Here is a 72,089-nt window from a genome sequence, read left to right on the forward strand (position 1 = left end):
GGGATGATGATGACTGATGCTACGTCAAACATGTGCGCGCTTCTTGCAAGGTCAAGAATTATGCATGCACCTCCCCTACTGCTGCTTAGATCTCGGGTTTGTAAGAGAGACTCTGGACTTGGGAAGTAAAGTAATGGGTTACAGGAGGACCCAAATATAGCATTCAAGTTCAGGGTACCTTCAGCTATCCTAGATCAAAATAATGATCATTACATATGCACTGCAGACTTTATTAGCAACACAGATTGTCATGAAAAGAGAAATGGATGTAAAGGAATTGGGACTGATGAGCAGACAGCAGTGCATCAAGAAATGGAGACTGTCCTTTTGTATTTTCATGTTCTTCTATGTCTTCTCTTTCTACAACTCTCTCTTCCCACAACAGACCTGTCGTTACATTTATCCTGCTATGTGCTCCTTTTCATGTTCCTTTCTCACTGTCTGTGACTTGGTTTGACACTTATTTGTTCCTCTCAATTTCAAGCAAGAATGATAACCTATACAGATTGCCGCAAACCTTTTGGGTCAAATTGAAACAGGTGATAGTGGGTCCACAACCAATTATATTGAGATAGGGAACCAACGGTTGGAAATATGTATTTATTGTGTTATGGACATACACAGCGTACACTGCATAACAACAATGTAGCTCATAGTAATTGTTCGAAGTGATGACCGTCAGTCTCAATGCATGCATGACAGTGGCACATGAAGTTCTGTCACACTCTCTCTCAAAGATCCCTGGTGTCTGTTGTACCAGGAGACAGGCGGCTTGGACACTATCAAGCAGGTCTTCATCCATTTCTACGGGGGTTTCATGCACCAACGGCTTGACGTAACTCCAGGGGAAAGAGTCCAGAGGTATGAGACCCGGTGATCACGCTGGCCATGGGACAGGATCTCTCCTTCCAATCCAACGATGAGAGTACGTGTTGTTCAGGTGCTTGCAGCTATTAACATCGAAGTGGGCTGGTGCACCATCATGTTGAAACTACATCCTTTCACAGAGAACAAGGAGTACAGACTTCAGGACATCTCGCAGGAACATCAGATAACGTGGACCAGTCAAACGAGGAGGCAGCATATAAGGTCCTATCAGGTGATCTTGGGCAATGCCCGCCCAAACGTTGACAGAGAATCGTTGCTGACAGCCACCAATTGGGTGGCATGGGGATTGTCCTTACTCTGGAGACGGCTGTTGCAGCTGTTGAAAACACCATCATGGGTGAATGAGGCCTCATTCATGAACAATACAAAGTGTACAAAGTTTGGGACTACAGCACTGTGGTGGATAATCCATTGACAGAAGTGAGCATGGGGCTCAAAATCCTTTGGTCCCAGTGCTTGCACATGTTCTTTATGATAGGCGTGTAATATCTGTTCCGCCAGTACTCTTCTACACTGTATCCTTCAAAGTATGCGTTTCACAGGCAAGTTGACGGGTGCTTATTGCTGGGTGGTCGGCTATATGATCCAACACCATCTCCTCAAAGTCTGGTGACTGAGCTCGATAGCTGCAGTCGCTTAAGTGCGGCCAGTATCCAGTATTCGGGAGATAGTAGGTTTGAACCCCACTGTCGGCAGCCCTGAAAATGGTTTTCCGTTTTCACACCAGGCAAATGCTGGGACTGTACCTTAATTAAGGCCACAGCCGCTTCCTTCCCACTCCCAGCCCTTTCCCTTTCCTGTCCCATTGTTGCCATAAGACCTATCTGTGTTACGTAAAGCAACTATCAAAAAAAAAAAAAAAAAAAGAAAGTCTGGTGATGGGATATGGAACCTTGGGTGGGTCTCTGTAGCATGAACAACCCCGTCTCTTGTAAATTGGTATCCATGGAAATAAACTTCTTCCAGTTAGGATGATGCCTGTTGGGAAAGCGAGTAACATTCCATCTTTGACTATGCGTCATACACTGTACACAGTAACACACCTCACGATGGAAACATCACAAAGTGTCTGATGCAATGGACATCAGGGATAGTGATGTGCATGCGGCACAGGTTAATGCGCTGGTACAATGCATGTGGTTGTCACATGACACACGTGCTATGGGTTAAGTTATGTACAGTAAGCCTGTTTGGTGGACAGGGGTGTATCCTGTTTATGCTGCCTGTTCCAGTGTACAACGGACACCCAGGATCTTAGTGCGAGAGCGGTGAAACTGCTTGCGCCATTGCAATACATGAATTGAGACTGGCGGTCATCACTTTGAACAATTACTATGAACTACCTTGTTGTTATGCAGAGTACGCTGTGTATGTCCATAACACAATAAATACACATTTACGACCGTTGGTTCCCTATCTTAATATAATCGGTTGTGGACCTACTATCACCTGTTTCAATTTGATCCGAAAGGTTTGAGACACTCTGTATACTGTTAGATGTTTTGTACACAGAGGAGATAATAGTACTCACCTCAGGTTGAATCGCCGTCTTGCTTCTGTGAAAAAAAAGAAAAATTTCCTCTCATTTCCTATCACTTTACACTTGATGAGACATAACTATGGTCAGAATGCTTTTATATGTATGCTCTGACTAAATTACTTTTTAAATTTTATAGTGCATCTGGACAAATTTTATTGACATTATACTGTACATAGGAAACAGATAAAATAAATAAAATAAATTATTTATAATATAAATGATTTATAGAGACAATTCATTTGAAAAAGCAGTCCTACTCACAGATTCACTAACTGCCATACAAGCAGTATCTTCAAATATCAAACCCCATTCATCAAGAATTCATGACATTAAACATCTACTAACAAAATTAAAAACTTTAAAGAGAAACATCACTTTACAATGGATTCCCATGCATGCAGGAGTAGAAGGCAATGTGACTGGCAGATAAACTAGCAAAAGAAGGCACTAGTACCTACACGAGAACCAAACCTCTGGCAGCTAACTCAATAAAGAAGATTATCACAAGTAAAACCCTTGAAAAATAGAAGAAAGAAGTGATGATGATGATGCTTGTTGTTTTAAGGGGCCTAACATTGTAACTCAACTTACTACAATGAAGAAATGAAAAAAAAAGAAAAAACAAATGACCTATGGGACAAAAACAAAAGCATGCCAAGGAAAGAAGCAATGGCGATATTCAGATTGGAAACAGGACATGACTGCTTAGCTGCACATCTAGCGAGAATCAAAATATACCAAACGGAAGTGTACTATCTGCAAAATTACTGGATCACTGATGGAATCAAAACACCTACTTCAGTGCACAGGACTCAATCCAACCCAACAAAAGCAAAGAAATTTACCAGCCCTATACTGGACAGCCAGAAACAAGATTAAACAAGACTCTGTTCTCTAAGACAACCGTACTTTATTAATGTTATTTGTATATTTCTGTTGTCTAGAGATATCAGTTTTGTATTGGAGTTTCTTCCCAATAAAGCCATAGGTTACAACAACATAAATAAACAAATAAAAATAAATAATAAAATAAAAGATAAAAGATGGAGAGCAGTGATATACTATGTAAGCAGGTGTGGATACAGTGCAAATAAAGAAATGGGTCCAGAAGTTTTGGCAGCATTCTTTGGCAGTAGAGAAAAATATAAAAATTGCAGTGATTATTGTTAAAAAATAGATGCTGTTATGAAGTAAATGAGGAGGCAGGGGGGGGGGGGGGGGGGGTGAGGGAGGATAAGCAAAACAGAAAAGAAAAGGTGGTAATCTAATGTTAAGACCAAATCTGGGAGCACCAGTTGATGTCCAACTTCAGAAACTCTACGGGCAAGAGGGTGGAAAGATGGGAGAAAATATTTAAGAACTTCAACTGTTAAAAAAAAAGCAAAGTCACCTCTATACAGGCCATGAAAGCCCTAGGAGGGGTGAAAGATAAAGGCTTCCACTATCCGTAACCTCAGCACTTGATGGGTTAAAGTGGTTAGCTTTATGCCCGGCCGCCTTTGCCCCCAGGAATAAACCTGGTACTCATTTTTGGTGTAGGCTGAGTGAACCTCAGGGCCATGTGCACCTCCAGAAGTAGAAATCTTGTTTTTATAATTTTACGACTTCCTGACGGGGATTAGAACCCACGTCCTTCCGGGCGAATCGAACACGCCTTTACTGCCTCAGCCAGGCAGCCCCTTTCAACTGTGAAAGAATTATCAAATGTGATCTGATGAAGCAGTATAGCCAAAACAATGTGTGGCCACCATAGTACCCATAGAACACACAATATAGATCTTTCTACCGCCACTTGCACTCGGTTCCATGTGGTGACCACAGGGCTATTAGCTGAGTCTGACATTGCTTTCCCCTACTTGTATCAGCCTCCTCATTTTCATATTTTCCTTTTGACCTCCATTGGTAACTCTTGTTCTCTCCCGAGCCTGATGGAGTTTGGTTTGTATGGCCTATGGAGTCTTTCATTTTCACACCATTCGTGGCCATTCTACTTCCATTGCTATTAAGTTCATTCTTCAACTTCCGATTAGTGCTAGTTGTAGAGGGTGTTTCTAAAAGAATATACGTATTACAAAGTATTATTTTGTCCAAACTATCAATCGCTGCGCCTCGGCTCGGCTGTTGGAGAAATGAATACATAGTCTAATTTATATTAATAGCTGCTAGATGTCAGTTGCCTTCTGTTTTGCTTGGTAACCGTCATATGTTTAAAATGGCTACTTCGCAGCAGAAATCATTTTGTGTTTTCGAGTTTGTGAAGTGCAGTTCCGTGATTACAGTGCAAAGATGTTTCAGGTCGAAGAACCAAATTGATCCTCCGAATGGGAGGAACATTCACAGATGGTATTCAACAGTTTGTAGATACAGGATGTGTATGTAAAGGAAAGAGTTCTGGCCGCCCTCGTGTTCCTGAAGAAAATGTTGCACGAATTGAAACTGCTTTCCAATGTAGTCCTTCAAAATCAACTCGTCGTGCCAGTCGGGTAAAGTGATAAATTATTTAAATTCAGTGGAATAACTTCATGACAAGAAAGAAGAAATTCAATCCTTTCAATTTCAGCCATAATTTTTTTTTCAAAATGAACAAAATATCAATTTTTATCTCCATCCTGTCCCCTTAAAGAAATCATTCTTTGGAGCAGTTAGACCAGACATCACCTCGACTCAAAGCTAACAATGACATCTTACTTCCCACCCTGTTCACCCTGTTCACTTTGTCAGAAGCACTGGCAGATATCCAGTGGATATATACACCTGTAATACTGTGTCTAGGATGTTATGCCTTGGAGTTTCTGTTTTAAACTTTTTAAAAATGTAAGCTTTAGGAAGTAACAGTTTCATTTTTCATATTTATGGGGGAAATGTGAAGAGTTCATTTTCTTCCATGGTGTTAAATAGAATTTATAATTTATAGGAACAACATACAAGAATGTTAACACTAATCTTTGCATGGCCCGTACATGATATAGGCTTTTGAGCTTATGCCATGTCAAGAAAATAAGGTGAAATTCTTTATGTTTCGCAGAGAACTTTGCTCCATGCCTTCAGTATAAAATCTTGACTGCCTTCTCCAATAATGATGGTTTGTATTTAAGAATGCTTTACTGTTGGTCGTAAAAAGTGGTACGCTCATTCACCACCAGATGTCTCACTGTATGGTGGCACAGTGCCAGCATTCCAAGTGGGAGCTGATGACACCACCTAAACTCCAATTAAGATGTTCCTGGTTCCACCATATGTGCGTGCAAATAGAGGTGGTGTTTTAAGAGGAAGTACAACTGGGCAACCATCCTCTATATAACACTAATCAGAGTGAAAAAAAATGGAAGGTATCCAACGCTTCAAAAAATGATGGAACTGGCCAAAGAAAGACAAGGGCAACAAAGGGCGTGAAAATGAAAAACTCCATAGACTTTGCAACCTACTACTGTTGGGGTTAGAAAAGAACAAGAGTTGACCAAGGGAGGTCGGATAGGATAGATGAAAGTGAGGAGCCTGGCACAAGTAAGTCGAAGCAATGCCAGGACACTGCTCAGGGCCCCGTGGTCACCATCTCATGCTCCAAACTTATGCCTCTTAAGACAGGCAGGGGTACCGTGGGTGTTATTTTACCACCTCCACCCACAGGGGGGCATGCGAATAGAAAGGTCATCAGATGAATCAGGGATGAATGTGGTAGAAGAAATAAATAGAAATAAAATTAAATAAAGTGCAATGAAAGACACCCAGGATAGAAGAATGGAAGGAAAGTGTGTAGTAAAACAGAGGATAATAAGTGTGGGACTGTTTAGGAGGGAGGGCATAACCAGTGTACACACATTATGTAAGTATGATACTTAACACATAACCTAGAATGAACTATGTTCCTCATGAACAGTCAAGATTTATTTCTTCTGAATGTGTGGAGCAAAGTTCTCCATGAAACGTAAAGAGTTTCACTTTTTTTTTTTGACAAGGCATAAGCCCAAAAGCCTATATCATGCCTACAGATACAAGAATATTACTATTCTTGTCATAAGTTGCAGATAAGTTGAATCTTCTTCTTCTTCTTCTTCTTCTACTTTCTGGTACGTTTCTCCTTATGCAGGTCGTTCACAGATATTCTTCCAATCTTCTCATTTTCTCCCACAGTCTATCATTCATCACTGTCTGCCACTGTAGTCCTCCCCGATTTACGTCATCCTCCACCTGATCCCTCCATCCTGTTTGTGGTCTTCCAATTGGTCTTCTTCCAGATTCTATCCATACCAGAGCTCTTCTTGGTAATCATTCTTGTCCCATTCTTTTGATGTGGCTGAACTATTTTAGCGTATTTCTCTCCATAGTTTCTTTTAGTGGGGTTGATCTGTAGCGTTTCATATTGTTTCATTTCTTATCTCGTCCTTACTTGTTTTACCCAAAATCCCTTGCAGAAAGCACATCTCTGTCACTTGTAATCACCAGATCTTTTTTTGCCCAAGTCCAACATTCAAATCCATAGGTCAATAATGGCAAATAATATGATTTTTGCTTTGTAAGGTAATTTCCAATTTTTAATTATGGTATGTCTGATACACAGTAACAAAATTTTGAGCAATTTCCTATCCTCTCTGAAATTTCTTCCTTAATATTTCCTTTCCCAGTTAGTTTACTTCCTAGGTATCTAAAAGCATCTACTTCTTTAAGAATTTTCCCATTACACCTAACATCCTTCATTCTTCTGTTTTCTCTTCTGATTTTCATTACCTCACTTTTCATTAAATTTATTTCCATACCTGCTTCTTTGATTACCCTCTGCCAGGTATTTAGTTGTTCTTCCAATTTTTGTTCATTTTCTTCCCATATCATCACATCATCTGCATATGCTATGACTTTCACATCATTTGCTGTTGACCCTTGAATATTTGTATTAACAAACAATTGGAAATATCAGCTCCACTGTTGTGTTATAAAGTGCAGGTAACCTTAAATGTTATACAGTAGATAAATGAAACACTAAGATTGCTACAAAAAAAAAAAAAAAAGATGGAAGTGGTATTACTAAATAACTGAAAATCTGAAAAATTGAGAAAGAAAAAGAAGCAAATCATGTACAAATCTTATTAGCTGTTTTATCACCTGGAGAGCTATAAAGTCTATGAAAGTTGGTACAGATGTAAAATTCACTGTTTTGTGAGGAATATTGTTGAAGCACAGCTGGTCGTGTCAGATGTGGACAGGTATAATTTAAAAAATGTCCAGGTTGCATTGCTATTATGTCACCACTTCATGGTTTAGGTAATCCCTAAGTAGACAATTTCCTAATAAAGTGAAATGAGTTATAGAAATAGGAATCAGTAGTGAGACACTAAAGTGACAGAATCTACTACAGTACCTCTAGTGATAACCAGATTGTCTTTTGATGCTAATGTAGCCCTCATCTAAATAATGTAAGGCATTTAGCAGTGAAATATTCTTTTGTTTTTTGCTTTATATACTTTATAAAATGCTGGATCATCACTGATTTTACCTATTTATTTCATTTCTGCTCTCATATTAAATTGTAATAAGAGTCGCACCATATAACACTATTGCATCAGATTAGAAATATACTTTAGGTAAACTGGTAAAAACATCCTATCACAACTGTCAGATTAAGCACTTTCTGTTTCTTTTCCAGTTTCAATTTTGATTGTTTTTGATATTCAGAACAATACTTAATGGCAGAAGACAGTGTTAAAATATACCAGTGACAAATGCCAATGAAACTGCCAGGATTAATAATACTTGTTTTTCATGACATGTGAAATAGCTGACCATAGATGTTATTTTGTTTCGAGAGAAGTGCATCCTGTGCGTGACTTAAAAATTAAACAACAAAAAAACTTAAATTATATGACAATAGGGTCTCTTGCTGTCTTAGGAAAAATCCAATACGGGATATTTCAGAAGACTAAATTAATACTCGTATGATAATGACTGATATGGCAATTTCGAGAATTGAACTAAAAATGATACATCTTATACACTGCATGGCCAAAAGCCGCGGGAAGGGGTGTCCCATTAGAAAATGCACCACATATGAATCCTGAGTACTGCGGCTAGCTGCGACGTAGCTGAGCAGTCTGTCACAGACACCAGTGTTCTAAAGATGGCAACAAGTCGCCAAGTTAACTGACTTTGAGTGTGGGATGATCTACGGCGCACGAGCCATAGCTCTGCGGAGATTACATGCCCATTCAGGTTTCTGAGGTAAAGTGTGTCGAGGGTGCAGCTTCAATATTGCAGAGAGAAGGTTACCACCCACATAAACTGCTGCATGGGCAGACCACAAGTGTTTAATGAATGGACATCACGTCTCCTATAAAGAATCATATTGGGTGCCCAATGGGCTACTGTGAGTCAGATCACCACTCAGTTGAATGTGGGGAGTCAGGAACCCATTCCTACCAGGATTATAAGGAGGCAATTGCACTGCATAGGCTTCACCAGAAAATGACAAACTTGTGTTCCTTTGTTGACACCTTGACACAGAGCTCAACAACGTGCATGGGCCCGCGAACATCGTCAATGGACCATGGAACAGTGCCAATGTGAGGTACGGTCCAATGAATCCCGATTCCAGTTGTATCGAACTGATGGGCGCGTGAGAGTGTGGAGTATGCCCCATTAAGCTACGGATCCTGCATGTCAACAGGGTAGTGTCCAGGTGGGAGGTGGCTCAGTTTCGGTCTGAGCGGCATTCCCATGGCCGCAGTTAGGTCCCATTGTCTGGCTTCAGGGAGCGCTGACAGGTGCATGTTATGTGGACATTCTTTCAGACCATCTACATCCCTTTATGGCCCTAGATTACCTTGATGAAGATGCCATATTCCAACAGGACAATGCGCCATGTCACTGCTCTGTGGTGGCACACAGGTTGTTGGAGGAGCATGCCAGTAAAGTTACGACCATGGATTGGCTCTCCAGTTCCCTCGATTTATGGAGTGCTGTCATTGCTGGTGTACGCTCCATGAACCCTGCACCAACTACACAAGACCAATTGTGGGTAGCAGTCCAAGATGCGTGGGTCCAGATCCCTCCAGAATGATTCCAACACTTTGTAGAGATGAAGCCTTGCCGTATTGCTGCCGGTTTGAGGGCTCACAGAGGAGCAACTCTCTATTAAAATCACATTCAGTGTCTTCCCATGACTTTTGGCCACTCAGTGTACATCTGGATCTCTGCAGTAATCTGAAATGCTCATCTGATGTTCTAGTAGAAATTTATACAAAATTAAGCATGACTGCCTGATTTTATGATATCTCTCCTTGTTTTTTGTCTCTTATAAGTCCAACTAACTTCTGGACCCTTTGAAGATTAGCTACCCCATGCCATGACTTCCTGGAGTAATTTATGTGCTTGAGTGTATTCTTAATAATGATTTTCTGCTCCTTTGTCTTTGCATTCTTTAGAGTAAATTTGAATTTTAAAGATAACATACATACCTCTTTCTTCTTGTTCCTCTTCTCCTTCCACTTCTTCTGGTATTGGCTCCGGCTAAAAGAGAAGGGAAACAAACATTAGTGTTTGTTTTTCCACAAATGGGAGACTAGAGCTATGATAAATGCTGTCAGAGTCCTTAGATCTAATTATACCCACTCCAAAGGAACAAACCCATAACAAATTTAATAAAGTCACTTCAAAGTGTTGAAAAGTGGCAACGCAATAGCTCAGTGGTATAGACATCGCTTCTCGCTGGCTTCATCCCAGCTGTTCCACATAAGACTTCGAAAATGAAAATTTATGTTCCCCTGGTACAGTACCCGTGTAAAACTGGAGGTCCTATGTGTTTGTTTACCACACTCAGACAACTGGAGTCAATTCGTGAGGATGATGGATATGAATGTGATGTAATTTCAAAGTCAAAATATTTGTTGGTATTTGGACTTAAGCAATATCTGTAATGGTGTTTTACAGTCTTGATTAACCGCAGGCATACTACTACTACTACTACTACTACTACTACTACTACTACTACTACTACTACTACTACTACTACTACTACTACTACTTTTCCTGCTGCTTTCTCCATACTCCGGTGGAGTTTTGGGTGTGATCTAGCCACATGTTTCCATCTGGCCCACTTTTATAGTCAGATGTCCTTCCCGGTGCTAAATCTATGTGGAGAAACATATTCATTATCAAATGTGAGACTAGCAAGACAGAAGAATTAACCAGGAATGACTAAAATTCCCAAACAAACAAAGAATCAAACCCAGAACCCTCTGAACCAAAAGCCTAAATGCAACCATTCAATAAAGTAGCCAGAAACTGCAGGTATTGTCCTAAACTGTCATCATCATTTTAATTTCCCCGTGTCCAGCTCCTGCCAGGTCGAGGTGTTGATAGCACTCCTCCACTGTTGCCTCACGTTGCACCATTCCTCTTCAGTAATTGTATTCCAATCCAGTCTTCTTATACGTTCTTGACAGAGTCCATCCATCTTGCTCATGGCCTCCATCTTGCCCTCTTTCCTTTTATCTTAGCCTCCAACACTTGTTTTGGTATCTTTCCCTCCTCTATCCTCATAACATGTCCAAACTATTTCAATTTGTTCTTCTCCATCCCATCACCTAGTTTTCTACCCCTATCTCTTTTCTGATCTCAACATTTCTTACTCTGTTTCTTCTTGTCTTCCCTACCATACTTCTCAGGAACTTCATCTCACTGGCTTAAATTTTACTCTAATCTCTTGCTGTCAAAGTCCAAGTCTCTGATGCACACGTTAATATGTGGATATCCCTTTCAGACCTGAAAGAAAACTGGAGGTGTGAATTTTTGTTTGTATGTAAAAAACTGACTAAAATGCTCCTCAATACACATACTGATAGTTTATTTTACAAAATAAAAACTAACATCCAAAAAAAGGACCCACACAATTGTGCGTACCAAAATTCAAAACCTCATTGTATCACATACGATGATGTATCTTCAAAATTTACGTTCACTAACCAATGTACACACTTCATTGAATATATTCTGGTATTCAGTAAAGCTTCTAGATTAATATAAACGCAATAAATAAATACTTACTTTTGACACTACTGTTTCCTGCCATCTCGCCTATCAACTGTACTTTTTAAACTCATCTTCCTTCGCCCTGGCGGTCAAGCGCATACTAAAACATTTGAAATACATGCCACGTGTCCTGCACAATCACTGCAGTCCGGTCTAGCGCTGAAAAAAACATCAAATACGGTCAGGGATAAATAAAATACGAACCCGCACAATTGTGCGCACACGGTCTGAAAGGGGTATAGTACTGTACAACATCTTGTAGATTATCTCTTTACATTTCATTGGAACTTCTCTGTTCCATACTGGATTTCTTACATTCTGATGGAATGTACTTCCTGCTTGTACCCTTCTGCTGATCTCCTTATCCAACTTTGCATCTTACATTATTTTACTTCCCAAATATTTGAAGTATTCAACAACCTCAAGGTTTTGTCCCCTGATACTAATGATTTATTTTCTTTTCTTTCTCCTCTTGTCATCACCACTGCTTTGTTCTTCTTCACACTGATTTTCATACCATATTTCTCAATATTGTCATTTAAAGCTTCTAGTATGATTTGCACTTCCATATTGTTGACTCCCCAGTTCACTACATCATCTGCAAACAACAATATTTTCATATCCCCTCTATATCTTGCCTTTGTTTCCTTTAGAATTTCATCCATGACCATTATAAACGTAAGGGAGACAATACACTTTCCTGTCTTAGTCCAGTTTGCTTTCTAAACCAATCTGTTCTCCCCACTGGAGTCTGGACACATCTGAAACAATTCTTATACCTGCTTTCACTAGTTCACTTGATTGCCTTCCACATCCTTTTCTTTCCAGGGCTTCCCACACCTTTTCTCTATTAACACTATTGTATACCTTCTCTAAACTGTATTACTTCCCAAATTTTCAAAAATTTCCTAAAAATAATAGCAATATATTATTTTCCCTGTCACTGTCTATTATTCTTTAACTCTCAACTTGTGAGGAGGTATTTCTGACACGTACATCGTGAGGTAAGGTAAGAGACCATTGATGTATCTAAAGCTGGAGTTACACCTTCCGAGTACTCACTTTGTTACTCATCCAAGTAAGTTATTGAGGAATAGATGTGATCACATGAGGAAGAGACAGTGGATGAGTCAATGCATTGAAATGTTTAAAGGGTACGGTAACCTGGTTCCGCAAAGAAGGAAAATAAGAAAAATTAAGAAAGTTTTAAAACAGTATTGCAACTTGATCATACCTGCCACAATAGAGGAAATCAAAGATGAAATTAATATAAAATGTATTTTTTACATCTAATTCACCAAAGTTAGGTAAATCCATAGCTTCTACCAACTTGTGATCAGCAGCATTGTGCATGTTTCTGTCTTTGTACACAGTAGATTTGAAGTCCCATAAACATTCTCGTTTTCTGTACTCTTGAATGAATTTTAACATTGTTTCACTATTCCATTTAACAATTGATATTGAAGAAATCAAATCAAAGAGTGCCAGAGAACACAAACACTACTACACAACTCACTTAACTGATTTTAATGATCAAGTAAAGAGCGGGTGAAGAGCTGAGTTGTGTGGACACGTGGGGGGTACTTATTCAGCTGAGCAGTTGGGGCATATTTCTATCCACTGCCTAGCCCTGATCATTCACTCACTATTAGGCAGAGTACTGATTGTAATTATCACATTAGTCAAATGCATTATCTCGGCCCAGTATTCGTAGGTGTAATTCCAGCTTTAGTTATACACAGCCTCGCGTAACCAAACGATTAACTTAAAATGCTTGTTTTGGTAATTCCATTCATTTAACATCGGTTAAAAATGCAAATAGCAAAGAAAACATCTATTATCCTAATGTCAGAATCTTTTCACTGATCATCAGTTTTAATTAATTTTAAAAGAAGGAACCTTTACAAAATATCATTATATGACTAATATTTATGAACAAATACATGTGGCTGATAGAGTAAAGCAGTTAAACAAGGTAAATTACATCATTTTGTCAACAATAACAGCATGTAAAGCACATGTAACTTTTTAGGCTGTTTCTTTTCATGTGACCATTTATATCTGCTTCTTCTATAGTATGCTCTACTGGAAATGCTATCCTCACCATTCGTAGCCTCATTTTCTTGTTCTTCCCCTTCTGTACCATTACTGATGTCACTTACACAAAATTTATGTTCTGAAATATTGACATTAGAGTCAATTTCAGTAACACTTGTATCCTCTTTGAGCCATGCTTGTACAGTGCTTTCAATTCCACAGTCTCCTACTTAAGTTGATCAAGTAGGTCCCCCAGCTGCAATCATGGTCAACACAGAACATAAATAGTGAGGTGCGGTCTGTGGTACCGCTTAAAGATTTTGCTATGCAATCATCGACACATGTGAACAACTACAGCAACACTCAAGGTCATACGCTAGGAAAGTAGATGAAAGTAAAGACAGAAGCTAACAACAGAAGGGAATAAAATAAAACTTGAAATGTTTTCTGCAGTCTGTGTGACTGCACTTCAGTTAACCAAGCGAGTTGGCTGCACAGTTTGGGGCATGTAGCCGAGAGCACCCCACTGTTGGTAGCCCTGAAGATGGTTTTCAGCGCTTTTCCATTTTTATATCAGGCAAATGCTGGGGCTGTACATTAATTATGGCCACTGTCACTTCCTTCCTAATCCTAGCTCTGTCCTATCCCATCAACTCCATAAGACCTCTCTGTCTCAGTGCGACATAAAACAAAATACAAGAAGAATTTTGTTGGTGCAGTTCATTCCCTTACTACAAATAACATTCTTTATCTTTTTCAATTCTTATTTCTTTTATTTAGGCCTACATAAACAACTTTAGTGAGAAATAACAAAGGAAATCTGTGACAGTCTTAATTGATACAGTACAATCTACAATAATATGACTATTAAAACCCTGCAAAAACTACTTGTTCTGTGCATGATAAGGATGATCTGGTTTGAGTTATATCTAATGGTTTGTACAATCATACTATTAGCAGTTACTTACATTGAATGAAATAGGACGCAGGAATACAACTCTGAAAAAAATAAAATGAATGTTAATTATACACAATATGATTCTCCACACCCTCAATGGTTGGAGTAGTGGTGGTGATTATTGTTTTAAGAGGAAGTACAACTAGGCAACTATCCTCTATATAACACTAATCAGAGGGAAAAATGGAAGGGATCCGACACTTCGAAAAATGAAGTTATCGGCCAAAGGAAGACAAGGGCTGCAAAGGGCGTGAAAATGAAGGACTCCCTAGCCCTCGCAAACCTAATAGCGCTGGGGTTGGAAAAGAACAAGAGTTGTCCAAGGGAGGTCGGATAGGATAGATGAAAGTGAGGAGCCTGGTACAAGTAAGTGGGAGCAATGCCAGGACTCAGCTGAGGGCCCCGTGGTCGCCAACCCACGCTCCAAAGTTCAGAGCCCCTGGGGGTACAGAGGTTGGAGTAGATATACAGGGTCTCTCTTATAAACCCAGACTGAACGCACAGTGTTTGTACTCTGGGCTACGGCAGCTGCTGTATGGGAGGCACACAGATAGTTCTTGATCTTGCAAGCAGCCTGCACATGTTGGACCTGGCAAACACGAGTCAACAGTTTGAATCTCAGCTGTTAACAGGGTGAGACAGTTATCATTGCAACACCGTATTTTCATATGTAAGAGTTCTGGTTTCATCTTAATGGTCATATAAACACACATAACTCTTGCTAGCAGAAAATGCTAACGGTGTTTATGAAGTCCCTCATTATGATAGGAAGATTAGTGTTCGGTGTGTTGTTAGTGTAAGACGAATAAATGAGCCTATTTTTTTTGAGATGAAAATAAATGCAGAGAGGTACCAAGAAGACATTTTGACACTGTTCTTCCATCAGTTAATGGAAGAAGAAAAATCGCATGCGTGGTTTCAACAACAAGATTCAGTCCCTGCTCCTACAGCAAAAGATTCCCTTCTTACAATCTCACAAATGTTTGCAGACACAGTGATCAGTGCTGGTCTGTTTCCCCCTCGGTTCCCAGATCTAACACTGTGTGATTTTTACTTGTGGGGTAAACTGAAAGAAAAAGTGTATCGAACAAATTCTCACACATTGGAGAAACTGCAAGAAAATATTACCAATGGAATAAGAAACATTACAGTAGCAGAACTCACTCGCATCAGGCAGAATGTGGTTATCAGATACAATGCCTGTATAACCCAGGAAGGACCACACTTCCAGCATCTTTTATAAGGTAAGATTTCATATAAAACTGTATATACGCTTAAAGCAGAGCGGCCGCGCACAACATAAGTTCTGCTGAGGCAGCTGCTGTAGTGCAGAGTATAAACACTGTGTATTCAGTCTGAGTTTATAAGAGAGACCCTGTATATAAGTCTTTCAGCATTATTCATAGGTTCAAATCTTGACAACTGCTTGTAAATTTTTCCTGAAAATATGGAGACAAGAGAGGATTACTCTGTTATTTTGACTTTTGGTCACTTAATTCCTGGGAGAAGCATCACTTATAAGCAGAGTTGGGAAGTAAAAGTGATGCAATAACTTGCAACAAATACTTTTATAGAAATATTTATTTGTAATCATTACTTTTTACAAAATTCAATTTTTGCTCATCATTTATTCCTTGAAATAACATTGTAATCATTAAATTCTAGTAACTGATATATAGTGCATGGAAGCAAAAATGGGAAAAGATTAAGTGATGATGAAGATAATTTTTTCAGCACTCTTACAGGAGAATCTGTGGTTTCATCAATGCTTGATGAAGTATTTTCTTACCTCCCAAGACATCAAATTTATCCTACAACATCCATCACTGTTCTTAAAATTAAACAGGTATTCCTTCAAGTGCCCCACAGAGTGTATTGAAGTTACTAACTAAAATAAAAATGATGGGAAAAATTATTTTGAAAGTTCCAAGGTATCATCTTTAGTCATACTTAGTGATGATAGACACTCAGTGTGTCAATGCTTTAAAAAAAAATTTAAATAATGAAGTCATATCTTTTTCTCTACAAAATTTGATATCATTCCATCCTCCTCCCACCCCTAAAAAATCAAGGTCAGTAATTTCCTTAAGACTGGCATTCTATGAAGTAACTAATTGTAACTGTATAAGATGTGATCAAAAAGTCATTTGAGAGGGTTGCTCCAGCTGACATGCAATGTAGTGGCGACCCCAATGCGGGTATATAAGCATGGACATGTAGGCAAAGGGATTAGTGTGGCAGTCATGTCATGTCAATGTGCATGCATTAAATGTGGCCATGTGGATCATGACGACATTATTACCAAATGCGCCCAATCAGGACCAATGTGCTGTATTCTGTTCTTGGCTGATGGAATACAGAAAACTGAAAAATGTAAGACAAGATTGATTTGATGACAACAGCAAAGAGATTTTGTGTATCATCAATGCTAAATGAGAAGCCCATCTATTCCTTCTTCAAGATCCATCTTCGGACACAAAGAACACTTTCTTGAACTCAAGTGTAAATGTTAGAGGCAAATAAGGGAGATAAAGAACAACTGGTGGCAGTAGAAAGCTCAGAAACTGCAAAGTATGTCTGATGCCCAAGACCTGTGTAACTCCCATGCAGGAATAAAGGAGTTATATGGCTGCTGATAATGCTACCACTATTACTGATAGTGAAGAAATCTTAGAATGTTGGAAAGAACATTTCTCCGCTCTTCTCAATTGGAGTTCAAATGCTGCTGAAGACTTTGTTGATGATGTGCCCCTACATCCCCAACAACCATGGATGGCTCTTCCACCAGCATTCAAGGAATTCAATACTTCTCTCCGTAAATTGAAACCGGCAGATTATTTCTGAGAGGATCCTACCTGAGTTACAGTGTGGTTTTCAGACATCCAGAGCCACAACAGATATGATCTTCTGTGCAAGGCAAATCCAGGAAAAATGCAGAGAGCAACAGGCTCCTTTGTACCCGGTGTTCTATGATCTGGGAAAGGCTTTCGACTCAGTCCCGAGACCAACTATGTGGACAGCACTGAAACACTTTGGCTGTCCACAGCCTTTTGTAGACCTAGTCAGGGCTCTTCATGATAACACATGTGGGCAAATCGTTCATCAAAATATTATCTTTGATCCATTTCCAATCACTCACGGATTGAAACAAGGATGTGTGCTTGCTCCAACACTCTTCGCTCTTTTCCTAGCTGCCATGCTATATGGAACATCTACAGACAACCAAGGTGTAAAGGTCAGATATCATTTCAATGAGGGACTGTTCAATCTGGCTAGACTTTCTTCCCAAAAACTTACTAAGATTTCCTCCATTACGTAATTGTAGTGTGCAGATGATGCTGCCGCACCTGCTCTCACACCTGAGGAGCTGCAACAGTCAGTCAGTCATTGCAAGAGCGCTTGCGATCATTTTGGTCTCTCCATTAATGTTCAGAAAACCAAAGTACAGGGGGTTTCAAAAAGAATATACGTATTTTACATGCATATATTTATTAAACTCTAAGACATACAACTCTTCCAGATTCTGTGGGAGTGGTGGTACATAAATATTGTCTTTAATGAAACCCCACAGGAAGAAGTCACAGGGTGTCAAATCTGGTGACTGTGGAGCCCAGCTGAGACATGCTAAGTCGCCAGCTCCTTGACAATCAATCCAACGGTTTGGTAGAGTTTCATTCAGATATTCACGCACTTGGCGACTCCAGTGAGGGGGTGCCCCATCTTGTTGAAAAATGAAGTTGTCTTCGTGCAGCCTCGGAAACAACCAGTTTTGTAACATAGCGAGATACTGCTGACCGTTAACCGTGTTTCCGTCAAAGAAGAATGGGCTGTAAACAGATGATCGAGATATCGCACAAATCACATTGACTTTGGGCGAACCTCATACATGTTCAATGACTGCATGAGGGTTCTGTAGGCACCAAATTTGAACATTGTGTTTGTTCACCTGACCACCAACATGGAGAGTTACTTCATCACTGAACACGATGCATTGTGCGAAAGTGTTATCATTGTCAATAACATCAAGAATCTTGTTACAAAATTCCACACATTTGCATTTGTCATCAGGACGCAGAGTTTGTAACAGCTGTAACTTGTATGACTTCATAAACAACCGACACACCAAATTGTTGTTGTAGTCGGTTGTAACTTCCAACTGGCACGATGAGTTGATTTTGAAGGACTACGTTGGAAAGCAGTTTCAATTCATGTAACATTTTCTTCAGGAACACGGGGGCGGCCAGGACTCTTTCCTTTACATACACATTCTGTATCTACAAACTGTCAATACCATCTGCGAACGTTCCACCCATTCGGAGGATCAATTTGGTACCTCAACCTGAAGCGTCTTTGCACTGTAATCACGGAACTGCACTTGGCACTGAGTAGGTTACTTGGAGCCATCGGCAGTGGACTCCACAGTATGCACTAGCCATGTGTCTTGGTAGGCGTGCTATTTACCAAAGGATGAACCCAATTTAGCACACTGGAGTGAAACGCTGGCAACCAGGAATGCTATTTTGTTTTGGCTAGTGGCTTTACGTCGCACCGATACAGATAGGTCTTACGGCGACGATGGGAGAGGAAAGGCCTAGGAGTTGGAAGGACATGGCCGTGGCCTTAATTAAGGTACAGCCCCAGCATTTGCCTGGTGTGAAAATGGGAAACCATAGAAAACCATCTTCAGGGCTGCTGACAGTGGGAAAATCAGGAATGAGTTCGCTGGAAAATGTATAAAGTCTAATAATGGACCAACTATATTGGTATTATAAATTTACTCATTTGGAACAATTATTTCAGGTTCCCTACGGGAATCAAGATCTATATCATCTGATGACCAGGCAGGCACCAATTTTTGAAAATGAGACAAAGTCTCTCATAGTGCATTGGCACTGCCAGTGGCTCCAAGTAGTCTACACAGTGGCCTCCATGATATGCACTAGCCATGCATCTTGGTAAGTGTGCTATTTACCAACTGATGAGCCCAATTTATCACACTGGGATGAAACGGCAAAATGCTGTCAACCAGGAATGAGTTAGCTGGAAAATTTATAATGTCCAACAACGGACCATTTATATTGGTATTATAAATTTACTCATTTGGCACAAATATTTCACGTTCCCTATGGGAATCAAGATCTATATCAGAGGCATATCTCTCAGCAGCTCTACTTCAGGTGTTCTTCACAGCAACACAGAATCAGTTTCCTATCTTCTTCTCATAGTCCCTTCTCCATCACTGGAGGTTGGTCACAATCACAGCGAAGTCTGTCCTCATCAGTTTACTAAAATCTAGTCCTCTGCCCAGTGCTGTAAGTTCCTCAGCCAATAGTGTTTCCTTTGACCGCAACCTCTACATCCAAAATTTTACCTTGCATGATCAATTTTATTAGGTTGTACTTATCATTCCTCATAAAATGCCTGAGGTAGGCTGTCTTTTTTTTCTTTTCTTGATTGTACACCAACATTCGTTCCCTCCTCATGTGCCTAAGTATGATACAATATAACAATGATGCTGCCTGTAGAGCACAACCTACTGTACTGTCTCAGAATTAACTTCAGATATTTTTCAAATGGTGATTATACCATAATCTCCAGGATTTGTTTACTTACAGTACAGCTGATGCAGAGAGGTTGGAACATTTCTTTATGGAATGTAAACCTTCAGATGAACACATCCAGTATTTGTAGAACATAATGTATATGGAGAGGTCTCCGTGTTTGTGAAAATATTTTTAGAGTATTTACTTTTAGCCTCCTGTAGGCGGGGGCAGTAGAGTGCATCCACGGTATCCCCTGCCTGTCATAAGTGAGAAAAGGATTTTTAGGCACTAACAGGTTAGAATGCAAACGTATTGAACAAGGTGCAAGTGTCATCTAGCCCAGAGGTTTCTAAATGGCAGCCCGCGAGGGCTATTAAAAAAATATTTTAAGAAATGTGAAGATTACACTAGCCTGCAAAAAAAAAAAAAAAAAAAAAAAAAAAAAAAAAAAAAAAAAAAAAAATTAAAAAAAAAATTATCTCCAGCGAAAGGTTGAAGAGGTGATTTACCCTAATTTAGGTATGCTAATTTCAAATATGTAAACCATTTTTGCCTATCACATACAGTTCTTTTAATATTTGAAATTGAAATTTGATATAATGTTATAATTTCAATAGAAAACATAATAGAGAATATATGTAATTTTAATGGGACATGATCAAATTGCAAATAATATACAAAAAAGTAAATGTTTATTGCTAGAATGTAGGAATCTCACTACAAGAACACTATCTTTTTGCTGCACTTTGATGTGAATGAACACTGTGTTGATTTGCATTTGTGTTCCACGGTAGTGTTATCTCGCACTAGACACTAACAGTAATCTGACATCATGGGGACGTCCCATCACCCCTGATACCTTTGTTCCATTTCTTTTAGATCCTGATGGAACCGCTTGCCATGTTTCTCACTGAATGCTCCTAGGTAAGGTAAGGGTATATTCTGCCTGAAGGCAGGTCCGAACTTCCGCAGAGGTGTGCCTGAGCCGGAGTTTATGTACAGTAGGGTGGCCATTTCCTTTCCGCTCCTCCATTCAATTTGCAGGAAAATAATCCAGATGACTGTGCAGGAAATGTCATTTTAAGCTCATGATATAGATGTTGATTCCCATAGGGAACCTGAAATATTTGTCCCGAATGAGTAAATTTATAATACCAGTATAAACGACCAATAACGCACCATTTATGTTGGTATTTTAAGCTCATGCGGCAACCCAATTTCTGGAAGTTGTTGGTAGATGAAATCTTTAACATTACCCAGGAATTTGCTACAAACATCCTTGAATGATTCCCATGCCTGAAGCTGTGTTTCGTTCATCAAATGTCGGATCCTTCATAAGCTTCCATATTTGGGGGCCATCAAAAACACCTTCCTTAATTTTGGCAACCGACAATCCTGGAAATTTCTAACAGGGGTACCGAAAGCAGGGACTACCTATATCCAAACTCTTCACGTACTGCTTCATAATTCCCAATTTAATATGTAAAGCAGGCAATAACACACTCTGAGGATCAATTAATGGACGATTTACAATGTTTTTTTCTCCAGACACAAACTGTTTCCTTTTCGGCCACTCAGATACTAACCAGTGACGATCCCTGTCCCGAGAGTCCTGCTCACGCAAAAAACACGGGAACTTTCTATATCCTCCTTGCTGCCCTAATATGATACTGCACACTTTTAAATCACAGCACAGTAACCATCTGTGTTCATTGTAGTTCAGTTTCTGAAACACCATAGATAAATTGTGATAGTTTTCACAAAGAAATGTTTAATGGGCGACTGGCACTGAAGCAAGTTTATTTCCATTGTGCAGAAGAACACTTTTAAGACTTCTTTTACTGATATCAATAAATAGACACCAGTCCTTTACTTGGTAAATAGTTCCAAGATGACGAATCAAGCCAAGGAAATTACAGCAAAACACAAGTTCGTCTTTGTGAACAAAAAACTGCTGGAATTCTTCCTCCCGATTCCTGTAACAATATGAATTTGTCCCAGGAAGTAAAACATTTCTCTCTTTTAATCTTGATCCTAAGAGTTCACTCTTTTCTTTAGTGAGGCCTAGGTCATGCTCCAAATTATTTATGCCACATTGATTATAAAGACATGGTGTTTTATCCTCAACATCCGGCACAAAGTTATCATCATTACCATCCTCTGCACTTGAAGATGATGAAGACACACTTTCTGGTAACTGTATTGCTGGTTTTGGGACAGGAATATTGGGTCCATGTGGTACGGGGGTTATGGCAGATGGAAGGCTGGGATACACAATGCTTTTTGTTTTTCGTATTGAACCCGGACACTTTACATGCACAAAAATAACATTTGTCAAAATTATTTCTTTGTTCCCGCCAAGGCATTGGGATTCCGAATGGCATTGATGGCAACAAACCATTGAACCTTGTAAATGGCATAATATTTCACTTCTGGCCTTTAATTGTATGCTGGCCAGATATATAACGGAAAGAGTTAGGATTGTTCACACATTTTTGCCTCCAAACATCACTGCCACTTGCCATTTTAACACAAACTAACTCACTAAAAAAATAAAATGGTGTATGGCTTTTAGTGCCTTTAGTGCCGGGAGGTGTATGAAGACTTCGGTTCGCAGGGTGCAGGTCTTTTGAGTTGATGCCCGTAGGAGACCTGTGTGTCGTGATGAGGATTAAATGATGATGAAGATGACACTTACACCCAGTCCCCATGCCAGGGGAATTAACCAATTATGGTTAAAATTCCCAACTCTGCCAGGAATCAAACCCGGGACCCCTGTGACCAAGGGCCAGCATGCTAACCATTTAGCCATGGAGCCGGACAACTAACTCACTTATTCACTCAATCAACTTCAAGTGCACGTTGTAACTTGTAGACAAAGGCGTAACACACGCTCTCCGATTCTCCTCTCAGACTACGGAGAAACACGGTCTTGGCGTCTTGACCTTTTCTGACATTGCGCATGCGCAAACTGCAACTGTTCTAATTATTCTTCTGGTGTTCCTGTATGATTACCTACTCCCCTCTAAAACAGAGTACATACAATATTTTCTCTCAGACATGTCCATACCTGCATTCCATACAACCAATCCAAACCTCATTTACAACAACGAAGCTCCATTAGCATAAACATGAGATGGACTTGTGACAAATCTGTACATGATACGAAACAACTAGTATTATTTTTTACATCATCATCATCATCTTCGTTTCCCATTTCCAGCTTCCCGGGTCGGATTGTGAATCAAGGACCTTCATCGCTGCCTGTCTCTCCACCACTCTTCTCCTTTTTTAAGTACATCTTCTGGTTTTCCTCCCCTCTTCTCTATGCACTCCCACACTGAATCTGTCCACCTCTTTCAGGGTCTTCCTCAGGTCTCTTTCCTTTTAACTTCTGTGAAAAAACCTTTTTTGGCACTCTCCCTTCTCCCAATCTCATCATATGCCTATACCACTTTAGCTTTGTTGTTTCTACCCTGTTTTGAAGTTTCAAGATTCCTGCCCTTTTCCTTATCTCTCCATTTCTATCTTTTCTGGTCTTGCCCTCGATACCTCTTAGGAATTTCATATACGCTGCCTGTATTCTACTCTCCTCTCGTTTTGTTGTAGTCCACGATCCAGCTGCATAGGTTGAATGAAATTGCGTATGGCTTTTGGAGCCGGGAGTGTCCGAGGACAAGTTCGGCTCGCCAAGTGCAGGTCTTTTGATTTGACTCCCGTAGGCGACCTGCGTGTCGTGATGAGGATGAAATGATGATGAAGACGGCACATACACCCAGCCCCCGTGTCAGTGAAATTAACCAATGATGGTTAAAATTCCTGACCCTACCGGGAATCGAACCCGGGACCCCTGTGACCAAAGGCCAGCATGCTAACCATTTAGCCCTGGAGCTGGACGCTGCATAGGTTAGTATGGGTTCATAATAGGTTGAATATAATACTTTCTTACATTTCTTCAGGACATCTTGGTTCCACAAAATACCCCTTACATTCTGGTAGAAGCTGTTTGCTTGTTGTATTCTTTTTCCAATTTCCTCGGTAATCTTTCCATCTTTCTTCTGTGACCACACTTCCCAAGTACTTGAAACTTTTAACCACTTCCAGAATATTACCATTCAGTTTTATCTTTCCTCTTCCTTCCTTCCCTCCCCTTGTCATCACTATTGTTTTACTTTTCTCTGTGCTTACTTTCATCCCAAATTTTTCTATCTCTTGATTCCATACATCAACTTGTTTTAGCACTTTCATTTCACACTCACCCCATATCACTATATCATCTGCAAACAACATGGCTTTTGTTGCCTGTCTTTCCAATCTCTGTTTAATGTTCTTATGAATTTCATCCATGACTGTGATGAATAGTATGGGGGATAGTACACTTCCCTGTACCAGTTTCAACTTTAAACAATTTTGTTTTTCCTATACTAATCTTCACACTATTAACACAATTTTTGTACATAGTTTTTATCATTTTCACTTCCACTCTGTTAACTTGTCAAACGTTGACCTGTCTTCCCTCAAATCATACTGTTCTTCTTCCATTTCTCCTTCTAGCTTCCTCCTCAGTCTTCCTTCCAATACTCTCTCAAATATCTTAGTTACATGGGCAATAAGGGTGATCCCTCTGTAGTTATTGCATTCCTTTTTATCACCTTTTTTAAATATTGGGATAATTAAACCCTTTCCCCACTCTTCTGGGATCTCTTTCTTCCTCCAGATTATTTTAAATAATCTATACAACCACTGTAGCCCTATTGGTCCTGCTGCTTTTATCATTTTCGTAGTTATTCATCCACTCCTGCTGCTTTACCACTCTTCATATTTTGTATGGCTTCCTCTATTTCTAACATTGATATCTCCTTTTCTTGTTCTTCTTCTTTCCCCATTGTTTCTTCTTGCTCCTTCTCATCTACCAGTTCACTGTATTTAATATTTAGCAATTCTGAGAAGTATTCTTCCCATCTTTTTAGTATGTCATCTCTTTGCATCAATATCTGCCCTGTTTCAGTTTTTTCAAATTTTGTATCTTCACTATTTCGCAGACTATTCTTCACCAAATCATACAAAACCTTTTTACTTCCCTTTATATCCTCCTGTAAAGTTTCTGTGAAATTTTCCCAGCTCTTCCATTTCTCTTCTTGTAGGCCTACTATTTCTGCCAATTCTCTGTACTATTACTATCTATCCACTTCCTCCAAGCCATTTGTTTCTCTTTAACTGCTTCATTTACCCTGCTGTTCCACCAAGAAGTCTCCTTTTCCTTTCTCCTCCCTGATAATCTTCCACAGGTGTTTATTCACACTTTACAAATACATTTCTGAAACATGTCCATTCCTCTTCCACACTGTTTAAGTCATCTTTGGAAATTTCTTTCTTCAGATCCTCTTGAAACTTTTCCCTTATTTCTTTCTTTTTTAACTTCCATCCCTTTATTTTTCTTTCCCTTTTTTCTATTAACTTCGTTATTTTACCAAGTCTTAACTCGGCTACCACCACTTTATGGTCTCCTTCGAAATCTGCTCTTGGCATTGCTGTCACATCTTCCAGTTGTCTACATTTCTCCTTCTCTACCAGAATAAGATCAATCATTTTGCATTCCTTTTTATCACCTTTTTTAAATATTGGGATAATTAAACCCTTTCCCCACTCTTCTGGGATCTCTTTCTTCCTCCAGATTATTTGTTTTATGAGATCTTTTTTCTAAACCACGTATTGCCAACAATAAATCCATTCCTTCTACAAACATCTATTACCTACCAAAACTCCTTCTTCATCTTGGTTTCCATAATTTTAGGTGCCAATTATCTCTTCTTTTCCCGGTCTGTCTGTTCCAACATGTGAATTCATATCTCCCATTATTATAACCTCTTTATCTTCAGTACAACTTTCCAGTTCTTCTAGAAACTCTTCTAAACATTCATCTGCATTCCCCGATTGGGATGCTATAAACCTGTATAAAATCCTTGTTTCCACTCTCAAGTCCAACTTTAATTAAAATGTCACTGATCTGGTCAATTTTGTCCACATATTGGGCTAAGTCTTCTCTCAATATAACACCATCACCATTTTTTACCATCTTTCCTCCACTCCAATATAATCAATACCCTTTCTTCAATTCTTTTTGACCTTTCCCCTTCCATTTTGTCTCACTTATTCCCATCATTGCTATGTCTTTCTTCTCCATATACTCTACCAGTTCTTCTACCTTGCCATTCAAAGTCATTACATTGATGATATTGATTCTTGTGATGTCTGGTAGCCCACTTCTCACAGTTCCCCCAGAGCACCAGGAACTGCGCACCACTTCAGGGTGACGCCCTAGCATTTTCGGAGGCTTCGATTCACTTGCACTCATTTTATAGGCTGTTTGTACGATGGGTTCACCATTCCCAAAGGCATTTTATTACCTTCTGCCACGTTCAAATTAGACTGCCCCTAACATGGATTCAGAAGCCTTTTGTAGCCACTCCTCTGGAGTACAGACGCTACGGGTTTGCCCTTTCCACCATCTCCATCATACCAAAGTCCATCTTCTCCACTATAGATGCCATTGAAGTCTTCACCCATAACCCAGGACAAGGGCCCTCCATATTTATGAACCCTGTCCTGTACATAAGGACACTAAATGTAACATATATCACACAATTACTTTTGCTGGAAAATCTTTACAGGCCTGTGTTATTTACAAAAAGTATTTCATAGCTCGTTCAAGAATGCATTAATTTTCATAGCCTTTATAGACCCAAGTCAGAACTAATTCATTCTTTAATATTATTTCCTGTTTTTGAATATTCATTTGGTATGAATATATTATTTTTTATTAAAAAAATAAAATCCAAACTTCAATGGAAAATGAGGCCTCACAAATATCAGTGCTAGTTTTTAACCATTATAAAAATGGCTATGTAATCCATACCAAACCTTGAACTTATGTCACTTCACTGTGGATATTTTATGGAATGCAGCATGCAATGAATGCCAAGAAATACTTTAATTGCCATTGCTGTAAGAAGCGGTTTCAGTTTTTCGTTCTTCGCTCGCTGGTAGTACTGGCTGCTACACAGTGCTACACATTCGAAGAAATTTTCAGGCAAGTACTCCTCGATGTACATTGCTGGGATTCTAGGTTCTTACAACTGTATATCATTGTTCCCTTCACACTAGTCCCACTAAATTGTCCTCCTTTTTGTTTTGACTGCATTATCATTTCAGTTTGTCTTTAGGTATTTCTTTTTCCTTTTTGTCACTTGTCAAAAATTAATAAACCGACATTGTTGGGTATTCACAATTAAGTATTTATTTATTTTCCACCTAGTCGATACAATGATTGCTTAAGGCAATTTTTAATGGTCAAAAGTGGTACATGTTTCGTATATTATCTGGCTGAAGATGTTGATAATATACGAAACATGTACCACTTTTGACCATTAAAAATTGCCTTAAGCAATCATTGTATCGACTAGGTGGAAAATAAATAAATACTTAATTGTGAATCTATTGAAGTGCGATATGGACCATGAAGCTGATTTTATGTAATTGTTGGGTATAATAGTTTTTATTTATTTTTAATTTCACTCTTATGTAATATTGTAAAATAGTGTTTTAAGCATTTAAAATGATTAAACCGTCATTTTAGTTGGATGATGCATATTATTTCATACTGGTGCCTCTGCCCGATTTGCGGAATTTTACTAAAATTGGCCTGTTATTAAAGTGTGGCCAGCGATCATACTTAAGGTTTCCAATGTGTCCCTCAAGCCCCTACATATTGGAAACACCTGATCTAGCTGTTCTACAGATGTGTAGGTGAGCTGCATAAATTTTAGAGGTTCTGATAGATCAGATCGCTAATAGTTATACCAATCCCACTGATGAACCATTGTGCAAGTGGAAGACACCTGCGTCTTAGTTAAATACATTTGCATTCTAACCTATTATTGCCTAAAAGTCCCTTTCCTAGTCATAAGGTGACAAAATGGAAGACATCATAGGATTTCAGTAGGTGGCGACCACAGTACCTTCAGCTGAGCCTGGCATGTATCCACTTCCTCCTGCCAGCCTCCTCACTTTAATCATTCTTATCTGACCTCCCTTGGTTGATTCTTCTTCCATTCTTATTCCCCAACAACTATTAGATCGATCGATCGATCAATCAATCAATCAATCAATCAATCAATCAATCAGTCAATCAATCAATCAATCAATCAATCAATCAATCAATCAATCAATCAACACTGATGTGCATTTAGGGCAGTCGCCCAGGCGGCAGATTCCCAATCTGTCGTTTCTTAAATGATTGCAAAGAATTTGGAAATTTATTGAACATCTCCATTGGTAAGTTATTCCAATCCCTAATTCCCCTACATATAAATGAATATTTGCCCCAATTCATTCTCTTGAATCCCAAATTTATCTTCATATTTTGACCTTTCTTACATTTAAAAACACCACTCAAAATTATTCATTTACTAATGTCATTAGTTCACGCCAACTCTCTACTAACAGCTAGGAATATACCACTTAGTCAAGCAGTTCATCTACTTTCTCCCAAGTCTTCCTATCCCAAACTTTGCAACATTTTCATAATGCTACTCTTTTGTCAGAAATCACCCAGAACAAATTGAGCTGCTTTTCTTTGGATTTTTTCTAGTTCTTGAATCAAATAATCCTGGTGAGAGTCCCATACACTGGAACCATACTCCACTTGGGGTCTTACCAAAGACTTATATACCCTCTCCTTTACATCCTTACTACAACCCCTAAACATCCTCATAACCACGTGGCTCTATTTAATAGTCTTTCTAAGCACTGTGTAAATAGTATGAATGTCCTGTTTGTGCCTTTCATGTACTTATTGTATATAAGTATACAAGGATTTCTCTTTATATTTACTACCCATTTTGTGTTAGCCGTTAATTATTAGAAATATCTAATTCACTGTCACTCGGTAACTATTATAACTGGTCTGTACATTATTAATCACAATATTAGCAGTAGTCATCGGCAATTGAATACGCCGCGTCATGTTGACATCAGCACCAGAGCTCCAAGGGATACCTCCACACATCAGACATTATTTTGTTAAATACATGAAGGTTTAAAGAAAGATGCAGTGATCATTTATATTCCATGACTACACCGTATGGAACTCCTAATTTCGCCCAAAATTTCATCAATAGTAATCAAGGAAATACGAGGTGCATAAAAGCGAGTATTCTCGTAGCCCAGCACCTACTGTTGGCTGTCATCTATTGTCAGCTGAGAAACTATGAGAATTTTCAGGGCTCATCATTTATGTGGAACATCAGGCAATGAATCCATCTTGTACAATGATTCTCGGCACGTAAGAACACCCGTGTATATACGAAGTTTCCATGGCTATACAATTAATAAATTACATTGACACTAAAGTCTATGTTCCCTCTAATCCATGACATTACTGAAAGTAGTTAAAATTAAAGCTAACAAATAGCATAAGAAGCTCGTACAAATGATGCCTGTGCATAAAAACAGAAATCTCTGGTGCACATCAACAACCACTGGCCACAGTATTACGGAGATCTCCGGGGCCGGGTATCAAAGTGTTAAAAGCTATCAACTCTCTGTGTACCACATTCAGCATTCAGGCCTTGTACTACTTCATGGACAACAAACACTCTCTCTCTCTCTCAAGTACTCTGCCCTAAGCAAATGGATGGTGTGATGACAAACATTGTAATGAGTTTCCCTATGGGGACAGAAGCCAAGGACATGAGAAAGAGTTTCAGACACCTACAAAGATTTTCCTGAATTCTGCTCAGCACCGATTGAACTGCTACAACATTACATTAAGGCCCTATTTCCACTCTGAGCCTGATGGATCATCATGATGCCTAATCAGTTTTCTATTCTAGTCAAAGTACAGTAGTTACAGTTTTATACACTATTTCAGACATCACAAGTTCATGATGTTATGATGAAAGAAAATCTAGGTTTTGAAAGCCACTCCAACAACTTTCTTATCTTTTAACTGTTAGTACTCTAAATAAATAAAAGAATATGTTACTTACTCTAAATTCTTTCCACAGTGCCATGCTGCTGTAACAAACACATAAACAGTGTTAGTAATAAAAACTTTCATTTGCACCAATTATTTACCATTTCATTTTGTAAGTATGGCCAAAGAAATGGCAGTTTATATTTACAATTTTCCCACAATTGTGCAATAAGTTTAATCCAGAAATATGTGAAACAATAAAGAAATATATTATAATTGTAACAACTTCTGTACGTCAATATAACAGTTAGTTGTATGTCATTAAGAGATGACAAAGGAAAAGAAGAGCTGCAAAATGTGGGGAACATAAGAACCATGTAGTATCAAAAATGTGTTAGTGTGGAGGTAGAATTAGGGAAGATATCAGTTGTGAGATTATGACTATTGACTCAAGCGACTTTGAAATCTCTGCTGTATCTTTCACTGACATGGAAAACACACTTACTTTTCTTCTCCTGTGGAGCATTCCCATCTTCCTCCACCCATTTCTAAAAAAGAAAAGAAAATACCGCAATAATAGGTAGAACAAGATAAGACAAAAGTCCTTCCCTGCCTGAATGGAAAAAATAAAATACATGTTGTTCTTTATTTTAAGTACACTCAGTTATAAACAGATCTAATAATATTATAATGGTGAGTACTTCCACTTTCTAAAAATATTTTCATACTTATAGAATATTCAGTTATTTCCAAGTTAATATTTGCTAGTCTATGTATTCAATAATAGATTTAGAGACGAAAAAGTTACAGGCAAATAAAAGGCTAGGAAGCGGGATCTATTCTCAGGACCATACTTTCTGAAGTCAACTGGGGAGTTTACTTTGTAATCAAGAAACTTCTCTTCACATTTACTCCCTTACAGAGTCTCCTATAAACCGCAATATATTACTTAATATTTTAATATCTGATCACACCCCACAACAGATGGTACATAATATAAGTAACCTTTCCAAACATAACCTGATTTCTGTAAAAGTCAATGATAAATTATGAGAGTGAAAAACAATAAACACAGCAGTAAGACAGGGTTGTGGTCTTTCCCCTCCCCTGTTCATAATCTATATGAATGCTCTCATATGAGAATTTAGAGAAACAAGAAATGGTTCCATCCGCATTAACAGAAATCTACAGCTGGACACAATATTATCTGCTGGTCACCACCTCAGAAGATGATTTACAGTGTTCAATGTATAACCTAAACCTAGTCTCAGAAAAGTACTCAATGGAAATATCACCTGAGAAAACAAAGATAATGGGTGGTGTGAATAAAAATGAGTCTAAGCAAGTGAGCGTGTGCTCGCTGAATGCCTGAGTGTCTTCCTGCCGATGAGCTTCTACTACGCATTTGTGGTGAATAAAAATATAGAGCGGAAGCACAGCGTACACGCGTGTGTCTGGAGCAGCCACTCAGTGTCACTGATCAAGGTCGTGCATGTGCCATGTTATATAACACCTTAGACTGTGATAACACTTCGATGACTTCCGGGTAGTTCAATGCTTAACATGGCACTGACAGTGTGGAATTCTAGTTCGCTTTTATCTCCAATTTTAAAGGAACATACAATTATGTTTTCTACTGCTATTTGCTTTATATCGCACTGACACAGATTGGTCTTATGGCGACGATGGGACAGGAAAGGCCTGGGAATGGGAAGGCTGCGGCCATGGCCTTAATTAAGGTGTCTGGTGTGAAAATGGGAAACCACGGAAAACCATCTTCAGGGCTGCCGACAGTGGGATTCGAACCCACTATCTCCCGGATGTGAGCTCATAACTGCGCACTCCTAACCACACGGCCAACTCACCCGGTAATTATATTTTCAAAGTCACAGTTACTGGATAAGAAGCACAAGAAAACAAGTACAATAAATGCAGTTCAGTGTGAACTACTCGCTAAATTCAACTTAAACATTTCCATCCAACAACTGTCTGATTGGCTGAATGGTCAGCATTGAGGCCTTCGGTTCAGAGGGTCCCGGCTGGGTTGGGGATTTTAATCGTCTCTGATTAATTCTTCTGACCCAGAGACTGTGTGTTTGTATTTGTCTCAACACTTTCCTTTTCATATTCGCACAACACACTACGCTACCAACCATCACAGAAACACGCAACAGTGATTAAATCCCTCCATCTAGGGTTGGCGTCAGGAAGAGCATCCGGCCGTAAAACAGGGCCAAATCCACATGCGCGACACAATTCGCACCCAGGACCCCACAGAGGTGGGAAGGCGGTAGAAGGAGATGAAGAATTTCTGTCCAACAACTGTTGGGAAAAAATTACAAAACATGAAAAGAAGACTGATATATAAAGTAGAATTAAAGCGTACGGGAAACAAATGCATATTGTTAAATAATGGGAGAAGCGGCTGGTGAATCTGATGCAAAAGGAGAATAACCCTACCATCGGTAGGTACCAAAGGTAGGAAATCATAGCCTGAATATTACGACATTAATAAATTGAGGAAAATGGTAGGGCCATAACGTAAATAACAAACATTAATTATGATGAAAATAATATATAGACAATTGAATGACATTTTTTAGGAGCCAGATCTGCAGGACCAGATGATTTGGCCGTGCGATTAAGGGCGCGCAGCTGTGAGCTTGCATCCGGGAGATAATGGGTTCGATCCCCACTGTCAGCAGCCTTGAACATGGTTTTCCATGGTTTCCCATTTTCACACTAGACAAATGCTGGGGTTGTACCTTATTTCAGGCTATGGCCGCTCCCTTTCTACTCCTATGCCATTCCTATCCCATCGACGCCATAAGACCTATCTGTGTCAGCGTGACGAAAGCAAGTTGTAAGATCTGCAGAAGTTGTCATCCCTTCAACTTCCTACAGAGGCGTCATAACCCTGCAAACTTCGGAATTTCTCCAAATTCGGAAGTCATAGACAGAGTCAGGCCATGATACATCTACACTGGTTGAATTCTTCCTTTCCATTGCAAGTGGCCTGTACGTTAATGCTAGGAACGCCTTTTCTGTAAATGTAGTCATTCCCATGAATATGTGGCTTCTGAATTTGTACATGAGTACAGTCTACAGTTCCGACAGCATAAGTGAAGCTCAAACGTACTCGTCACTTAGCCCGTGCTTCCTGTATCTAAGCAACATTTGCTGGAATTTTATCTAGTAATCTGCTTTCATTTCTCTTCATGTCAAAACCTGCGAAAATGTTTTTGACACAGTTCTTCGAGATGTCTTCACCAACTCCACTCTGAAACCCAGGTTCACCAACATAACACAAGAAGATTTACAGTTTTTCTTCATTTGTTAGTGCACCACCTCGTGTTTCTTTGGAATGCCCAAGGAAATGCTCCGCTAACCATTCGGCATGCTCCTTGAAAATCCACAGCCTGTTTCCAGTCATCTGACTGGGTCACGAATGGAATGAATGAAGCAGTAAGGATAGGAATCGTGTCGGCTGCCAAAGCCTGTCTCACTCCTCTGGGGCAATGATTAATGACTGACAGATGAAATATAATGATATTGGAGAGTGCTGCTGGAATGAAAGACGACAGGAAAAACTGGAGTACCCGGAGAAAACCTGTCCCACCTCCGCTTTGTCCAGCACAAATCCCACATGGCATGGCCGAGATTTGAACCATGAAACCCAAAGGTGAAAGGCCGGCGCGCTGCCGTCTGAGCCACGGAGGCTCTTCAGCATGCTCCTTACTGGACCTTTATAACACTCTGTAATCAAGTTGCGATGGTTCTCTTCTTTCTTTCTTTCTTAATCTGCTTACCCTCCAGGGTTGGCTTTTCCCTCAGACTCTGCGAGGGATCCCACCTCTACCGCCTCATGGGCAGTGTCCTGGAGCTTCAATAAATAAAAATGTTATTTGTTTTACGTCCCACTAACTACTTTTTAAGGTCTTCGGAGACGCCCTGGAGCTTCAGACTCTGGGTCGGGGGATAGTACTGGGGAGGATGACCAGTACCTTGCCCAGGCGGCCTCACCTGCTATGCTGAACAGGGGCCTTGGTGGGGGATGGGAAGATTGGAAGGGATAGACAAAGAAGAGGGAAGGAAGTGGCCGTGGCCTTAAGTTAGTTACCATCCCGGCATTTGCCTGGAGGAGAAGTAAGAAATCACGGAAAACAACTTCCAGGATGGCTGAGGTAGGAATTGAACCCATCTCTACTCAGTTGACCTCCCGAGGCTGAGTGAACCCCGTTCCAGCCCTCGTACCACTTTTCAAATTTCGTGGCAGAGCCGGGAATCGAACCCGGACCTCCGGGAGTGGCAGCTAATCACACTAACCACTACACCACAGAGGCGGACGAGATGATTCTCTGCGAAGTTTATATAATTTTATTTTCCGATTAACCACCACCATTACCTCTGCCATGCTATTGAACGTGACACTATCATTTGGAGTCACCTACTGAGTTAGCTCAAGGAAACATGAGCAGGCGCTTACTGGAAAGAGTGCCTGCTTTATCTTTATTCACCAGAAATCTGAAGCACCCACTCTGCTACTCGAGGGACTGGAGTGTGCGCTCAAGGTCACAGGTCTGCTGTGAGTGACTGCTTCCGACAGGCAGTTTTTATTCACCTCATTGCGAGCGCCTGCTCTAAATTCGCAAGTAAAGAGTGCGTGCTCATTTTTATTCACACCAACCAATGGCTTTCTGTGGCAAGGGACCAGTAAGAATCAAGATCTGCTTAAATAATAACATTTTGGAAAGAGTAAATGATTTTAAATACCTCGGCTACAAACTGTCTTTCTTTGAAGAACTGAAAATACCCGAGAAAATCTCCAAATTCAATAGATGTTTGGGAAACATCAGTAACTTTTTTAGACCATCATTAGTTCAAAAACACACCCGTACAAGAATCTACAAAACCTTGGAAAGACCTGTACTTTGCTATGGAAGTGAAGTGTGGACCCTGAGGAAATATGGTGAGAGAAAAAGAATAACTACAGCTGAAATGAAGTACATGCAGCAAACAGCAGAAGTGGGAACACAAAAGAAATACAGAAATGATGAATGATCTTAAAATCAGACCTGTATTGGAATACATCTGTGAATACCCGAGAAATTGGCTAGAACTCCTAAACAGGATGGACAGAAGCAGGATCCCTGAAGCAGTCATTGGTGGGAAGAGATCTCTGGGACGTCCCAGGAAGAGATGGTGTGAAAATGCAAATCTTTTATATAGATCGCAACAGTTCTTCTATAGGACTAATGCATAAAAGGATGATGATGATGATGATGATGCTGATGATGACAAAGTCTTCCACTAAACTGTCTGTAATATAGACAAAAATGAAACTGAATATTGTTTTCAGTAAATCAGATTTGTAGATATGTTAAAGTCATGAACAGTGAAATTTAGTGGGATAACAACAATGACAGTGAAATTTTTCTTGAGAAAGTGGAAAGGAGGATAAATTAATTATGTCATTAAGGTACAGATACTGGTCAAGGTGGTAAAGGTGTGCTATGTTACCCAGAAGAATGTGGGATCGATTCCCTGTCAGGAAGTTGAAAATTTAAGAAACAAGATTTCTACTTCTGGAGTTGCACATGGCCCTGAGATTCACTCAGCCTACAGATTGTGGAAGCCTTTACTTTCCATCCCTCCAAGAGCCTTCATGGCCTGTACAGCGATGACTTTGCTTTGATTTTATTAAGGAATAGATAAATTAAAACTAAAGGGTGCGGTCCAACAATGGGACAAGCGCTAATTTGAGCAAAGTAGAAATTCCAGTGGAACACCGAGATTGAAGCCTCTTCTAATGTGATTCATAGTCTGTTAAAGGGGAAATCCACTAGAAAGCAAGACAGGCTAGATTTAGTTGAACAAGCCATATTTTGTGTCTAGAGTAACAACAGGACACGTGCCAATAAAAGCACTGTCGTTTTGTGCAGTCCCCGCTAACAAGTCTGGGCTCTCCTTCTTCCCAACACATTTGTTTGTGCTTTCTCAATCTTTATTCAACTCATTCCTGTTCAGTGCCTAGGTATGTCAGATACTATAGAAATAGTGCAAAGTGACGAGAGACGACTAAATAAAAAGCATAAATGGCCTATCAATTCTTCAGAATGGGCTTATAATAGAAAGAAATTATTGCGGGATTCTCAACAATTGTACATTTCGGTGAGAGGTGTTGAAGTTCCTGCTAAAATTGTACTGACTATGGTAAGTTGTTCTACTTCTACTTATTAATAATTTCCGTGGCTTGTATGGTACGTATCTAATATAAGAACCCATAAACTCAATGATTACTTACATACAGTACTTAACTAAAAAATTGTTCTTACATAACTACTGTATATTATTTCTTCGATTACACACACACAGATCAAGCTACATCCCTCCCATTAGCAGAGGTGAACACGTACAAAGAAGTCATGAGTTATATTTGTCTTATCATACGACATTTCATGAGGCACAAGTCTTTCATTCAAATAAATGAAAGATTTCACAATCTAGCATGTTAGATCCCGCTTCTCGTGTGAGAATGTACTTCTCAAACCTTATTTTACCATGCAAAGTAGAATGGAACAATGGGACATGTGCACAGTTAGTCCTAGGTGCAAGCAGCATGAGCTGAAGTCTTTCCAGCTATTTACTTTTGCCTCTCCTGCAGAAAGTGCCCATTGTTCGGTTGCACCCTTCAATATTATTGATTAAATTAGACCTGAAAGGAAGGGATGAAATCGCTAATATAAATAATTTGACAGAGCTGTGAGAGACCTAAATAGGAAAAAGAAACCTGGAACTGATGACATTCCCTCTGAATTACCGACTGCCTTAGGAGAAACCAGCACGGGAAGTTTATTCCATCTACTGTGGAAGATGCTTGAGACAGGAGAAGTGCCAGCCGATTTTCGGCAGAATGTTGTTATACCTATTCCCAAGAAAGCCGGTGCTGACAAGCATGAAAACTACTGCACCAATAATTTAATATCTCATGCCTGCAAAATTTTAACGCATATTATTTACAGAAGAATGGAAAGACAAGTTGAAGCTGAGTTGGGAGAAGATCAATTTGGCTTCAGAGAAATGTAGGAACACGTGAAGCAATCCTGACTTTAGTCTTATCTTAGAGGATCAAACTGAGAAGGATAAGCCCACATACATGGCGTTCATAGATCTAGAAAAGGCATTTGATAATGTTGATTGAACCAAGCTATTTAAGATTCTGAAGGTGATTGGGATCAGATACTGAGACCAGAGAATTACCTACAATCTGTATAAAAATCAGTCTGCAGTGATAAGAATCGAGGGTTTTGAAAAAGAGGCAGCAATCCAGAAAGGAGTGAGGCAAGGCTGCAGTCTGTCCTTCCTCCTTTTCAGTGTTTACACAGAACAGGCAGTAAAGTAAATCAAAGAGACATTTGGAAAGGGAATCATGATCCAAGGAGGGGAAATTAAAACCTTGAGATTTGCCGATGATATTATTATTTTATCTGAGACTGCAGAAGATCTCGAGAAGTTGCTGAGTGGTATGGACGAAGCCTTGGGTAAGGAGTACAAGATGAAAATAAATAAGTCCAAAACAAAAGTAATGGAGTGCAGTCGAACGAAGACAGGCGATGCAGGAAATATTGATGATGATGATGATGATGCTTGTTATTTTAAGGGGCCTAACATCGAAGGTCATCGGCCACACATTAAATATTAGATTAGGAAATGAAGTCTTAAAGGAAGTAGATGAATAATATTACTTAGGTAGTAAAATAACTAAAGAGAGCCAAGGAGAACATAAAATGCAGACTAACACTAGCAAGGAAGAGCTTTCTTAAGAAAAGAAATGTGTTCACTTCAAACATTGATATCGGAATTATAAAAATGCTTCTGAAGACTTTTGTCTGGAGCATGGCATGGTATGGAAGTGAAACATGGACTCAGAAAGAAAGAGAATAGAAGCTTTTGAAATGTGGTGTTACAGAAGAAAGCTGAAGGTGAGATGGATAGATCAAATCACGAATGAAGAGATACTGAATCGATTTGATGAGAGGAGATCGATTTGGATAAATTTCAGGAGAAGAAGAGATAGAATCTTAGGACACATCTTACGATACCCAGGACTTGTTCAGTTGGTTTTTGAAGGAAGTGTAGGCAGTAAAAACCTTAGGGGTAGTCCAAGGTGTGAATATGACAAGCAGATTAGAGCACATGTAGGAAACAAGAGTTATGTAGAAATGAAAATGTTAGAACAGGATAGGGTGACATGGAGGGCTGCATCAAACAAGTCTATGGACTGATGTTTTGAACAACAACAAATAATTTAATAAGGTTAGTATTGAATTTCAGTGAGGTAACTTCAGATCATAAACAAGAGAACAAGGAGGATTGCAATAATTATTTTTTCATTCAACTGTTATATATACTGGACATGTGATTCTCAAGCATTTCAGAAAACATGATGCAATCAGTTGTGGAGAGTAACAGCCATGAATATCACACAGAATGATGTCAGGACTAGATTTTCAGAATGTTTCATAACATCTGAAGCTATCTTTTTTTCAGTTTCAACACACAAGGAGAGGCCAGACCCTGCGTCCAACCGATTTCAATGAGCTTCAATGTACCTGTTGGGGGACACTCAAAAGTAACTTGTGTATATGGGTTTTTCGTTTCTGAAAACTTTCAGGTCAAATGTAAAGACACAAGATCTGCTACAGACTAAGTGGAAGTGATAGAACACTAAAAGGTGAACAAATTTTACTTAAACATGTAAACTTAATAATATCCAAAAAATTGATGAATCCCCAATTGCAATGCAATGCATATAAACTTGGAGAGTTACACCACAGTCAAGTGGAGTGGTGGCCGACTGGTCACCGTACTTATCTGCGAACCTTAACAACGTGAGTTCGGATCTCATAGCAGCTATATTTTTTTGTACAAAATAAATTATTATTTGAGGAAACGTGAAGATAAAAATGCAAATAAAAATATTATGTAAATTGACATACTGTACACTTTATTTTCTACCACTCGGTCACCACTCCACTTGACTGTAGTGCAACTCTCCAACTTTATATGCAATGCATTGGTCTCAGGGATTCATCAATATTTTGGAAATAATTAGGTTGCAGAACTGACATGTTTAAGTAAAATTTGTTCAGCTTTTAATGTTCTATCACCTTTGCTTGGTCCAAAGCAGATCCAGCATCATGACATTTGACCTCAATTTTAATGAAAACAAAAACGTATTGACATAAAACCTTATATGATATAGATGTTGATTCCCACAGGGAACCTGAAATTTCGTCCTGGACGAGTAAATTTATAATACCAATATAAATGGTCCATTATTGAACATTATAAATTTTCCAGCTAACTCATTCTTGGTTCCCAGAGTTACGCCCCCATGTGCTGGGTTGGGCTCATCAGTTGATACCTAACACACCCACCAAGACGCTGGCTAGTGCATACCGTGGAAGCCACTGTGTAGGCTACTTGGAGCCACCGGCAGTGCCAATGCACTATGAGAGACTTCATCTCACTACCAAAAAATTTATTCCTGCTTGGCCATCAGATGATATAGATGTTGATTCCCACAGGGAACCTGAAATATTTGTCCCAGATGAGTAAATTTATAATACCAAAATAAATGTTCCGTTATTGGACATTATAAATTTTCCAGCTAACTCATTCCTGGTTACCAGCGTTTCGCCCCTATGTGCTAGGTTGGGCTCATCAGTTGGTACCTAGCACACCCACCAAGATGGTGGCTAGTGCATACCGTGGAGGCCACTACGTAGGCTACTTAGAGCCACCGACAGTGCCAATGCACTATGAAAGACTTAGTCTCACTACCAAAAATTGATTCCTGCTTGGCCATCAGATGATACAGATGTTGATTCCCACAGGGAACCTGAAATATTTGTCTCAAATGAGTAAATTTATAATACCAATATAAATGGTCCATTATTGGACATTATAAAGGCACTAGCCAGCGTCTAGCCAGAGTTAACTGGAAAATTTATAATGTCCGATAATGGACCATTTATATTAGTATTATAAATTTACTCATTCGGGAAAAATATTTCAGGTTTCCTGTGGGAATCAACATCTATATCATCTGATGGCCAAGCAGGAATCAATTTTTAGGTAGTGAGACGAAGTCTCTCATAGTGCATTGACACTGCCGGTGGCTTCAAGTAGCCTACGCAGTGGCCTCCATGGCACGTTGAACTCTGAAGTCACTTGAAACACATGCCCCAAACCTTTTTTCTCGGCCGGGTGGCCCACAACTTTACTAGCAACCCAGTCAAGTGCAATAAAGCACAAACAGGCAGACGCCTAGTTGGCAGTCGCTTCCCCACTACCATCAAACATGCCTTACGTATTTATCCCCTGGGTAGATCTCTCTATTCCAGAATTAGAAATATTTCAGGAGCTCCACGCAGCAGACCCCCAAGTGAAGAATGTATTCCGTCCGATAGATGGCCGCACCAAGACACCATAACCATTTATAATAGTACAAACCACAGGAGAACAAGCTCAGTGCCATCTCTTCACCTCAGGAGCTACGATTCGAAGAAAAATTTACGCGGTGATCCAACCGCTGCAGCCCCTTCTAGACCAGCTACATGCAGACTCAGAATTTGTACCCATCCTCCATGAGCCCCCATCCTGGCCAACACCCGTGACATCAACACCTATGCTCCCTACTACCACCACTATAACAACTATTACAACTTCAGCCAGTGCTCCTTTCCCAACCTTAATCACCACCAGCACAACCTCCCATCCATTCCTGGTCATGTCAGCAAGCCTCCCGATCTCCTCGCCCCCTCCACCCCAGCAACCTCCTACCACTCAGCAGGAAACGCCGGAGATGAACTCACCAGACAACGCCGCCGACTTGTCAACGCCGACCCAGCAACCACCATCTCCCCAGTCTACATTCAGCTGTGTGCTATGAGGCATCAGCCCTGACATTGAAGAACAGGAAATAATACAGTAACTTTGAGCTACAGGCATCCCCGTCAGGTGGGCCATAAGGATAAGAAGCAATCACGGCCCCATGTACATGGTACAATTACAACTACCTTCTATTAAGCAAGTCCAACAACTGATCAGCTCCAGAGCCCAAGTACATGGTCAACATCACAGAGTGGAACCCTCCCATACCCCATCCCCACCACACCAATTCCCCCACACCCACAAATCCATCCACCCCTTCCTCACATAGGCTCCAACCTCCCACCCCCACCCGCACTAGATCTCCTCCGCCTCCTCATCACCTCACTTGACAATTATACAACCCCCCTCCAGCTACTAACCCTATACCTACTCCCAGTCACTCCCATCCAATCTTACTCAACTCCCGTCTTCCCCTTTCAACCTGCTTATGTCTAGCAACATTGCATGTACCAAATGTAACCTATAAACATAACTCTATTGTAAAAATCATAATTGTATGTAAAACTTGTAGAAAATATGTAAACACAGTTGTATCTGATCACAATAAAAGTACGGAACAGGCTGCACTCCGTAGCCAAGAGGCCACATCTCCACATCACCCAAACAAATTTCCTCCCTTACCCATCTTCTAACTCCAACAAACCTCCAAACTCCGCCAAATCTCATGGCCAGGGAGAAGGAGTTACCTTCTAGATGGCCTGCCCCTTCCCTTTGGGAAGGGGAATGAAAACATCCCCCTAGGCCTCCACGGTATGCATTAGCGCCAGCTTCTTGGTGGGTGTGCAAGGTAGCAACTGATGAGCCCAAACTAGCACATGGGGGTGAAACACTGGCAACCAGGAATGAGTTAGCTGGAAAATTTATAATGTCCAATAACGGACCATTTATATTGGTATTATAAACCCTTATACATGAGTTACTGTTGAGTGTCCTCCAACAGGTACATTGAAGCTCGTTGAAATCAGTCTGGCCTCTTCTTGTCAGTTAATTTATAACTGTTAAGCTCTTCAATCTGCTGAAACTAACTTTGAGCAAATAAAGAAATAAAGAAGAAATTTGTGCCACAAGTAAAACTAAGTGGTTAATGTAAAGAGCATCAACACATTACTACAGCTGTATTATATGACATCGCTGAATAGAGCCTAGAACTCACCCTTTTCCTTGTATTCTCTTCACTCCTGAAACAAAACAGAAAACTTTCAATATATATATTGTAAAGTAAATAAGCTTAAAGTAGGAAACATTCAATTATGTATTAATTTGAGAAATGTAGCAGACTCAGACAAAGAAAAATTACATTTTATGAAATGTGATTATGCTTAAGGATATAAATATTTGTTAGATTTGCACTCTTGTGGGAGAGTTCCTATTGCTCTATAAATTTTTATTATTATTAATAAAACTTCCCCCATGCAGAGGCTGCCACAAGGACAAAGTTTGTCGACTACACAGTATTTTGTCTTCTAAGTTACTGTTGAGTTTACTAGTGTGCCAGATAGAAATAACCACCACAAGGCTCAGGAATATATTTGCAATGAATTTGGGATATGGCATGTTGTATGGTTCTTCAAATGTTAAATAGATGATTGCGGAGTAGGGTCACTGAATCTCGTATTGCGGCGATAGCGATGTCGTGAAATAGTGTCCAGTTGAGACCGAGAGAATCCCATAGCTGTACAAGAAATTTAGGGATTGTGCCTCGAGCTATGATCATGAGTCCATGGACAGAAATATTGTCTAGGTGACATTTGTCTTTATAGTAGTTTACAGTTAGCTGGTAAATTAACTTCTTTTCGGCATCCACCTCTTCGGCCTGGCCAATGTGCGACTCGAAGTATATTGTGGGATCTAAGATTAGTCCTTACTTACTAGCTGGTTGAAAGGCTATCATGTCAATACGCCTGTTACTCCCGTTGGTAGCTAGGCCGGAGATCTCTTTGCGTACCGTGAAATCATGATCCCTCGGCGAGGTCGCAATCATGTGTCGTATTGTATGATGGCGGGAATTTCTCAATACTTCCCGATGAGAACAGGCTCCCAGGACATGGGCAAGAGTTTCGTGCTCTCTGTGGCAATGCCGACAGAGGGTGTTGTCCTGGGACCTTCCCGGCACGGAGCAAACGGCGCACACATTCGCTGTCATCTTGATGGCCTCTCTCCATTCCGTACAGGATAAGTCTCAGTGATCTCTTATCCATTTGTTCCTTGGTGTATATTCCTGGAAGAGTCCAACGCCCTTTCCTTTGTGCAGCAACTTCATCCTTGACTGAACTTCTCTGTAAGAAGATGTACAATATTAGAAGGATCCACCTTTCAATACTCCGTTGTAAGTTGAACTAAAAAGAAGTCACAACTTGTTTATTGGAACCGGTTTCGACACATTACAAGTGTCATCATCAGCCAAATAGTAAACTAGGGCAAGATATAAAGATCTTAAAAACAACTAATACATTGAACACAGTCAAAAAATTAACATTGATTCATATCGTAGCAATTCAGTTAATGTCCAAAACACAATGATCGCAGTCAAGAGAGTAAACAGAACATCATTGTCTTGCACTGAAAACAAATATAGTTGAAGTTCACAAGCAGGTCAAGTATGCACTTATGTAGAATCGTTGCTAGGCAGGTCTTGTAGGCATTTGTTTCTCAGGCCAAAGAGTAAAAGGTGACGTAATTGAAGTCTTAGGAAAACAGTGTAGGATTTAATTTCGTCAAATTCAAAGTAGGTATATAAGTTTGAAAATAATTTAATTATTAAAAAGAATAAAGTTAAATAAAAATATATTAAAAATAGGAAGAAATAATAAAAGAAAATTGCAATGTGAGGTTCAACTTGAAACAACTTGCCGTAGTAATTGATAGATGAATGGGAGATGATAAATAGAGAAAAGGTTGGGGAACGTTTATTAGAGGGTGGTGGTGGTGGTAGTGGTGATTATTGCTATTAGAGGAAGTACAAATGGGTAAATATCTTCTATATAACACTAAACCGAGGAAAAAAGAGGAAGAGGTCCTACTTCAATTACGTCACCTTTTACTCTTCGGCCTGAGAAACAAATGCCTACAAGACCTGCCTAGCAACAACTCTACATAAGTGTATACTTGACCTGCTTGTGAACTTCAACTATATTTGTTTTCGGCGCAAGACAATGATGTTCTGTTTACTCCCTTGACTGCGATCATTGTGTTTTGGACATTAAATGAATTGCTACGATATGAATCAATGTTAATTTTTTGCCTGTGTTCAATGTATTAGTTGTTTTAAGATCTTTATATCTTGCCCTATTTTACTATTTGGCTGATGATGACACTTGTAATGTGTCGAAACCGGTCCCAATAAACAAGTTGTGACTTCTTTTTAGTTCAACTTACAACGGAGTATTGAAAGGTGGATCCTTCTAATATTGTACATCTTCTTATTTCTCTATTCAATATGGAATGATCATGAAGTTTTTAACTTTAAATGAACTTCTCTGTCTCATAGTATCTGTCAGACCTTCCTTACATTGGAAAATAGCTACTTTTAGATATAACTTGATCATTCACTTCTATGCCTAGATCTTGCAAACAAATTATATGTTCTTGTTCCAAGTTCCTAGTTGCATTAATGTAGCCGTTATTTGCAAGCGATAATTTATTACAGATGTTAATATGCTGTAGTTTGGCAGTAAACGACACTTATAGGTCTGGCTGAAGGGGAAATCCTCCAATAGAGTTGTGTTATCTCCCTGCTAGCTTTTTACAAGCTGTGAGAGGCTATTGTGTTCCGTGGAGCATGCGTCGCGAGTTTTGAGGCCAGCTTTTAGCAATTTATATAGCTATTTTCCTACATGGTTCGTAAGAATGGAGTCAGTAAGCAATAGGCTGCTACAATTTTAGACTTTACAGATGTAGGCGAAAGTGATTTTTTACCTGAAGAGTCCAAAGATGCAAATTTAAGTACCAAGTCTTCTCAGTACAAGAGTGACTCAAGTGCCCCGGAGAATGAAACAGCTGACGAAAATACTGATGTGTGTAACTTGGACCCAGAACCTTAAAGTACCATTCTGATATATAACATTAATCAAGGTCCAGTTTTACACTCATATTTTGACATGGTGACTGAGCCTACGGAGCACTTTTCACTATTTTTTTATACCAAAATATTGACATAATTCATCAAGAAAGAGTAATTCAGGGAAATGAATGAAAACAACAGACAAAACCTCCAGTTAGAAGTTGTATAATCAAAGACTGGTCATCTACAACACTATCTGATATAAGGGCTTTGATTGGCATAAATCTTATATGTGGAATGACTCTTATGCTTTTTTTTTTTTTTGCACTAACATATTGTTGCAAAACATTTCAATAATGTCCTATGGTCCTCTGCGATGGAGTACATCCAATATTCAAAGTAAGTAAATAATATTACATACGTATGCATGTTTATGGCTAGTGTTTGATAATTCTGAATGAGTTTTAATGTTGTATTTTCTGTCCGTGTATGGGCATAAAATGCTTCCACCAGCATAGGATTAAGAGCAAGTATAATTACTGTTTAGATGCGATTTCCTTCTCCAAGTTTATTATTACATGCAAAAATATTATTTTACGAATAAACTAAATTTTCTGAACATGATAGATTTATTAGAAGATACCCACTTGCAAAGAAGCTATATTGTTTGTACTAAAATAGGTTTGTACTGTAGTTATTCTTTGTTACACAGATTAATGAAATCTCTTACAATATGCAGTGTTGAATATGTTTTCGAAAGCAAATTCAGTCCAATTCTCTTTCATTCAACCTTCCTGTTTGTTCTCTCAACACAATATAAAGTTTCCAAGTGTAAGTTTCCTCATGTTTACCAGATACTCTCATTCCTTGAGGCACCAGACTTCCTGGGCTGAGAATCGGCATGATGCAGGCTCAAACTGTGAGTCACCAATCAATTTTCTTTATTCTGATCCCGAGGATATTAGATTAGTGTAGAACTGGAAATAGAATTTGTTGTTGTAAATGTGAAAGTTGGAATTGAAAAATTGACTCTGACTGGTATGTACAGGTGCCCAGGAGGTAATATAAACAATTTTCTTGAAAATTTGAATGAGTTAACATTGAGTTCTTACTGACTTTCATACATTTTAATCCTCTGAACTGGCTATTTTTTTACTACAGGGTGATTAATTTGAAAGTGCAAAGTAGAGTGCCGAGGATTAGGCGTGCTGGGAAGCGGAGACAGCGAGCGCAGTGCCCGCCATGACAAGCAGGCATAGTCGGCTCAAAGAAGCGGCATGATTACACCTATAGAAACTAAACTAAACTGATCTCACCTGCTACATAGATGCTCTGGACAAATAAGTAAATGAATAAACAAATAAATAAATCAACTAGAAAATTAAACTGAACTCACCAGTATTTACAGACAATGCTGAAAGTGATCTCCTTCAGCTGCAATGAAAGCTTCACATTTTGTAATGAGATTTCGAAACACACTTTGTAGTTCATGGACACCGATAGAATGCACAATGTTCCTAATTTCAGTTTTTAATTCTTCTGCAGTTCGAGGATTATTCCTGTAAACTTTTCCTTTAAGATTTCCCCACAGATAAAAATCACATGTGCTTAAATCAGGTGAATGAGTGGGCCATAAGCTTTTACTAATGATCTGATCATCATCGAACATTTCCTGTAACCGCCGCATAGAGGTATGCGCCGTATGGGCCGTTGTACTATCCTGCTGGAAATAGCCGTACCTTTTCTCTTCTTCATTCAGTTCAGAAAAAAATGGTTCCAGAATGTTGTGAGTATAACGGTCAGAAGTAATCGTGTCCTGAAAAATATCGGACCAATAATTCGTCGGGCACTGATAGCACACCACACACCCACCTTCACATCGTGCAGAGGTCTCGGCTGTAAAATGTGCGGGTTGTCTGTATCCCACATTCTATTAATCTGTGAATTGACATATCCACTCAAATGAAACCAGGCCTCGTCGCTCATAAAAAGAAAGTTTGGATCCATAATACCGTCATGGACACTATTTATTAGCCAATTGCAAAATCGTATTCTTGCATTGAAATCTGTAGGCAGTATGTTATGGACTGAATGAGTCCAATAAGATCGTAAACGTAACAATTTTGTTGCATTACATGCTGAGGAAGGTGAAATACCACTTTCCTGAGCTACTCTCCAAAGCGACTTATGTGGACTGACCTGGAGTCTTGCCTGTATATCTTCTAACCTCTCCCGTGTGAGAGCTGTTCTCCTTCGCTTCTTTTTCTTATTGCTTACGGAATCAGTACTACGCCACTTGTAAACGAGCTGATGCACATAATGTTTTGATGGTATTGTGGCACCGGGAAATTGTTTATGGAATTTTCGAAGGCATCTTTTAACTGGTTTCTACTTCTTGTGCAAATAACACTCGACCAAAAATATTCTTTGCTCTATAGTGTATTTAACCATCATGATAATAACCTCACAACACACCTTAAAAGTCCAATATTTTCTAACTAACTGAGGGACAGAGTGCTAAACATATGCGCGCTGCAGTGAACACTTCTTATCTCACCGTGTTGACAGAAGCCATATGGCACTCGCTCGGGAATTCCCACGGCATGCGAGAAGAAGTCTGAACACTTAACTTATTCTCCCTGTAATTTTGGATTTAAAAATTAAATACTAGTTTTGAACTTAGGTACGATTTATTTCACTATATTTAAAATGAGTAGGTTTTCATTTTTGTAAAGAGTTCAAATATGGCTGATATTGAATTAACGTATTTGGTTCTTAGGCTATTCAGAATTGTTTGTACAAGAGATACATAGTAGCATGTAGTACATAAATATTATATGTGATCGGTTAGGTCTGTTCAGTTGGTATAAATCACTGTCGTTCAGTCTATGTTCTCGCGCGGCTGCCTTTACGTGCAATTTGCTGTCAAATCGACACAGCTCTGACATGATGTGAAAGGAAAATTATGATGTGTAGAGCTGTAGTTTGCTGCCATCTATACTTTTTTGAGAACTATATGAACCAAATCAATGCACAAAGTACTGTACATTTGTTTCATAGTAAATGAAATGGCGTATGGCTTTTAGTGCCAGGAGTGTCAGAGGACAAGTTCTGCTCGCCAGATGCAGGTCTTTTGATTTGACACCCGTAGGCGACCTGCGTGTCGTGATGAGGATGAAATGATGATGAAGACGACACATACACCCAGTCCCCGTGCCAGCGAAATTAAACAATTAAGGTTAAAATTCCCGACCCTGCCGGGAATCGAATCCGGGACCCCTGTGGCTAAAGGCCAGCACGCTAACCATTTAGCCATGGAGCCGGACTTGTTTCATAGTAACGACAATGAAAACCAGAGAACATATGCCGTGCAGGCTTTGTTCTCCGCAATAAATGACACAGCCCATACAGCATACAGTCTTTGACCTTAATGTATTAATGGGCGATGTGGAGGACAGAAATAAGAAAGTCATACTACTAGGACATCTAAATATCGATTGTTCAGCTTTACCATCTTATAAAAACATGTATGATGTCATCAGAATATATAACATTTGAGAGATTTTGTAGTGTCCAACAAGAATTGCACCCAGTACAAAAATGAAACGGATCATATTATTAGAAATATACATTCAGATTCTTATCATGCTAAGATTATATTACTGATCACAGTGGTCAGACAACAGATGTATCATACAGAATTTCAGTCCAGCATAAGAATATAAATACGCACACGTATCGGCTTTTCAGTCTATCGAACACACAATTTCAATACAAACATTACACTATAACCAGGGGCGTAGCCAAGCGGTGGGTGGGAGGGTTTCTGGTGGTTGGCACTCCCACCCGCACTGCGGAATTTTTTCAGAAGAAAATAAAAACAGAAACTGACAATAAACAAGTGAAATTCGACTCACTGGGTTGGCTCTTTTGAACATTCACAGAGACATAATTATTGTGAAACCAACAGATCTCTTGAATCTGTTTTCTAAGAAGCCTTGAAAGTTGGATTTTAGATTGTAATCTGAACATACCATTCATTGTAAAACAGAATATTGACCATTCCTCCTGGGCTATCCTGTATATACTGGGAAGTGAGATCTTGATGTTATCATTGGAGACAAGTCAGCATTCAACATTCTCTCCCATCTTGGAACAGTCCTTAAGGGCAAGTTGCACATCTGGATATAGGTGAACAATGTCATGGAAATACTTCTAGTGAACTGAAACATCCATCTTTAGCTTCTGCCCATAGAGTAGACCTAGCCATACATCCAGTCGCGAAAACTAGCCACGGAGGTACCTCGCTGGGGTTCTGCTCAAGACAACTGCCAGTAGCCACATGGCTACCTTTGATTCCAAAGAAATGGAAGTAGGCAGTCTGCGTTACAGCTGCTTTGTCATCCCACATTCCTGTATAGTTCATTTTTTGACCTATTACAATAGCAATTAGTTATGCACGATGTCAAGTTTTGGCTATAAGGAAGAGCCTGCCCAAAAGTAAATATATTTTTATAGATATTATAAAGCACTATCCTGTTCTTCCAGTTAACATATTCATCCATGAAAAACTGGTTTCCCTGTTGGATTATGCAGTAGTCCTTGCTGAAAGAAAAGGTTATTTTGCAAACTTTTCTAGTAATTTATCTTTTTTTGTTGTAACTCCTCACATGTAAAAGGGAATGCAATCCATATATGTGACTTTTGTAAAATTTTGACATGACACTTGAAATTGTTCTTAATAGTGTTGTTGAATTTTTTTTAGATCAGCAACAGCATAACACCGAATTACAAAGATCTGAAATATGCACAATACTTATTAATCTAAAATGAAAAATATACAAACGTTTACAAAGAACACAAATATACAATAAAAACTGTACAGTCATATATTTACATAAACAAAGGAAAATATACTTAAATACAAGAGAAGAAACAAGAAAGGACAAGAAGGAAAATTAAGTTATATGAGAAATATCATGACAGAAGGAAGGATACGATATGAAGATATCTAGGTTCTTGCTGATAGATAAAGTATTAAACAGTGTGGAATAGGAACAGAAAAGGACCTTTGGGTAAGGGAAATTCAGGAGTAAGGAATATAGAAGAGGGTCTTCATTCTGATACTACAGGATGAGATGTGGACGTCGAATAAGGAAACTTATTCTGGAGACCTAAATAAACCTTTATCTGCTATGTATAGCAGCTTTAGGTCGGCTACTTTCCTCCGAGTAGAAAGAGTTTTGAGTTTTAGTTTCCCAAGTACTTGGTTAGTGCTCAAGTTGCGACAGGCAGGGACCCTGGCTCTGACGATAGCACAGAAGAAAGATTGTACATGGTCAAAGTGGCTGAGATTTGAAGAAGCAGAAATGGACCAGACTGAAGAGGCGTATTCAACAATCGCCAAGATACGGGAAACATGGAATGCTCTGAGGGCATTTACATCTGCGATGTCAGAAAACCTGTAGAGTAAATCAAGGAGTGACATGGCACATGAGGTGACCCTGTTTATGCGTGAGACAAACAACAATTTACTGTCAAAATGCACTCCTAAGTCCTTTTGATTATCAATAATTGTAATCAGTTGGTTCAGTAGGTGATATTCCTGTATAATGGGGATTTACGAAGTGTGAACAAAACGGTGGAACACTTGGAGCCATGAGGTTTAAGATGCCATGTAGTACTGCTACATGAATGTGACTACTGATGAATACCAATATCCTAATCTGCAATGCTTTAGAACTGGGAATCACTTATGAATCTTAAAAAGCTCTCGTGTGATCTTACTTTTTTAATGCATCACTCCTAGTTTCTTTAACTTCGCTCAGTAAATCTAAATAATGAGCGAACATCAACTTCTCACAAATCTCAACAATATTTTCCTCTTTAGGAGATAACAGTGTGTAGATCCTCCATGACCATTCCTCAGCCTACATGGATGATCTACACACTGTTATCTCCTAGAAAGTTTCTTTGTTTTTCTTTTGCTGATAGCATCATTCTTTGATGTGTCAGACATCTTTCATTTTCCTTCTGATGATTGCCCAGTTGCCTCTTAAAATAGTATCAAAGGTATAAACTGACATAAATTCAGCCATAGCAGTGAGAACTTCCACAATACCTAAAGTGGTGGTGGTGATTACTGTTTTAAAAAGTACATCTGGGCAACCATCCTCTCTTGACCCTAATCAGAAGAAAAACTAAAGTGTTCCAACACTTTGAAGAATGAAGGTATCAGTAAAAGAAAAGGAAGGGCCAAAAAACGCATGAAAATGAAGCACTCCCTAGGCCTTGCAAACCATCAGGGTCAGAAGAGAACAAGAGTTGAAAAAGAGAGATCAAATAGGAAAGGTGAACTTGAGGAGCCTGCCTCAAGTAAGTGGGAGCATTGCCAGACTCAGCTAGGGGAACCGTGGTTGCCAAGCCATAATCCCAAATTGAAAGCCCCTTGCCCCCTTAGGACAGGCAGGGAATACCATGGATTATTCTACTGCCCCCACCCACAGGAGGTCACTCTGCTCACTCAAGTGTGCACGTGGGACTGTGCATAGGAAAAGGCGAGTAGTGACTTACCGAACGAACAGCTACTCGCAGAGAGAGAGTAGGCACACTGCGAATGCACACTGATACTGTTTTGCATAACAAATAAGGTGGCCACCCTTGAAAGAGGTAATCCAATTTTATTTTATTTTTATATTTTTTTTTTTGCATTTCACCCAAAACAAAGTAACAATTCCTCCTCAGAACTGTGCAGCTGTATGAGGCTCCCTTCTTCATCTATCATATGTTAATTTTGTGCTCAACTCCAGTCCTCTTATGGGTTTGCGATGTCTAGGTAGCCTTTTTTCCGGCCATTCAATACCTTTTCTATTTCCCAGGTACCCCTCCAAGGAACTGAATATCTTCCTTTCTAATACCAGTATAATTGGTCCATTACTGGACATTATAAATTTTCCAGCTAAGTCATTTCTGTTGCCAGCACTTTTGCCCAGTGTGCTAATTTGGGCTCCTCAGTTGGTAACTAGCACACCTACCAAGATGCAGGGCTAGTGCATACTGTGGAGGCCACTGTGTAGGGTACTTAGAGATACCGGCATCTGATGTCCTGGCAGGCATTAAATTTTTGAAAATGAGGCAAAGTCTCTCATAGTGCATTGGCACTGCCGGTAGCTCTAAGTAGCCTATGCAGTGGCCTCCACGGTATGCACTAGCCCTGCGTCTTGGCAGGTGTGCTAGTCACCAGCTGATGGTCCCAAATTGGCACATTGGGGTGAAACGCTGGCAACAGGAATGACTTAGCTGGAAAATTTATAATGTCCAATAAAGGACCAATTATATTTGTATTAAAAATTTACTCATTCATGACAAATATTTCAGGTTCCCTATGGGAATAATTTTCTGTAACGTCTTCCTTTCTCTCATGAGTAATGTTAAGAAGATTTTCTTACTTCATTGTGTTTTCCTCAAGACATTTACTGCCAGCATCACTTGAATTTCGAGTCGTTTACATGTCATTGGTTACATACTACTTGAATTTCCAATCATTTACATGTCATTGGTTACATACTCCATTACTGTGCTGGAACTCACATCTAGGACCTTCGTCCACCAGGTCATAGCTAAGGAACAGAAAAGAAGTAGTCAATATTATACAGGAAGTGGAACAAACAATAAAATCATTTTCACATTCATATGGTACTTCAGTGATTACAGTTACTAAATTATTGTTATTATTTATTTATTTATTTTCCACAAATTGTAGATACAACTTAGGGATGGTGAATGGAGAAAGAGAACAGCCCCACATACACAAATGTGTCTCAATTCCCACTTAAAATTACAACAATAAAAAAATACAGTTAAATTCTACAGAATGTTTCCATATTTACAATGACATATTAATTATATAATATTCACAATACATAATATTTAAGTAATTTGACATGCATGCACACAGAGAGAGCGAGAGAGAGAGAGAGAGAGAGTGAGAGAGACTTGAATCCCCACATATACTTCAGCTAGGCTGGCTCATTCATACCCATATGCAGTCTCACTCACTTGGGATCACAAACTTTCATCCGTTCTCCCAAGCATACTCAACATTCACAAACCAAAAACAAGAACCAAACCCCATGGCACTACAGCCCTTGAAGGGGCTTGGACTACCAAGTGACCACTGCTCAGCTCAAAGGCCTGCAGATTAAGAGGTGTCATGTGGTCAGCATGATGAATCCTCTCGGCCGTTATTCTTGGCTTTCTAGACTGGGGCCGCTATCTCACTGTCAGATAGCTCCCCAATTCTAATCACGCAGGCTGAGTGGACCTTGAACCAGCCCTCAGGTCCAGGTAAAAATCCCTGACCTGGCCAGGAATCAAACCCGGGGTCTCCGGGTAAGAGGCAGGCTGGTACGAGGCTGGTACTGAACATTCACACAGTAGAAAATTATATTATGTACAGAAGGCTTGGTTATATATACATTCTTTTTAGCTCTTTCTTCATCTTCTTCTTCTTCTTTTATGACCACATAGGATCACTTTAGTCAGTCCGTCGTACAGGCCTCTTTGAAGGGATTGTTCGGGCTTTGCAGTCCTCCCAGTACTTCTTCAGATGCTCCGATCTTCGTGCCCTTTCCTCAGTTGAAATTGTGCATGTTGTTGGTTTGTTTTGTGTAAGGCTAAAGCGGAGGTTTGTATTCTTGAGTTTTGTATTCAATTTTATGTTATTTGTGATGTCTTCTGTTGTAAGGCCTATTTCCTTCAGATCTTCTCTTACTTCTCTGATCCATTTACATCCTGTTGTGGTATTTTTTGAGATGAGATTGTGTTGTACTAGTTGTTTCAGAAGTCTTGAATCCTGCATCCTCATGATATGTCCAAAGAATCCCAATCTCCTCTTACACATAGTATCTGTAATGGGTTCTAGCTCTTTGTACACGACTTTCTTAGGTATTAACTGCCACTGTCCATTTTTCTGGTATTTTTGTTGATGCAGGTTCTTTCAATCCTCCTTTCAGTTTTCTGAAGTCTGTCAGTCTTTGATTGTTTATTCAGGTGAAAAAGTGTTTCTGCTGCATACCGGTATGTAGCTTCCGGTTTTATAACTGTATTGTAGTGTTTTATTTTTGTATTTATTGATAGACATTTCTTTTTGTAGATATCCCATGTTAATTTTTGTGCTTTAGCTAATCTATTTGTTCTTATTTGGATTGAGATTTTTTCATTTAGGTTAGGGTATGTGTTAGTACTTCTCCAAGATATTTAAATTGAGTTACTATTTTGATTTTATTACCATTTATGGTGACTTCTTTTAGTTGTGTTGGATTTGGGGCATAATTTCTGTTTCTTCAAATGATATTTTGAGGCCAATTTTATTTGCAATGTTTTGAAGTTCTGATATCTGGGTTTTTGCTTCTTTTATGTCCACTGCTAGTAATGCTAAATCATCAGCAAAACCCAGGCAATTAGTTTTGATTTTTTAGCCAATCTTTATTTCGGGGGGACATTTCCTAAACCATTCCCACATTACCATTTCTAGAGCACAGTTAAATAATAGTGGTGAGAGCCCATCTCCCTGCCATAGTCCAGTTTTAATTTCAAATGTCTCTGATGTTTCACCCCTAAACTTCATTTTTAATTTGGTGTTCATGAGAGTCAATTGTATCATGTTTATTAATTTGGGGTGTAATCCAAGGTGTCTTAAAATTTTAAACAGAGATTCTCTATGGATGCAATCATAAGCTTTCTTGAAATCTACAAATGTTATCACCATATCTCTGTTTCTTCTCCTGTTATAGTCCATTATCAACTTAACACTCATGATCTGATCAGGACAGCTCCTCCAGGGTCTGAAACCTCCTTGATATTCTTGTAGTTATTTCTCCAGTTGTAAACTTATCCTATTAAGGATGATTATTGAGAATATTGTGTATGTTATGTCTAGGAGCGAGACTCCCCTGTAGTTATTAGGGTTGGTTTTGTCTCCTTTTTTGTGCAGTGGATGAATGAGGGCTGTTGTCCAGTGTTCTGGTAGTTCTTCTTTATTCCAGATAGAGACAAGTTGTTGATGGAGGGCAACTTTTGCTGATGTTCCTGCATATTTCCAGATTTCCACAAAGGTCTGATCTTCTCCTGGCGCTTTGTAGTTTTTTAATTTATTCAGAGCTTGGTAGACTTCCTTTATTGTGGGGGGATTGATGTTCTCTGGTGGTGTTTTTATCGGGGTGTTGGTGTCCAAATGAAGGAGTTCTGTAGGTTCCTCACAATTTAAAAGCTTGTTGAAATGTTTAGCCAGAATTTCTACATTGTCCTTATTGTTATGGGCCAGCTTACCATCTTCATCCTTGATCAGTAGGGTCGGGGATTCATATTTTTGGAGCTGCTTTCTGAAGGTTTTGTAGTAGTCCCTTGTTTGAGTTTTATTGAATTGTTCTTCAGTTAACTGCAGGGTGTCCTTATGATGTTGTCTTTTTATTCTTCTTAAGACTTGTATAGTTTCTTTTCTCTGTTTTACTAGCTTTGATAGGCTATTTCTGTTTTTTGGGACTGATGTAATAGCCATGACTGATGTCTTTTCTCCACTGTTTCATCACATTCACTGTTCCACCATTGGTGTTTTTTACGTGGTTTAATTGGAGCCAGGTCTTCTGCAATTTGTTTAAGATTGTGTACTAAGTCTTCAAGTTTATCTGTGATTTTTATTTTTTCAGTTGCTTTCTGGTAATTTTTGTTGTTGATTAACTTAAACTATGTAGTGATCTGAACCTGTTTCCATTCGTCGGAGGACTTTCACGTTATAGATCTCTTTGTGGTGGTATTTCTCCATGCAGATGTGATCCAGTTGCCATTCTCCTTTAGTGTAGTCAGGGTGTTCCCATGTTTTGAATTTTTGAGGTTTCCTCTTAAAACATGTAGATTTTGAGATTAAATTATGGCTTCTACACAGGTCAACTAGTCTCTCTCCATTTTTATTTGTTTCCTTGTGTGCTGGCCATTTTCCAATGATGTCACGGTATTTTCTTTCTCTGCCTAGTTGAGCATTCAAGTCGCCTATTAATAATTTTATATGGTGTTTGGTGATGTTATGATGTTATCTATGGTCTATGCCTTTGCTGGCAGGACCTAGTGTTTACAGTGCACTATGTCTTCTGGTATGGGCTAGAGCAAATTTGTTACTTTCATTGATCTGTCTCTGTCTTATCCTTGGCTTTGACAATATGGAAGTGACTGAGGTATGAGCGATGCTAGTAATGCCATTCCTTGTGCAGCCAGTCCCTGCTATGAATGGTGTGAAAATGTTGCTCATAGGGTCGGTTGGTGCATGCATTTCAGTGGGCTTGGCAGACTGATATGTAATAGCAACTTCTGGCTCCGTGAGGAAAGCAACGGGAAACTACCTCACTCCTCATTTCCCTAGTACGCCTCATCAGTGATGCCTAGGCCATCTATGACAGCTGATGGCAGAGCTGTTGAGGATCCAACCAGCCTTAGGGCTGAAGACTGAACATACACACATACATCTATGGTCTGGTCCAATAGGTCCCAAAATTCTCCTGTTTCCTCCTGGTCTTTTGAGGAGTTGTTTTTATCATTAGTGGGAGCATGGGCATTTATTATTGTATAGATTTTATTAGATGCCTTTAAGGTGAGCGTTGAGAGTTGTGGAGACTGTGATCTGAATTCTTGAACAGAATTTATTATTTTAAGGTTGACCAAAAATCCTGTTCCAAATTGTGGGACATTCTTCATCACTCTCTTCCCGGGTATACCTTTGAGATTCCAACGTGTCCTGGTCAGTGTTTCTAATTTCCTGTAATCCCATGATAAGAATTTTGTGTTGGTCCATTATGTCGGTGATCACGTTTAGTTTACCAGTTTGCATGACTGAGTTTATATTGTGTGTAGAGAAGTATGTTACCTGCTTTGGTTTGATTCTTGATTTTGTCTCGTTCGTGTATGTGGTACTGGGGTATTTCCATGCCTCTGACTTCACGGTATCTTTCAGGTGGTAGCCCACCGTATCCGAATGCTGCCTTCTCTGAACTCTTGGTTCAGCCGGTGGAGTATTCCTTAAAAGACCTTCCATGGTTGACTGTCAAGGTGTCACCTGTGTGGGACTAGGTCCCGAATTACAACTCTGGATGTGATCCAGTGAGGCGATAATGAGGCCGCTCCTCTGGAGTACAGACGCCTTGTGCAGTCACCCCTAACCTGGAGAACAGATGCTGCATAATGGATTCCAGTGGCATTTACTACTGTGAGGACCATCACCCCACCCAAAGGGGCTCATTCACCCGAAGCTGTTGGCCCCCTTAGGGAGTCAGGTTATTTCCCGCCGCCCAACACTCGCCATTGGCAGTTTTACAGCTGGGTGCCAGACCAGCAAACCCTCCTCCTTTCTCATTCCAGACTTGGGACCAGACAATGGTGGAGTTTTTTAGCTCTTTATATATAAAAAATGTTAGTAGGTAGTTCTATTGTCTATGGTGAGAGTTCATTCCATAGCTGAGCAGAATGAATGAAGAAGCCACTTTGATATGATGCTGTTCTTGCAAGTGGAGGGAAAAGGGACACACTTCAATCTCTTTGAGCAGAACGGTAGTTCAGCTGTAAACGGTTGAAAGGGTTGATATGAATGTTACCTGCGAGAGATTTGTTTAGAGAGAGCCAGTGACCTGGCTGTATTTAAATAACTGTGTTGAGCAATTAGTCGTTCCGCTCGGTGTTGAACTACCTCTGGTTTTGTCATGTTCTCCACTGTGAAATGAAAAGGCATATGGCTTTTAGTGCCGGGAGTGTCCGAGGACATGTTCGGCTCACCAGGTGCAGGTCTTTCTATTTGACATCCGTAGGCGACCTGCACGTCATAATGAGGATGAAATGATGATGAAGACGACACATACACCCAGCCCCTGTGCCAGAGAAATTAACCAGTGATGGTTAAAATTTCCGACCTTGCCGGGAATCGAACCCGGGAACCCTGTGACCAAAGGCCAGCACGCTAACCACTTAGCCATGGAGCCGGACTTCTCTACTGTAGAAGGGTGTTAGGAATGAAGCCCGTACAACAGTATTGGCCATACTAATGCCAAATAGGCCATCTGAACTGCTTTCTTTCTGGCTCCCAGTACAGATCTGGCATATGGCTCTAGCACACACAGTACTAATTGTAGATTACTTATAAAAAATAAAAAAAACTAGATTTAATATTTCTCTCTTAACCTGAAAAACAAAGTTATTGACTGAAATCATGTAAGGTTTGGATGTTCAGGAAATGCATCCCTCCCCCCCCCCCCCGCTCCTCCCAACTCCCATCTTCTGTTTTTTGCTATTTGTTGGAATTAATCATGGACTGGATGTTTCTGAGTATATATAGCCTTATTTTATAGGGTGTATAAATGCATATTATGCCATTTTTTTATTTTTAGTCTACATTGGTCATTTTTGTTTAAGGTCATATTTTGATTATAATTTGCACAAAAACCTAAATATGAGTCGGATATTGCTTGTGTAAATGTGTTTGTGGCATTGCAAGAAAACTTGACGCTTGGATTTATAACGTTCCCGCAAAAGTTTAGTCAGGATTCTATGTCATTTACCTCTTCTGTCAACCAATCAATCAGTCACTACTGATCTCCATTTAGGGCAGTCACCCAGGTGGCAGATTCTCTATCTGTTATTTTCCTAGCCTTTTCTTAAATGATTTCAAATAAATTGGAAATTTATTGAACATCTCCTTTGGTAAGTTATTCCAGTCTCTAAGTCCCCTTCCTATAAATTAATATTTGCCCCAATTTGTCCTCTTGAATTCCAACTTTATCTTCATATTATGATCTTTCCTACTTTTAAAGACACCACTCAAACTTATTTGTCTACTATCATTCCATGCCATCTCTCCACTGACAGCTTAGATATAACACCTATTACATGTTATAAATCTCATTTTCTTGGTCGGTATTGAGCTGTCACATAATATTTATTCACAACAATTTTTGATGGTGTCCATCTTCAATACAATTTAATTTTTCTTTACAAGTAGAATCTTTATATTAACATTGATTCAGTTGTTGTGACATTTTTCGCCCTCATTTAGGGCATCATCAACCAGTTTTTAGACTCACCAGAATTCTGACTATAATATTTAAAAAAAAATATTTTTTAAACTATTCAGTTTATGTTATTTAAAAATATTTTGTTTAACAATATATAACAGTACCCATTTGACTAGAATAACTACTTATGTGAAATAGAATGTATTGAGACACTGTTAACCATTAAATGAAAGTTCTGGGATACACAAACAGACTATGAATTTAACACTGTTGAATAACTTTAGCTAGTTATTTAAAATCAGTCTTATTGTCTATTAATATGATGGTTCTTCCTTGAACACTTATTCATGACTAGCAAGATACCCGTGCTTCGCTACGGTATTATACTGAAATTTATAATTGAATGCTTATTGTTTTAGATATATAATCCGCCGAAATTCGCGATCTGACTCGTTTTCTGCGAGAATCCACCAAAATTCCCGATCTGACTCGTTTTCTATTAGATTACGGCACGTTTCCTCCCATTTTTAAATCTTCTTTTCTAGCAATCGATTTCGTACTTCCCGGGCTAGGCTCAGGTATTCCTCCTGGTCAGTTGGGTCCGTAAATCTTTGCCATCTTTTCCTATAATCATTTTTAATATGGATAAAATCGTTCAGGAGATCCGGCGTGGTGACATATTGGGTGCCTAGGCGGCACTGAACCCGCGGCCGGACTGCATTCTTAGTCATTACCCGTCCAGGAGCCGTTTCCAGCGCGGTCCGCACATTTGACGACGGTCCGGAACATTATTATTATTATTATTATTATTATGTGTTGCTGGAATGGATGATGACAGGAAAAACCGGAGTATCCGGAGAAAAACCTGTCCCGCCTCCGTTTTGTCCAGCACGAATGTCACTTGGAGTGAGCGGGATTTGAACCACGGAACCCAGCTGTGAGAGGCCGGCGCGCTGCCGCCTGAGCAACGGAGGATCCTTATAAGTACATTAAGAACAGTAAAATCAATTGGTCTCACCTCCTTCTACACCCCATCGCCGTTAAGTTAATTTACCGGCACCCCCTCCCCCCCCAAAAAATTAAAAGAAGGCTTCTTTCTTTATGTTTAAAGGAGATTCCAAACACCAATGTTCACGTCTATTACCTTCAGTTTTGAGATATAAGTATCCCCATAAAAATAATTTACTTTTTTCACTTCATTTCACACTCCTCCCCCCCCCCCCTAAGTGAATTTTCCCGCAAAAAATACTTGTTTCTTTAATAGTAAAGGATCTTCTAAATACCAATTATCACGACTCTCTTCTTCAGTTTTTGATTTATGTGTCCTCATGAAAGGAATTCAACTCCTTTACACTCCCGCCCTCCAAGATGGTTTCCCCCCAAAACGCGTTTTTGTTTGTTTTTAAAGGAGATCCAAATACGAATTTTCACGTCTGTAACAACTTTAGTTTTTATTAGATGTATTCTCATACAATTAAGTCAATTAATTTTTCAATTCTTTCACCCCCCCCCCCTTTCATTGGATTTTCCGAGAAAGCGTGTGTCTTTATTTTTAAAGCAGATTGCAAATATCAAATGTTACGTCTGTAACATTTTTGAGATATCAGTAGCCTAATTAAAAGAATTCAACACCATTTTCAGTCACTTTTACCCCCCCCCCCCTCCACCCAAGTGGTATTTCCGAAAACTAAAAATACACGTTTCTTTATGTTTAATAGAGATAAAAAAATACCATTTTTCACTTCTGTAACATGTTAAGTTTTTTGAGATAAACTGTAAAAATTCTCATTTTAAAATTTTACCCCACTGATCTCTATACATGGATCGCTGATGGCAGGTCTCCGCTGCAGGAGAAAGTACGCCAAGTTGAGCGCGCGGTTCGCCATGTTGGCGTACCCAACCTAGAGCTCTCCTTATGGGGAAGCAATGATAATAGAGTCAATTTTAAGTCGCAATTAATGGCGCATTGGAATAATTAAAAATATAGAGACATGTTCACTCAAAGCATAAGGACATTGGGATCACTGACACGTCATTCCGAGGTCAGTACATCTCCGGGATAGCAATAAACATGAGTGTATAATAACGGCCGACAAATATTAACTCAGGTGCTGAATACATGCAATTAGCGATCGGTAACACAATACGAGTGAAAAACAGTTTCTGGAAACATTGCTGTAAATTGTATACATGTATGCCACGAAATTATGCATTCTTAAAATGATGTACCTATAAACGTAGCTCAATATACAGGCCTAGATTCGACATATCATAATCGGTGCTTGATAATGAATTTCTGTTTCCTGTTTCCATGAAATAACGCGCATATGATCAAATTAAAATATCATTGAAGCAAATGTACACATTTATAAAACCAGCAAATATTCAAAACTTGTCAATATATCACATTACCTGCAGCTTAATTTACTATTACAGACCTCTTGAATTAAATTCAGCTAGCAAAGCGATATTGATAGTCATCATCAGAAATATGTAACACCAGTTAAAAGAGTCCCAAATACCACGAATAGTATAATGGGATAGCCCCAAACACCCACCACACTTTCCCTTCTCCCACCACTCCAGTGTCTGAAACCCATAATTATTACTGATGTAAATAAGGTCTAGAATTCCTCCAGACTTCATTTTCTAAGATTGTTATAAGGTCACGTCAATTATTTAATCGAAACCGTCAGTTTAATTATGAGAAATAAAAAAAAATATATAAGTAAATCTTTACTTGCAGTTAATGTTCAGTAAAATTGAAAACAGTTGGCTGTACATCACTTCTAAGGTGTACAGTTTGTCCATTTCTATCAAAACAGTCTTCCTCTAAGTGATCCGAGCAGAGAACAGCTGTTTTAGAAGGCTCCCAATTCTCCCGCCTGATACTCCTAATCGATGATCGTAGATGTTCGGGTCTCGAGAAAGGAAACCTACAAAAATGAATTGCCATTTTGCTCCCGGAATATGCGAAATAAGATACAATAAACCTAAAACTCAAAACACTACCCTAGGAAGATTCTTATGTACAGTATAAAAACTCCCCGAGCCGAGCTGAGTGGCTCAGATGGTTAAGGCGCTGGCCTTCTAACCCCAACTGGGCAGGTTCGATCCTGGCTCAGTCCGGTGGTATTTGAAGGTGCTCAAATACGACAGCCCCGTGTCGGTAGATTTACTGGCACATAAAATAACTCCTGCGGGACTAAATTCCGACACCTCGGCGTCTCCGAAGACCTTAAAAATAGTTAGTGGGACGTAAAGCAAATAACATTATTATCAAAACTCCCCGATGAAATGATTTCTCCTTCTGCTGATCGGTTCTGTTTGTACATCCATAAGCTGAATACTGCGGTATGTTAATACCCCGTAGAATGTTTCTTCATTCATATTTCAGATAAACACATACATATTTAAATTGAATTTTGTAATCCACAAGTATACTACAAGGCAACGAACCTAAATTCGTAAAATACACTACTATTTACTTTGCAATAACACAGCACAGAACACTCGTGGAACTACAATCAAGAGGCCTGGCGTCACTGAACTAAGCATAAACAAAGCAAGCGCGCTCCTCGTGGTCTACTGCACCGTGCGCTCGCTGCCATCTTACCACGCCAGTCATCTTCTATTCGGCTTACTGCTATCCAAGCTACCAGCCATCCAGGTATAGAGATCAGTTTTTCACCCCTATGAGTTCCCCTTAAGTGGAGTTTCCAAAAACAAATCACCTATGTTTCTTTACATTTACAGGAGATTCCAAACACCCACTTTTTACGTCTGTAACATTTTACGTTTCCAAGATATTCTGTAGATATAGTCTTTCAAAAATTCACCCCAATTTGTCACTCCTGTTTAACCGCCATTAATTGGATTTTTCAAGAACTAAAAAATAAGTGTTTCTTTATTTTTAAAGGAGATCCCATATACAAATTTTCAGTTCTGTAATATCTTTCGTTTCTGAGATATATGTATCCTCATTAAAGGCATTCAACCCATTGGCTGCCCCTAGCATTTTTCAGCAAGAAGCTTTCAGCGCGTCGGACAACATGGCCGGCCCATTACAGGGAACTGTTAGCTCTGAACGAGGCTGTCCAGCATTTCCGCTATATACTGGATGCACAACACTGCACCATATATACGGACCACAAGCCTCTGCTTTATGCATTTTCTCAACGCAGAGAAAAACTACCCCCATCCCAACTTAATCAGCTGTCCTTCATACGCCAGTTCACAACTGATATTCAGCATACCCCTCCTATTGGGATTTACAGGAAACAAAAAATACGTGTTCCTTTATTTTAAGAGGAGATTCTAACTACCAATTTTTACATCTGTAAATTTTAAAGTTTTAAGATGTAGACACACTCATTTTAAAAAATTTACCCTCCCTCCCCCTTTTTAGCACCCAATATTTGGATTTTCCAAAAACGAAAAAATACGTGTGTTTATTTTTAAAGGAGATTCTGAATACCAATTTTCATATCTATAACCTTTAAAAATTTTGAGATAGATATACTCAAATTAAAATATTACCCCCTTTTCACCCCCCTTAATTGGATTTTCCAGAAACAAAAAAATACGTGTTTCTTTATTTTTAACGGAGATTCCAAACACCAATTTTCAGGTCTGTAATATCTTCAGTTTCTGATATATAAGTAGCCTCATTAAAGGCATTCAACCACTTTTTAGCCCCTTTTCACTCCTCCTATTGCGATTTTCCGAAAACAAAAAAATACGTGTTTCTTTATTTTTAATGAAGATTGTAAATACCAATTTTTACATCTGCAAACTTTAAAAGTTTGGAGATATAGATTCACTCATTTTAAAAATTCACCCCCTTTTCACCCTCCCATTAATTGGATTTTCCAAAAACAAAAAAAAAACAAAAAATACGTGTTTCTTTATTTTTAAAAGAGATCAAAAGTACCAACTTTCAGGTCTGTAATATCTTCAGTTTCTGAGATATAAGTACCGGTATCCTGATTAAAGGCATTCAACCCATTTTTCCCCATTTTCACCCTTATTCACCCCTCCTATTGGGATTTTCTGAAAAAAAAAGTGTTTCCTTATTTTTAAAGAAGATTCTAAATACCAATTTTTACATCTGTAAACTTTTAAAGTTTTGAGATATAGATGCACTCATTTTAAAATTTCACCCCCCTTTTCACCCCCTTAGCAAAGGAATATCCAAAAACCCTCTCTTAGCGATCACCTACTTCTTAATATGAATATTTCCCCAAAATTTCATTTCTTTATGTCCAGTAGTTTTGGCTCGGCGATGATGAATCAGTCAGTCAGTCAGTCAGTCAGTCAGTCAGTCAGTCAGTCAGTCAGTCAATCAGTCAGTGAGTCAGGACAAGTTATTTTATATATATAGATGATTCACTTTATTGTTTATGTTCAGAAACTCTTTTATTAGGGTGTTCTAACTGCTCATTGGGGTGCTCTAACTGCTCCACTTCTGTTAACTCCTGTTGAGAGAACATACTTAAAATGGATATCCTTCTATGGACCGTCAGTTTAAATTTGTAAATAGTTGACTAAGTTGACCTATTTGATACTGCATTCTCTGTTTAAAAGGGCAATTTCATAACAGTTTTAAAAAAAACTGATTTTTAACTGGCATGTTGTTGATCTCGTGTCACCTCTGTAAATTCAGGTTTATGTGAGTAAAATTAGTACTGTACATACATTTTTTGATGTTTTTTAGATGTTAAAGTAGTGAGCCACTTGTTGTTGGAGAGAGTCAAACAGGGGACTTCTCAATGTGTGTGTATAAATGATGAATTCAGGAACTTCAATATGAAGAACGGAGTTGAATTGAGTGTGCCCTTGTCTCTCTCGTGGCTAGCTTGTCTCGGTGACACTACTAGAACGACTCTTCTTTGGATTTTTTCCATTAAAGTTTTATGCTAGATGATAGAGATTATACTACTGTAGCGGTAATAGTTCAAATGTAAGTTCTTGACCTTGACAGTCATGCTGCCATCAAAAGGTGAGCCGAGGAAGATCTGTAGGCAGAGCTTGGATAAAGCAGATTCCCTCAAAAATAAGGAAGCAAGGAATGCTTCAGTGTGTCTTTCTTTCTTATTTCATAACTGTCACTTCTTCAAGTGTCAAGTGCACTTAAGGTTGTTATAGAGTCACTGATCTCCCTCCTTGAATAATTTAACTTGGATGCCAGCGATAATGAGAAGCATGAGAATAAACCAGACAGTTCTGAAAGAATCTCCCCTTTCCAATTCACCAAATGGGGAAGAGTTCCAGTTGGAGTTATTGCAGGTAAATTCAAAGAATATAGCCCAAGGTCAGCCTGAATACAGTCCTGGACAGATAATACGGAATACGTCACAGGAATTCCTTTATGAGCTAGGTTATATCTGCAATGCCTGTAGAAAAAAATGAGAAAAACCATAAGAAGAAAGGCCAGTCTGCAAATTTGACGACCATGACACAAGTTTGAAGAAATTCCTAATGAGCTTGAGAGTTATAATGGACATGTCATTAAGATTTTTGAGAACGAACGACATACCGGTTGCCTACCTATTTTTATTGAACAGTGAGGTAAAAATAATGTCACACAGTTTGACTGTATTCTATTTCAAATATCCATAAGCTTAGTTTAATAGCCTGCTGGCCCTGCAGCATAGGGGTAGTGTGCCTGCCTCATACCCAGAGGTCCCGGGTTCAACTCGTGGCTAGGTCAAGGATTTTTACCTGGATCTGAGGGCTGGTTCGAGGTCCACTCAGCCTACGTGATTACAATTGAGGAGCTATCTGATGGTGAGATAAAAGTGCCGGTCTAGAAAACCAAGAATAACGGCTGAGAGGATTCGTCGTGCCGACCACACGACACCTCATAATATGCAAGCCCTTGGGCTGAGGGGTGGCTGCTTGGTAGGCCATGGTTCTTTGGGAATGTTGCGCCATGGGGTTTGGTGTAGTTTGGTAGTTTAATAACCTAGGAAATAACTTGTCTTAAAAGCCTAATTTGATACTTGTTTTTCAATATGTGCTCCTTGGAATAAACCGCAAACAGTGACCATGCATTGCATTCATTTGAATATCATATGCTATGATTTTTTCCCAATATACTGTATAGCACGCGGTGGTAATAATTTTTGGTGTGAAAGATTTCTTTGCAACCTCTAACACTGTTGACTTTATTGGAGAAAGGAACTAAACAATAGTAAAATTTATACGTTATTTATTCTGGAACATACCGGCTTTTGATACCTAGCGCTAATCTCAATATAATCCCAAATATTGAACATAACTCATTAAAATAAAGATTTTAGTTTTGTTCACAAAGCCCCCCCCCCCCCCCAAAGTATGATAATCTGACCGTTCTTTTCTTGACTGTATCGACGATTCCATCGTCGTCAGATACAAGTCGTATCCGAGTAGGCTTAAACATATTCTTCAACAGTTTACATTTTCACACTCACAATGTGATTCTATTGTACCGTACATTAACCCTAAAAGGATATTAATGACTTCTACCTTAGACCTACTCCGTTGGTAATTTTGTGAGTCTCTCTATCCACAGCTTCTCAGATTTTTATTATCGTTTCATTGTTAACTATTTTAACAATTCGTCAGCAAATTGTAAATTCTACATACGGTGTTTCAATTTAGAAGCTAACCTTTATAGAATAACTGAACCACGTACCCACGTTAAAACTAAAAAAAAAAAAAAAAAAAAAAAAAAAAAAATTGGCACTTCAAACTTTAAATTAACTTACTGTATGGAAATACTGACCCTGCTGTAATAAATGAGGTTACCGGTACGTATGATGATTATTAATATTTTTAACAAAGTACCGGTAACTACATTAAAGAGTTCATTGCATTTAGTGGGGCGTTTAAAATGTTGCAACACCAAACAAGTAGGCCTACCAGTAGGATTGAGTCTGTAACAGTATATATGATGCGTTTAAGGGCTTTTGAGGCCACATTCAGATTTGGTCAACTCTTGAAGAACGTTTATGTAATAAACTTATTTTAAGGATATCAGTACAGTCAAAGAATACGCTGTTCCAGCAGACTTTTCTAAGTATTAGGGAAACTGTTCTCAGCTACAGAGAAGACTGGTAAAGTTTTCAATAACAATAATAATAATAATAATAATAATAATAATAATAATAATAATAATAATAATAATAATAATAATAATAATAATGGCGTATGGCCTCCGGAGAAGCCTGGTGCAGATTTTTCTAGTAGACGGCCAACACACAGACACACAGCTCCCGAGACAGACGAATTAGGTACCGGTAACCAATTAAGGTTAAACTTCCCGACCCGGCCTAGAATGGAACTTGGCTGTATTAAAGGCCAGACTGATAACTAGGGCTCAGATGTTTAAGACCTAAAAATAGGACAAATAAGCAAGCAAAATATGACCTAAAAGTGATTAAATATGACCTCAAAGTGGATAAATATGACGTAAAAATGACAAAATATGACCGGAAAATGATTAATCATAATATGGACATTTTTTAATAAATTATAAATCGAAAGGGCAATTCCTTTGATACATATTTGTTAACTTATTTATTCTTAATTTCATATTAGACGAATTTTCTGAATATACATGTTTAGCAGTTATTCACAGTTTATTGTACTTGGTTCACTTATCGAACATTTGTGAATACATAGCTATAAAGTACCGGTACTAAGATTATCAGATCACACAACATTTTAAAAGTCAAAACATGTTTACACACTGTAGTGGTGGTTTGAAATACGAGAAAACTAGAAATCAATCTATATTTTAAATATTTTGGAACGTTCAAGCCCAGATTTCACTAATATTACTAAATGCGTTAAAATTTAAATTGAGTACCACGAAAGGAATTAAGTAGACTTTTTTCAATACATTATGGTAAGGTAGCAGGGCTTACAGTGCAAAGTAACATACCGGTACCTTTTTTTATTCTTCTCCGCGGGTGGAACTGAAGTGCATGAAAAGATTCATCTTCAAATCATTAGGCGCGAAAGACCTCCGATTATCACTTAACACATTCTTGTAAGAACAGAAGCTCCTTTTTATGCCACAAGATTATTGGTGCAAATTTAAATCATGTAAAAGGAGCAGTGAAGTCTATGGCCTTCATTTTATACAAACGGTATTCCACTTGTATTAACTGCAGATGTGATGCCGAGAAGCAGTATTGTGAACACTAGTTCGCATTTGATAAGTTGAGGATGATTTTGCACAGCTGCATCTGTCGACAGACCGCCGAAATATGACAGAAATATGACAGAAATATGACGTTTCTACGAAAATGGGTCGAAATATGACCTTTTGACAAAAAATTGCCAAAATATGCATTTATATGACAAATAAAAATCACTTAATTTTGATGATTTTCACCTGAATTGCACCAAAATCCACTCAGGCAAGAAAATAGAGACAAAGAAGAAATATGACTTTTCCTAAACATCCGAGCCCTAGTGATAACCACCTAGTCATGGAGCCGGACAAATTGCGCGTGCCTCCGCTGTGGTTTTGCTAAACATGGACACCCTAATGACTGGAAAGCAAGAAGAAAATAATTTTTTATAATGCATGCTCTCAGAGAGAACATTTTGAACGTAGGCCTACTTTTGTTCAATCCGGTAATGCTCAGAGACGTAGTGAAGAGGCAGGCAAGGCTAAATTTGACAGGGCAAAGAGAGAGAGAGAGAGAAAGGGATTTATTAAGGAAGTAAAAAATCGTCCGTCCTCCAATGCGAGTGACCATTAGGGTCCGGAATACAGTCAAGGTTAAAATTTCAATAGAATTTTAAATATCAAAGAGTGAAAATTTATAAATATCAGTGCTGTTATTTATCTTCTTTTTTCCTGGGGTTGGGTGAGGAATGTTTATCACGTTCTCAGGTATAGATGAAAATAAATGATTTGTAGAGAGTCCCTCAGAATCTGTATTACTATTTTTGCCGTTTCGTAGAATGGAACTTTCAAATTTCGAAAAAAGGTCGATGTTTGACTAGGGAGGGCGCCTCTTGTTCCGAATAGCAGACCTCTAACAATCAACTGATTGATAGGTATATTGTACTTTGCTGAGAGGTAAGGCAAGTAAAGAAAACTGACAAATTAATAAAAACGGTTGATGCTGTAAAATCAAGCAGTAGGAGTAAATCTGAAACGTATACCGGTAGTTCAGACTTTGGCAGTGATAAAACCAGTCAAGTTATAAACTAGAAGTTCACTCTACTAACACTGTAACGTATCTTCAGTACCTATGTTCTTTATGTCAAGACAGTGGGTACAATGAATCTATGGAGTATGACATAAGACACTGTGGGGGGCATTGGACAACAATCTATATCGGATGATCGAGAAATGATTGCACATCCCAACCCACCTATACGGTACAAGTTGCATACTCTAAATGTAGAAATAAATGGGCATTTCAAGAAGTTACGATTGAATGTAACAAATAAAGGAACATCCACTTTCGGAAAAATATAGATGTCAATTTTTAAAATGGAACCACATATTTGATGGTGGTGGTGATTGTTGTTTTAAAAGGATATTCACCTAGGCAAAAGAAAGGGAAGGACCACGAAGGGCGTGAATATGAAAGACTTTCTAGGCTTTACACACCTAATGAAATCAGGGTCGGAAGAGAACAAGGGTTGACCAAGGGAGGTCGGATAGGAAAGATTACGATGAGGGACTGACACAAGTAAGTGGAAGTAACATCTGAATGAGCTAGGGGTACCGTTGTCGCCGCTCCTGGGGCCTCGTTCAGTTTCCTCTTGCGACATGCAAAGTGTATTCTACCGAACTCGCCCACGGAGGGTGGGATCAAATATTGACGCAATAAAATCAAAGTCTTTCGACTACAGGAGATTCCGGAGTCAGAAATACAGTTAACTAAACAGTGACTAATGAGCGAATTTAATACATTCGTACAATACAGAACAGGACTAATTGATATGAGGAAAGGGCCTGAGTGGAAGAAAGTTAATAAAGCGAGAACTACTCCTTTCCCGCTTTGCGTGCTATTGAACAAGAACTAGCAAGATTTTAACACATGCAGGAGTTACTTAAAACAGCCAGTCTTCCAATAGATGTTGCTACGCTGTTGACAATGGACCTGTGAGGTTCTGTGGAGACTTTAAAATAATTGGTGACTGGAGCGAGAGGCACCATCCTGAAACTTTTTGCAGACTTCTGTACGCAATTCTGATTTCCAAAAACCTCCATGACTACCATTGCAGTTAGTGCGCTAAAAGGCCCAACTCCATTATTAGGAACCACGCATAATGACCTTAAAATTATTGCTTGGTTCTTTATATGGTACTCTGCAGCAGCCTGGAAATGTTGTGGGAAGAATTAAAAAAGCCTATTAAAGATCATAATCACCCAATTCCAGCATTTGAAGAAATCAGGAGACAGAGCAATCCACGTAGTTTTCTGTAGTCTAGTCTACGTTTTAATATGCGTATTTACAGCTAGAAATTGAAAAGAATACACAATAGTTTGCCATTTGGAATCAAGACAGTGCCCACTATTTTTCACCAAGTACTGGAACAGATATTCACAGGACAAAAACGATAGATTACTTTGATGTCGTTTGGGTTGGGAGCGATAACTCGAAATATCTTCTGCCCCTGCAAGCACTTCCTTCATACCGAATTTCGAATGTAATTACATTTATGAGGGAAATAATGTAATATAACGGGTTGATTTTATATTATCAGCCCGCATGTTCGCCGTTAATCTGTATGGTCTGACACCGCGGTTAGCCAGTTCGAGTCCTGTTTTTTTTTTTTTTTTTTTTTTTTTTTTTGCTAGTTGTTTTACGTCGCACCGACACAGATAGGTCTTATGGCGACGATGGGACAGGGAATGGCTGGAGTGGGAAGGAAGCGGCCGTGGCCTTAATTAAGGTACAGCCCCAGCATTTGCCTGGTGTGAAAATGGGAAACCACGGAAAACCATTTTCAGGGCTGCCGATAGTGGGGTTCGAATCTACTATCTCCCGAATACTGAATACTGGCCGCACTTAAGCGACTGCAGCTATCGAGCTCGGTTCGAGTCCTGTTGGTCGAACACATTTCACGACTGGAATATTGGCCGGCATGGTGGGAGAGGTGGTGGCATATAGTTTCTAATCTCTAAATTGTGTGCTAAAAGCCTAGATTCAGTTTCAAAACTCCCTTAGTGTTCATATGGAGTGATGGCATATAACGATGCTGTTGATGGCGATTCGTCCATCGGATGGATACGTTAAGCCTTGAGCAGACTTCTTGGTCTTATTCGACAGGAGTAGGCTATGTGCCGGCATGGGGTGTCACCCTCTCCCTTCCTAATATTATATATCACTCCTCTGATGAGGTTCACGTCTGGATGGCCATCTGGCCGTAAGCACTCGCTACGAAGATTCACCTCACTTCATACTCGAGCCCGTAGAGAAACGGGATAAGGGTTGGACATATTGTACATACATTTTACATTATCAATAACTGCTTAAGATCGATTGTGATTTGGCTGTTTGAACCCCGGGCAGACCCCTTGGTGCTATTCGATAGAAATGGGCTATGTGCCACCACCACCACCACCACCACCACCACCACCACCACCACAACAACAACAACAACAACAACAACTACAACGAGACGCGCAGGTCGTCCATGGCCGTCCACTAGAAAAACGTGCATGAAAATTCTCCGGAGGACACATATCATCAGTTCCCACTGTAAGAGGAAACACAAGAGCACATTCCCACATTCTCTTTGATTCCCACAACAAACGTAGCAGTTAATGGTCCATTACCAGCACCAGTTCCAGTTATCAAGCAACTGTAGGCCTACCTGTTTTCTTCCTGACGATGCAGTCTTCATTGAGATCGAGTTCTTTCACCGTTGAGTGTCATCTTCATCTTGTGGTTTTCTTCCATCATTCTTGCTATTATTTTGGGCTAAATACTCCACATTTTCTAGTTATTACAAGTTTACTGGTAGTAGTGGTGGTGGTGATCACTATTTTAAGAGGATACGATTTAGCTCTAAATATACTAGGGAATTTTGACATACCCCTACCCCTACACCGAGTAAAACGATACGGTACTAAAATAAATAAAGGAACAGCAATGCAAG

The sequence above is a fragment of the Anabrus simplex genome, chromosome 1, assembly GCF_040414725.1.
Source record: "Anabrus simplex isolate iqAnaSimp1 chromosome 1, ASM4041472v1, whole genome shotgun sequence".
Lineage (NCBI taxonomy): Eukaryota > Metazoa > Arthropoda > Insecta > Orthoptera > Tettigoniidae > Anabrus > Anabrus simplex.